General features: G+C 45.9%; 1 protein-coding gene and 1 pseudogene across 1 annotated transcript; both read left to right on the top strand.

The window, feature by feature from the left end:
* The first annotated feature begins 33,103 nt into the window (after positions 1 to 33,103).
* On the top strand, positions 33,104 to 36,183 carry LOC146856327 (uncharacterized; annotated as a pseudogene).
* An 871-nt stretch (positions 36,184 to 37,054) lies between these two features.
* Positions 37,055 to 38,167, top strand: LOC146856326 (uncharacterized). The gene has a single exon (XM_085651239.1). It carries the CDS (start codon positions 37,055 to 37,057, stop codon positions 38,165 to 38,167), a length of 1,113 nt encoding a protein of 370 aa, XP_085507365.1.
* The last annotated feature ends 33,922 nt before the right edge of the window (positions 38,168 to 72,089 follow it).

The raw sequence follows: 72,089 nt of genomic DNA, 5'->3' as shown, positions 1-72,089 counted from the left end.
CAATCATCTGGCCTTGCTGGAGCTGTGGCCTAGTGGTACTCTAGAGGAGGACTACTTTTCACCTGATTCTAGTGTCTAAACTAATATAGAACTACCTCATATTCAAATAATGTTCTTTCTTTCCACAGTTTTTCGCCCTTAGAGTTCATACTATCTCAAAAACATATTTCCACTCTTTTCCTAAAACCTGCATGAAAAATTGACCTTGACATAACTCAAACTCTTTACACACACATACAAAGCATTGCACAACATTGGACCAGCATATCTAAACAGCCTAATACACTTTCACCAGCCTGCCGCTTCTATGGTCAGCAACACTCTCACTCACTCACCTCCCAACATTCACAAAATAATTACAGGCGGTCGCTCATTTTCTTACATCACATCCAAAACCTAGAATGACCTACCGCAACACATCAGTGCCTCCTCCGCGCTTCTTGAATTCCGCAAGAAGCTGAAGACGTGGCTCTTCGACTAACTCTGCAGGCCTTACGCCTACACACCTGCTCATGCACCTGGATGCCCACACAGGTGATTAGTGCGCTATACAAATCAACATAACATAACATCCCACCTCTATTTGCATGAACACACCCTAATAGCCCCTATTAATAATCTCACATAACTCCTAATAATTAGTTCTACCACAAAGAAACTAGAGTAAATGCATGGAATGATTTCCTTGAGAGCACAATACTAATTCCAATAAGTAACAATAACCAATAACTACTAGAGAAACCACTAAACTTTGGTTCGGCGAAGCGTGCCTCATGGGTTTAGTAAGCACAATATACATGTAATTGCAAAATAACACAATACAACGGAAGGGATATGGAAGGTAAATGTGGGACATCTTCCTGTGACAAAAGAGGCGGGGCCCATGTGTTTAGCAAGACATCAGCATTATCCTCCCATACATCCTGCCACAAGGGAGAAGTGGCTTCCTCTATTTAAAAAAGTACCTACTAAACTTCCACCTGCCACCATGCCATTCCTCTCCTTTTGCCGTTGGAATTCGAGCTTTCAACACAAAAAACAGAAATATACCGCAACATCTGAAATCTATATACCAAAAGTCTAAAAAATATGAATTTAGGCTATATACCTTTAAAGAACCCTTTACCTATATACAGCCTGCTGCTGTAAAGGGCTGCTGACCACATTGCATGATTTGTCTCCCACACTGCTACAAATACCTCTATCCTTAAGGGCATTATCATGATTCGTAAATACTCAGAATATACATTCACATGTATAGCTTTCAGAAGTAATAAATCAGAGTTAGTAAACCCTCTTTGCTTAATCAAACATGATGCAAAATGCTTTTAGTATTCCAATTCAGAAATATTCGTTGCAGATGCATCCTTAGCCTTCCATCTTGACTTATGAAAACAGCATCATCTTCTTTTCTTGCGCCATACATACTTCAACTTCTGCATTATGTTGCTAAATTTTTTATAATGTATCTTGTTACCATAGCCCATTGGATGCTTCTTGAATCCCAGGAAAGCACCGATATGGATGAACTCCCCAACTTGAGCGAAAAGAACAGGCAGGCTGTAACCCAGGCACCTCCTCCCACATCTTACCTAAACATACTAGATATTGGGCATCCATCAGAACTTACCAGAGATGGACAGGGGTACATTTACATTTCTAGTGGGAGGCTTGTACTCTTTTCAAGAACTCCAGGCTGGTAAAAAATAGCCTTACCATTAAAGTTCCCCCTTCATGTCCCCTCTATGGGAATAGAAAAACGCTGCCTTATTTGCTGACACCTTTATTCACCTCACACCGTATCCTCGTATTAAAAATGTATGCTGTCCTGCCACCCTCTTCACCCCTCCCCACATAAAAACTGTGAATGCCACTGTAACTCATATTGTTTGTGGTAAAATAAACTGAAGTAGCAAAAGCATCTCCGTGACAATAAAGTAACCCTCTGAGCTATGCTCATATAACACAGTTCCATGATCTGCATGGTACAGGGTGTTTGCAGCAGGCCTATCTCTGTGCTACTTTAGTTAGATGAGTCAAAACTGCCAATAGACAAAACTGGGTCTCTCTCCAGCAGGGAGAATAATCACCAGAGATAGCAATCTTCTATTGTTGCCTGAAAACTGCTAGATATACAAGGAACTCTGCAGCGAGAGTGAGAAGTGAGTGATTATGCTGGCCATGGCTGCTTTGTCGGTGAGGGCCGATACTGCAGCACTACTGCCAAGGCAGTCCTCAGTAACAAAACGCCCCCCCACCCCTCCAGCCTCATGAGGAAACGTCTGATGTCCGTCCTAGCTCGTGTGCCCGGTTTGGGCCTCTAAAATTCAGTATTCCTCCCAGGATCATTAGGGGGCATATCAACAACAACCGGCGATAATTATCGCTGAGCGCACTTAGCGCTCGGATAATTATCGCCGGCTAGCGCCGATTTTTATCGCTGAGATAGCGTGCTATTAGCAATGCTTATCTCATCAGCGATAAAAATCCTAGCGCTAACTGGCTAACGTGAGATTATCGCTGGAAACCCAGCGATAATCTCACGTTTGCTTGTTGATAGGGACTCACAAATTTAGCCATGATATCCTCTTTCCATAGGATATCATGGCTAAATCAGTCCTGAAGCAGGTGCTAGGAAAGTAGCGATAACAGGTGCTATCGCTACTTTTCCTGACGCTATGCTTCATAGCGTTAGGTTTGCTGATAGGAGAAATGTCGCTTAGCGACATTTCTCCTGTCATGCCAGGTCAGGAACGCCCACTTTGCATCTCATTAGAGATGCAAAGCTGGGCATTAGGAATCCTGACGCTAAAGCAAGGTTTCATGCGTTAGCGTGGCCTTGCTGATTAGGCGATAACCTAATTTTTTATCGCCTGCTTGTTGATATGCCCCCAAGTTTGTGGGCCAGCCGGCGCAGGAGCTCAGCCCGTGGCCCGTCAGTCGCCGTCCTCAGCTTGGCTCTGCACCATCTGAAACATAAACTTAACCCCTCACCTTTGCCTACAGCATTCTTTACATATTCCTTCACTCTTTGCCCAACTATAATCCAGCACTAAACCTTACCTTCCCCAGCTTTGTCCTCAAGCCCGTCCATTGCTTTAACCCTTGCCTAACCCATATTTAGTGTATTGACAGCTTTGTTGCCGTTGTGCCTCTTTCATCTTTTTCTGTTTTTTTCCAAAAACATTTTGGTGACGTTTTCTTCGAATTAAAGTTTACGAAAAACAATTAAATCCGATGTCTGTCATTACATAAAGAATCTATATATCTGCTGTTGCTCTTCATTATTAAGAATTTTCTATGTTTCATCATATTATAACTTATCAAGTTTCAGGCTATTACATTAGATATATAGAGTAAATAATATAAATGATGTTAACCTTGTTAAGGTTCGTAGGACTGCCCCCATTTCATCCTAATTGTTTGCATATGGAAGCCAAGTAATACAACTTGCAGGCAGAGTTGTGTGAAGCACACTGCTTTTTTTAATATTTGATCCATGGAAATTTGTTAACTTCAGTTCCTTGGTGCCTGCAGGTGAACATGCCTGCCAAACACGTTTATGCAAAATACTTTTTCGGCACACATTTTTTTGTACAAGACTTCTGCTGCTAACAATAGTTTTTTTGGAGAGGACTTTTCCTGCAAAAAGCATTTTTGTACCAGCTTTTTCAGCCAAATTAAAAATAATGCTTGAAGTTAACCAAGGAACAAAGGTTGCCAAGTTTTAAAAAGTCACAACGTTTTTGAAAGTTAAAACCCGTAACTTTACGCACTTCTTGTTGTTAGTAAACCACTTACTAAATTACCACTTTTGCGTCATTTTTAACATGGGAAAAGTGACGTACGGGTGGCGCAAGGGGCTTGTAAATAAGCCCCAAACAGCAGACAAAAACAGAGATGTTTCGTCAATGGAGGAGGACTGGTGGCAGAGAAGAAGGAGGAATTTCCATAGTGGGGGTTCAACGATTGCCACATGAAGTCCCTCTCTTGACAGTTGATGCTGAGCATAGTGACAATTCAGTTACGTTCCACAAATTTTAAAGAAAGGTATAATTTAAACTAAAACACTAACAAGCAAGGACTAACATCTTTCTGTTCGGTGGTTACTACTGGCTAACTTATACATTACAATTTATATTTATTCATGACATGAAAAAGCAGTTTAATGGTGGTGCAAAATCCCTTTTATAACGACCCGCAAATTGAATGAGGTGACCTAAAACTTACATTTATAATTTCAATCTTGTCATAAACATATATGTATTCCGTTGGGTTATTACATAGTACTGAATCTATGGAAGGGTATACGAGCCTGAAGTCAATGTAGTTGCAGGACTGATGGTGTCCTCTAACACTTTTCGCACAACAGGGGGATAGTTCATGCCTTAGTAAAATACGGTTGGCTAAAGAAGGTTTCAGTTTCCCGGAAAGTCCTGTAAGTGAAGTTAGCCAAAAAATAGTCATTTTTGTATTCCAAAGTTTTTTCCCCACACATTTTCCTATAACGTTAGTACTACTAAATATGTCAACCTTTCATGAAAATTAGGTGGATCTCCACACATCAGAGAGGGGTTTTACACCAGAGATCCATATTTTTTTGCGAAGAAAACTTGGTGATAAAATACATTTTGATAAAACGCATCTCCTCCGTCCCTTGGAGCTATCGTTGTGTATTCTTCATCGCCGTAACCTGTTCTGAGTGCAGAGAATCGCCGTCGACTCACTATGGGTTTGGTGGAAGTGTTAGTTTCTGAGTACAGACATTGGACATCTTCATAACAATCGTCAGAGAATGCAGAAACTGGGAAACCTTTAATCATTGAGGAAAGTAGCTTTCGCTTGGCTCCAGCAGGACTCCCAACCACAGTATAGAGCGTGTTTAGCAATAGGTCCTCTGGAGGAAGGGTAGATAAACTGATCCTTGCATCCATCTGTACATCTTCTTTTCCTGAGTATTGTTTCCTGTTCATGAATATTATCAAGGCACTTACAGCTGCAAGGAAAAGTATCCCTAGCAGGGCGGCTGGTACCCAGGACCAAAACTGGACCGTAGGATCCAGAGAGGGAGTGAAACCTCCAGGGTCGCCAGCTGTAGGTCCAGAGAGGCCAGGTGTGGTGCTCATCTCATCATGGTCAGTCCATCGGGGACTCAATGCTGTGGTACCTAAGGAGGATGATGTAGCAGCTACACCCGTTTCAGTGGAAGATGATTTCAATGGTTGATTGAAATTTCGATCAGCTGGTGAAACTTTCACAGTAACTTTGTACATTTCATCAATGGCAAACTCTTTCGTCGTCCCACACCAGTACAGTCCTGAGTCCTCCAGTGACAGATCTGTCATGGTCACTGTGAATGTGAGAGTTGCGTGAAGGTCTTTCAGTGAATATCTTCCCTTCCTCACCTCCTCTTCTGATCCCAAACTCCGTACAACAACATGGCAGAAAAACCTATATCTTCCTTTGCACCAGTATTGAGGGTACCCAATAAAACGACTTGAATACTTGCAATGTACAGTCAATGATCCTCCCACAATACCAGTTACTTCTGGGACAAGGTCTCCTGAAGCCCAATAACCTCCTGGGAAGAGAATCAGGACAAAAACAGTGAAAGTGCTCATGGTTTTGTCTCAAGCCTGCTCCATGCACTCCTTCCTCTGATCTCTCCTGGAGGTCTCTCCTTCAAATGTTTCTGCAGGGGATAAATCCTGGAAGATTCTGCTCCAGGTTGCCTCCTGCTTAAAATCCCCTAGTTCTGCTGCAGGTCTACTTCATGCTCTGCTGTATCACGGTGGCAGTGTTGGTTGAGTGAAATCCTTTGAGTCTGGTAATTCTTCCACCCCAAGGCTTCATGCAGCCGCCATTTGTTTCCTTCCTTCTCTGTGAGCTGTTTCATGCCTTTTTCCGACCACATCTGCTGTTGCTATCTGCATCTATTGCGCTGTACGTAAAACCAAGCTACATTCAAACCACTTCACAGCCCGCAGGGCAATCTTTTATTTCCTGTTCTCATGCTTTACCCATTCTCAGTGTAAAATCAGGTATTTTATGACTATATAAGTTATGAACATGTAATATAGTAGATTAAGTACGCTCTGCCGTACATGATAAGGATATTGCAAGTCATCGAGGAGTTCCATGACCAGACAAGACGACCAGGACAAAGGCCAAGTGACTTTCTTTATAAGGTCATGAAATACTGATGTAATTTGCAATGCATCCATTTAATGTGGAGCAGAGAGTATTTTATTTCTTAAACTGCATAAATACTTGGTGTCTTGTTCCATCATGTTTATAACTGCCATGAAGAACAAAAGTAAAAATTGTGCTGCAAAATATAGCAATTAGTTGTTTTAATAAAATAAATATTAGGATACATTTCCTGTGAATCAGAATAAAAAATGCTGCATTGTAATATGGAGCAATTCTGTCTTTCCTGTATGAGCTATAGTCTGGAAAAAAGAAACACATTTGTATAAATATCTCTATTCTGCAGAACACTTTTCATTAAAAAAAAAACATATCAGAAGAAGGAAAAGCCATTTCCAATTTTCATTCTTTAAACTGTGGCTGTAATTGTGACTTGCCTTTCCCCTTGGCTGCTGGCTTTGGTAGCAGGCATGGTGATGTTGGAAATCAACTGTAATCACTTACTACAGTTGACTGGCTATGTAATCTCTTTATTAGGAGACTAGAACCGTCACAAATTTCCTGTAATAAGCAAATCAGAAATGGGCTCTTCTATGGGGATTGCAAGCACCCATATATTACAAGAATCCTTGTCACCTTGGTACTCTTGACCCAATATAACAAGCATTGGCATAGCCAATAGGTCTCGCCTTTGGGGCCTTATAAGTGTTTAGCCAGAGCTATTGACTTTGCCAATGTCTTTAAACTGTGCTGTAGAGAAGTGTGGCTGCTGTGCAGCTTGCTGAAAAGTTTTAATAAAAAAGTGTCAGAAGCATTTTTGTTACCTTATATATGACCAAGAAGGCATTATGTACAACTGAACTACCATATTTAAAAAAGTATCTACAATAAAAAATGTCCTCCGTTTTCTTTTGTTCTTGCAAGGCTGGCAACTTGTTTCTGCCTATTCCAATGGTTGTTTGTTAAAGTTTTTTTTGAGGGGGCATAAACAATCGGAGGGTGAAGGTTGGGAACTAGTACCTGTATTATAACACTAGCAGCGGCCAGACGCTAGGGGAGAATCAACAGATGCCAGATTCCGAGAGCAGGCTGAGGTGGTGCTGAGGGATGCTGAGGTGGTAGTGGTGGTGGTGGTGACTGGTGCGGAGACGATGTTGAGGTGATGCTGAATGATACTCAGGTCTTGCTGAGTGATGATGATGTGGTGGTGTACTAGTGCAAAGGCGATGCTGAATGATACTGATGTGGTGCTGAGTGATGCTGCGGTGGTGCTGAGTGATGCTGTGGTGGTGCTGAGTGATATTGTTGTGGCGCTGAGTGATGCTGTGGTGGCCCTGAGTGATGCTGTGGTAGCCCTGAGTGATGCTGTGGTGGTGCTGAGTGATGATGTGGTGGCGCTGAGTGATGCTGTGGTAGTGCTGAGTGATGCTGTGGTGGTGCTGAGTGATGCTGTGGTGGCCCTGAGTTATGCTGTGGTGGTGCTGAGTGATGCTGGGGTGGTGCTGAGTGATGCTGTGGTGGCGCTGAGTTCGTTACACTGTGCTTAAAAACTGTTGTGTAAGGGGAGCTGATTTCTGTATGAAGCGCTATAATGCCCTTGGTTCAAGTTTGCTCTATAATTACGCAGGACAGGCAAGCGGGTGTGGCATAATGTAATGTAATCGGACAATATCAGGTGAAAGCACTACATATTCACAGCTCAGGGAGTGCTTCTTCTTATGACAAATCTCCTAATATCACACCCGTTGCAACTAGGGCTGCGGATGTTAGAACTGGGTAACTAGGTTAGAATCTCGGCTCAGGCGCAGCATCTTGTGATTCCGTGCAAATCGCTTTGTTACACTGTGCTTAAAAACTGTTGTTTAAGGGGAGCTGATTTCCGTGTAAAGCGCTATAATGCCCTTGGTTCAAGTTTGTGCTATAATTATGCAGGACAGGCAAGCGCGTGTTGCCTAATGTAATGTAATCGGACAATATCAGGTGAAAGCACTACATATTCACAGCTCAGGGAGTGCTTCTTCTTATGACAAATCTCCTAATATCACACCCGTTGAGGCTAGGGCTGCGGATGTTAGAACTGGGTAACTAGGTTAGAATCTCGGCTCAGGCACAGCATCTTGTGATTCCGTGCAAATCGCTTTGTTGCACTGTGCTTAAAAACTGTTGTGTAAGGGGATCTGAATTGCTATGTGAAGCGCTATAATACCCTTGGTTTAAGTTTTCGCTATAATTATGCGGGACAGGCAAGCGGGTGTGGCCTAATGTAATGCAATCGGACAATATCAGGTGAAAGAACTACGGACAAATCTCCTAATATCACACCCGTTGCGGCTAGGGCTGCGATTTTAGAACTGGGTAACTAGGTTAAAAACTCGGTTCAGGCGCAGCATCTTGTGATTCCGTGCAAATCGCTGCGTTACCCTGTGCTTAAAAACTGTTGTGTAAGGGGAGCTGATTTCCGTGTGAAGCGCTATAATGCCCTTGGTTCAAGTTTGCGCTATAATTATGCGGGACAAGCAAGCAGATGTGGCCTAATGTAATGTAATCGGACAATATCAGGTGAAAGCACTACGTATTCACAGCTCAGGGAGTGCTTCTTCTTATGACAAATCTCCTAATATCACACCCGTTGCGGCTAGGGCTGCGGATGTTAGAATTGGGTAACTAGGTTAGAATCTCGGCTCAGGCGCAGCATCTTGTGATTCCGTGCAAATCGCTTTGTTACACTGTGCTTAAAAATTGTTGTGTAAGGGGAGCAGATTTCCGTCTGAAGCGCTATAATGCCCTTGGTTCAAGTTTGAGCTATAATTATGTGGGACAGGCAAGCGGGTGTGGCCTAATGTAATGTAATCGGACAATATCAGGTGAAAGCACTACGTATTTACAGCTCAGGGAGTCCTTCTTCTTATGACAAATCTCCTAATATCACACCCGTTGCAGCTAGGGCTGCGGATGTTAGAACTGGATAACTAGGTTAGAATCTCGGCTCAGGAGCAGTATCTTGTGATTCCGTGCAAATCGCTTAGTTACACTGTGCTTAAAAACTGTTGTGTAAGGGGAGCTGATTTCCGTGTGAAGCGCTATAATGCCCTTGGTTCAAGTTTGCGCTATAATTATGCGGGACAAGCAAGCAGATGTGGCCTAATGTAATGTAATCGGACAATATCAGGTGAAAGCACTACGTATTCACAGCTCAGGGAGTGCTTCTTCTTATGACAAATCTCCTAATATCACACCCGTTGCGGCTAGGGCTGCGGATGTTAGAATTGGGTAACTAGGTTAGAATCTCGGCTCAGGCGTAGCATCTTGTGATTCCGTGCAAATCGCTTTGTTACACTGTGCTTAAAAATTGTTGTGTAAGGGGAGCAGATTTCCGTCTGAAGCGCTATAATGCCCTTGGTTCAAGTTTGCGCTATAATTATGTGGGACAGGTAAGCGGGTGTGGCCTAATGTAACGTAATCGGACAATATCAGGTGAAAGCACTACGTATTTACAGCTCAGGGAGTCCTTCTTCTTATGACAAATCTCCTAATATCACACCCGTTGCAGCTAGGGCTGCGGATGTTAGAACTGGATAACTAGGTTAGAATCTCGGCTCAGGAGCAGTATCTTGTGATTCCGTGCAAATCGCTTAGTTACACTGTGCTTAAAAACTGTTGTGTAATGGGAGCTGATTTCCGTGTGAAGCACTATAATGCCCTTGGTTTAAGTTTGCGCTATAATTATGCGGGACAGGCAAGCGGGTGTGGCCTAATATAATGTAATCGGACAATATCAGGTGAAAGCACTAAGCCCGGGAGTTGTGTGCGCGCGTGCGCTAAAAGGAAATAAGCGCGCACGCCTCAGGTGGGGGGAGTGCGGCTGAGAGCAGGGACGCACAGCATTTCCCTTGCGAGAGCGAGCACGATGATTGCTACCAGATGGCGTCGCTCGCTCCCACAAGGGAATCGCCAAACGTGCACGCGTTGCCAGTCAAAGCAATGCAACACATGTACGTTTTTGCCTGAAAAAGGGAATCGATGGCTAAAGGTCTTTTTCCTAAGCAGCACATGCGCGCTGCGTAGGCGAGAAATAAAAAGAGGGAAATAGCATCGTCAAAGATAACATGAAAGCAATATTACAAAATGCGACGTTACCTCCATTAAATTGTCATTCAGTTTATTTTACACAAAATTGGCCGTGGTGATTTTGTGCTAAACAAAGAATCAGATTTTTAGGATTGCTTTGAAGTGGGAGCATTTCACACTTAAGTTTGGATGTTGGGAGCAAAATTAGTGAAAATGGGGTAAAAATTGCAAATCACTTCGATAATGTGAGTGGTTTTAAAGATTTAAATATCCGTCTTTTAATTGTGTTTAAGTAGAACTCACGCTGTCTTTATTTTGGTGGCTTAAGTAAATAAAAAGATTTAATTTCAACTTAAAGACCCTCTTCAGGTAGAGTAGCAAAAAATAGAAGAGCGCCATCTAGCGACAGGGTCGCTGTTAACAGTGTGACTGGGGTACTGAAAGCGCATTAAGAATGGGAACTAGATTAGACTTCTGTGTGTTACTTTTATGTTTTTTTCAGTTGGGTGAATTTTTCTAATATGGAATAAAAAAGCCTCGTACGCTGCTAACATGGTGGGCCACATGTACTAAAATACTATGGTAAGGTTATCAGTTAACCCCTCACTATCAGAGGCACAATAACCAAGTACAGATTTCTGTTTCAACAACATCTACTAACCAGTAACAAGGCAATTGGAATTATGTGGTGGGGAGGACCAAATTATGTGGCAGGGTTGGCTAAATGATACATCAAGAAAAGGCAAACTATGTGGCCTAATGCCCGTCAGATTAGGAGTTTCCTCCTGTCTGGTAGGCTGGTTTTTGGCATTCCTACGGCGGTGCCTCAGAAAATGGGAACACCAAAAACAGTTCGTGCACGGCATGGACTGAAAAGTCCATGCTGTGCAGGGACTGGGGCATATGCACATGGGGGCTCATGTTGCGCCCCCGTGTGCATCCCCATGCAGAAAAGGCACAGGGGCCAGGGCCCCCTTTGTTTCCTCCCTGCCACGGTGTTCATGAAGGCGGAACCTCTATTACACTGCCGACAGAGAGGAAACTTGTAATCTGCTTGGCAGGACCGACTCGCAATAGGGTATTCAGGAGACCGCCACCGTCGTGCCCCCACACTGTGCCCCCATGAGTCTGGCTGTTGATTGGGCGTTTAGTGTATTACTGGCATTTTTGCACATGATAGCACTTTTTGAGCATAGATGTTACTTCATAAATACCACTTTGACAGCCAGATGCAGAAACACGCAACAGAAAGGTGACCAGTCAACGTTTGAGAAGGGCCTTCCACTGAGGGCCAACATTGTTGCTGTATTTTTTGTCATGTTGATCTGTTTGAGCTAGAAACATTTCTTTTGCTGAAATCTGCAGATTTTTCAGAAAATGATAGATTATGTGGCAAATGCGGAAAATCCATATTTGGAGCAGCAGCCACAAAATCACATATTTCCAAAGGCCCTGCCTATAAATCAGTTCTTCTCCGAACATTCATTGTGATGTTAAATGAATGCTCAAAATTGACGCTTGGCGGCCCTGCGCCGAGACAGTGAGTTATATAATATTTATATATGTGAGTTATACTTATATATTATACATATATGTGAATAATACTGGCTGCAGCAGGCGCGTATACCCGGCCCTGATAAATAAGTGCCGGTGCTAAGCACCGGAAAGCACCGGCACAAATTAAGCACTGCCTCGTGACATGGACGTAGCTTTATTAAAGTACTAAGTGTAAGGGAAGATTGGCAGTTCATCCCTGTCTCTTTCAAACTTTTATTCTGCCTAACCAAAAGTCAGAGGGCTTTCGTAAATCAGCGCTGGTAAACCCTTTTCACAAATTGAAAATGTGTCTAATGGCGTACAGAGAAAAGCATTTGTCTGAACCTAGGACACAATACTCCTCTCTTTCTAGGGAAGGACACTTACCGTTTGAATTTCCGCCTCGGGAGTTGGATTTGAAACCTCCTCGGCCTCTGAAACGCTGTCCGCGCGTTGGATAAAAGTTGGTGTAGTTCGCGGTCGAATTATATTAGCCACGGCTAGAGCCTTGCCCTCTTGAAGGGTTTTGCTGGAACCCTCGGCCGGACGAGCAGCCCCTGCCTCGACCGGCCCCGCGAAAAACCCGCTGGGTAAACACTCTTTTAATACTTGATTGGGCCTTGTCCAACGAGGTAAAAGTAGACACAAATTTCCCCAGTTCTTTAACGAAGGGTTCACCGAAAAGGCCCCCTTGGGCCATGGCTCCAGCTTCCGAAGAAGCCAGATCTCCAAGTTTGGGATCCAATTTGATCAACAATGAGCGGCGATGCTCAGTTGAAAGAGAGCAATTCACGTTACCCATAAAAATGATGGCGCATTGGGCCCAATTGGATAAGACTTCAGGGAAAATTGTCGAGCCTGTCACCTTAGCCTCCTCCGCCATGTCCAAGATTTTAGCCAATGGTCCAACGGCATCAAGGAGCTTATCTTGACTGGACCTCCAGGATCTATCAATGCCCTTCCGGCGGTCTTTGACATATTTCGCCAAAAAGGTGGCCATTTTGGAGTCTAATTCTGGCGTAAACGCGATCTTATCCGGCAAAGAGGGTCTCGGACACTCCGCTCTCAAGCAACACCGCGCCTCCTTCTCCAGAGGTTTGCGGAGACGGTTTGCCAGGAAACAAACAACCTTATCCCCCGGGACCCAAGCTGAGGACCGGGGATGCATAATATCGTCGGGGTCCAGCATGTCTGCATCCTCCTCCAGTGCCGCCGAAGAGGAAGTCGGAGTTGGACACCAAGGACGGGATGACCCCCCTTCCTCATCGGTATCCCCCTGGGTGTCATTGTCCGTTGCCGGGGATGGGGGGTCCGGGAGATCCTGGGGCGGAGCCTCCAATGGAGCGACGGGAACAGACGGGGCCGTCTTTGCTAAAAACGCCGTCTTAAGGCGCGCAAAGGCATCTACATCCACCCCATCTGGACACTGCTTTTTGGGGGGCGGGGGTGTACCCTCCTGACCTTCTCCAGGGGTCGGCGCAATGCTCCCACGCGCCGCTGCCAACCTATTACATTCCTGCACTATCCTGTCAGAGAGGCATTGTTCCATAGGCCCCACTACCTCATTAACCACCCGGTAAATGGAATCATCAACTGCGTCAAAGAAATCATCACTATACGGTAGGTACTCCTGCACCTCTTCCTCATAATAATCAGACTGACCAGCCATTGCGATGAAGGTAAGTACTCACAGGGAACGCAACCACAACTCAAGGTATCTGTAACAAACACAAGAATACACCCCCAAACTCGCAGGTCAAATTTTTTTGGAGCAGGCAGGAGGCTGCAAGAATTAGGGTAGCCCAAAGCGATACAAATAGGGCTGCACCACAACCCACAACGCGCACCATCCCTCAGGGACAACCTGACTGGGTATCTGCCCCCACCAGCGCGTTGAAAATAGAATGTGTGCCCAGCAACGTTTGTAACGCCTGCGCAATGCATGGGACTTGGCAAGGTGCTTACAGCGCTCCTGTAAAGCGCGTCAAACGCGGTTACACTACCGCTCTACGGTCCCCCACTGGGGCGTTTTAAATGAAGTGAGGAATACAGTCCGCGATGCGGACATCAGGGTGAGGCAGAGCAGGGGCAAGGCTCTGTGGCCTTTACTGTCGTGGCGTGCTCCTCATCTGAAGAGCCGCAACGCGAGAGCAACAAGACGTACGAGTCCCCCTAGCGGCTGCAAAGGACGCCACACCAGCAGGGAAGCCGGCCGCGTAAGGAGCGAGAAGCGTTTCCGCGACCGGCAAGGGATTCTGAAAAGGAAAAACAGCAATATAGAAAGCCACAACGCTACCCAGCAAAACGAAGCGCATTAATCATCATTACAACATTTAAAAGATACCATAACGTTAGGAAAGTCATAAGAGAAAACAAAGAGCACTTAACTGGCTGCAAAGCAGCGAAGAAAGAGGAAGGCAGGAAGCTGACAGAGGACTTTGTTGATGGTTATGGAAACAGATGATGGACTGTGTTACAGTATACCTCCCTGGTTGTAGGGAGTTGTAGTTTTTTGTGTATGGTTATTGTATTATGATTATTGTGAAATCTCTCTGGCTGCTGTGTTTTGATGAGAATAAAGCGAAGAGAGAAGGAAGCATAATCCGAAGCTTCCGGTCCTGACAAAGAATTCAATGCGCTTTTCTCTAAATGTCACGCTTCATGAATATATCTCATGAGCTAGAAGAACACTGTCAAGGAATAATGAAACATTGTTTTACAGTAAATGCAAAAGAATGCAACAGAACATAACGGTTCTAAATTGTGAAATATATGTGAAGCTTTATACAACGATGAGCGTAACAAGCAAATATATGCTATGAGGTGGGTTCAGAGGCAGAAATAAGGCAGAATGTATAAGAATGTGGCTTCTTCACCATCCCAAAGAGATCAAGGATCCCATACATAAATAAAATCTCAGTCACAAGTAACTAGGAGCATACCAGGACTATGAAATGAGCACTAGCTTGCATGACAATGACAAAGTCCTGCTGTAATCTAGATTCTGATGTTCAGATAAAAGAACGAAAATAAAATATCATCTGACAGAAATATCGAGTCTAAAATATTGTCACCCAAAAATATAATGTGAAATAATATCGTTGTCAAGAAAATCAATTTTAAGGTAATTATTATTGATTTTAACAATATCAAAATCATTAATATAGTTTAGAAAAATATAGAAATCATTCAAATAGTTTTCTAAAATATCGTTGTTAAGAAGATCATTTTAAAATAATTTTGATCTATTTTAGTATGTATTTTAATTGTAAATGCTATAAAATGTTTGTCTAATTGTTGTTAAAGTTTTTATATCGTTTTTTGATTGTTGGCAGTTTTGAAATTACATTTTATATATTTTTTCATTTTAGTACTGTTGCGTGTTGCAAGGTTGATAGGGGTACAGGGTGGTAGGTAAATTAATTATAACTATAACTAATTAGCAATTAATTAGCAATTAATATTTTTTATTTAATGGATTATTATTTATGTTAATGCATGATTATGATTTTTATAATTAAGGTTGAGGAGCGTGTTGTGTGTTTTGTAGGGGTATAGGGTGGGAAGTAAATTAATTAATAAATAATTGTTAATTAATCGTTAATTATTTAACTGATAATTATTAGTGTAATTTAATATATATATATATATATATATTTGGGTGCATGTTGTTTTTGTATGGGTTAAAGGTGTGTAGGAAATTAATTATAATAATCAATTAATAATGTTAATTTAAAATAATTATTGAAATGATAAACAATTATTTAAAATATGTAATTAAGATATTCTTTTTGTTATATATTAAGTGTGAGTTGTGGCATTTGTGGGAGTAAAGGGTAAGAAGTTAGTGAAATATAATTATTTTTTTATGGTTAATTATTAATAATTGCCAGTTAATTATGAAAATGATGCAAATAATATTTTTTACATTTATACCGTCATGAAAAGGGTGGTGGTGAGGAAACAAAGGGTGCCCTACAGGGCCCCTTTGTGCCTCTGCGGCATGGGGTGCATGGAGGGGGGAACATGTTTTGCCACCTGTGTGCATGCATCCCATTACCTGCACAGCATGGACTGAAGCAGTCCATGGCGTGCAGGTACTGATTTTGACGTTCCCATTGTAGTACCTATTTCATAGGCAACGCCATGGGAACGCCAAAGAACTGCCCGCCAGACGGGAGAAAACTCCTAATCTGGCGGGCAGTTCAACCACGAACCAAGCAGAGTTATGGTCAAGGGCATTCGGTTCCGTTTACTTTTCAAGACATGGTGCAATTGTTGTTCTTTTTCTTAGTAAAAACAGACATCCTTACTTACAGTTAAGTTCACTTTGACAGGAAGAAGTACGGACACCAAGATTTACATAGCTTAATTTAAATAAATTGAGGCAAAGAAAATCTTCTTTAGAAAATAATACAGGATGCTTATTCAGATAGTGCAATTTCTTTATTCACATAATTTTGGTAACATTCCTTTCAAACTACATTTACTTATTCTTTTCAAATAATGATTATACTTTTCTTTTTGCAGTCCAAATAATATACAGGTTTTATTAACCATATTATTAGTTCATATGTTCTTAAAATAAGTTATGCATGGAGAGATGCACAGTATTACAGGAAGTGTCTTAGTTAGACTTACAGGAGGGTGGTAGCAGAAGATTCACAAAAAAAGTGCAGTGTTAGACTTGGCCCTTTTTGCAGGGTCATCCCTAAACTTTTTTCCTTTCTCCTACTTTTTTTTCTGACATGGTGTTGGTGGTTTTAGGACTCTGGGCACTTTAGCACTGCTGTCCAGTTTAAAGTGCATGTGCTCTCTGTGGTAAACAATGGTAAGATCGGTCTACACCTGTTTGGCATATTTAATTTACCTGTCAGTCCCTTGTAAAGTGGTATCTCATATTCCCAGGGCTGGTGAATTAAATGCTACTGGTGGGCTTGCAGCGCTGATTGCGCCACCCACCTAAGTAGCCTTTCAAACCTATCCCATGCTTCTGCCATTGCAGGGCATGTGCGCGCAGTGTTACTGCCGCTGTGACGTGGCACCTAAAGTGTGTGCCATGTCTGTGACCCCCCTTTTACTGCATGTCAGTCACCCCTAAGGTAGGCCCCAGCTAGCCCTATGGGCAGGGTGCATTTTAGGTAAAAGGTAGGACATGTACCTTAAGTGTGTGACATGTCCTGGTACTGACAAACAGCCATTTTGGTTTCTCACTACTGTGAGGCTGCCCTCCCATAGGAATGCATTTGGGATTCCCTGGTAATTCCTGATATGAGAGGAGCAGTGTGGTCAAGTTTGGTATGTTTGGAATAGTAATAATAAATGCTTTTGCAATGGTGTGCGCAGATTTATTATAACTATTTCAGAAATGCCACTTTTAGAAGTTGGCATTTCTGTGTGCTATGTGTCTGCCTGCCTGATGTGAATTGCATGTCTGGCTTTTGAGTGACAGGGGCTGGTGAGGTGTGTGTGGCTCCAGGAGGGACAGGCTGAGTCAGCACTAGGCTGAATGGGATATCTGCATTTGGAGAAGTGGGAGGAGAAGTCCCTGGTCCCTGAATAGGTCTGTGCCAAGCCTGTACAATGCTGGCTCCGCCCCCTGCGGTGTGTCGGATCACCAAGCCACCACATGACAAAGGGGAAGAGGAGCCCTGTAAACAGAGTGCTAAAAAAAAAAAAACAGAACCAGTTGGAACTGGTTCCCCCAAGCCCTGTGCTTTGCAGACAAGGAATATGTAATATAAATATAGGGGTTGTGACCCCATGTAAGGTGCTGTTCCTGTGCTTGGGGGGTCTTGCTGCTGCTGGGCCTCAGGAGGAACTGCCACGAATGACTGCCTCCCTGCCTCTCTGCTGGAGGGCCCTGTGTGCTGTGCCCCCTGACCTTTGAGGAACTTAGCGCCCAGTGGGAGCTTTATTCTTATTGCCAGGAGAAGAGGAAGAGTGGAGCTGGCGTCTGCAGCACGAGGCTGCGAGGAAATCTCGGCATGTGGGATTCCTCCGGCGCTGCTGAATGAGCGGGAGCCCACCCCACATTTGTGTGCCATTTACCGGCGGGTGCCCACCCCGCGTTTCTGCATTTTTAAAGAGCAGATGCCCACCCCGCGTATTTGTGCTCTTGTGCAGTGGGTGCCCACCCCGCATTTGTGCTCTCTAACGGGAACCTATCCGCATTGCTGGACTGAAGAGAGGAGCGCCAATAAAGGCAGTCAGGCGCCCGCGCCTGACTGTGGCCGGGGCCTACAATGGGTGCTGGAGCCTCGCGGGTGCCATTTCCGCCTTCCTCCGTCCAGGAGAAGGCAACCCGGAAGCCAGAAAACTCGTGCTGCAAGGAAGGCGAGGACCTGTGTGTCGGTGGGAGCCCCGCGCGTCTGGCCGGAGAAGTCAGGAGAGGCCCCTGGAGCGGGAAATTGTGAAGACGAAAATGTAGTTGTTGCTGGAAAAACCATAACATATCTGTAAGAGTAATGTGGATATGGATCACCCATGACACGTGGAAACCATAAGGGAAATAATGTGAAAAAGACAATTGTACTAGTGACTTGGTGTATGCACGGATGTCCTTGTGGCAAAATTGTGACTGTAAAATAGAGAGAAAATAGCAGAACAACAGGTGACATAATCCATATATATATATGGTGGTGCTCGGGTGGCCTCCAACTTGTGACTTAGCAAAAATCACAGAACCTGTTCATCAATAGTACAAACACGTAAAAACTCCAAAACTTAATTACAAGCATGACCAACATCTGGTTGGTGTGTAGAGGCTTGTTCATGGCTGCTCAACAGCCGTGTTTGGAGATGTCTAGTATTGGCATATAAGTGAGACATGGGAAAATGAGTGCAAGGGCTGGACTAGAAATAAAAAACCATTAAAAAAACGCATATGGGGGAGAAAGCCATGGTGGCCTAATATAGAAAAAAGCATCGTAAACAATGTTCACTGCACAGCCAATGCGGAAAGGATAATGGTATCAGGGGGTGGGAGAAAAAACCTGTGTGGCGGTGTGGATTGATTGGCAGAGTCTAGGGAAAGGGTGAGAGAGACAAAAAGAAGGAATGAAAGGACTATGAGGGTGCGTGGGGTGAAGGGGCCCACCTTGCCTGGAGGCAGACTCAAAAAAGAACAAGGACGAATGCTCACCACGAGGCCGGTGGAGGATCAAGGTCAAGGGACCACTTGGTCCACGTCAGAATACTTGTAATGGGGGCAGCCTGAAAGTGCAATGCCAAAGAAAGCAAGGTGTGCCTGGGGAGAATCACAGTGAAGGAGACACCAAAATCAGAAAGGCCCAGCAATAAATGGAAAAAGAGGACTGAAGGAGCTCCAAACACTTACCTATTTGGAGCTTGTGAGAAAGCGCCATCTTTCTTGCATGGTATGCCCCCACATGTTGCTGAATTGCTGAATGTACTTTGACTGAGAGTGCCCTGGACTCCTGCCAATCAGGTGCCCAGGGCCTATGTTACTTCCCTAAAATCTAAAACCCAAATAGGCAAACCCTGGGCACATGTCAGCCCCTGGTAAATGGTACCCTAGGAACCCAGGGCCTTGTGACCAGGGAAGGCCTCCAAGGGCTGCAGCACTTATGGTGCCACCCTTAGAGGCCCTGTACCCTAACACAAACACACTGCCCTTGCAGGCTGAGTGTCTGGGTACAAGACAAAACAAAGAGTCGACATGGCACGCATCCCTGTGTGCCATGCCCACAACCTACACTGCCCTGGCATACATCAGCCACCCCTCTAGCTGGGTGCCCTATGCCAGTGGTGTGGGCACAGGAGCATAAGCCCTGTGCCCCTACAGTACCCAGGTCCATTCCTGGGCACTGTAAGTACAGTGCTGCCATTTAAGAGTATATGGTGCTGAGAGCTCGTCAAACACGAACTCCACAGCACCATAATGGCAACACTGAAGACTGAGAATTTGGTATCAAACTTCTCAGCACATTAAACCCGCACTGATGCCAGTGTGGGATTTAATGTACAAAGCACTACATCTTAAAAATGCCCCCTGAAACCTAACCTACAATCCACGTCTGGTCTGAGAGGCTGCCTAGGCTGCCACACAGCAGACATGTTGCTGGACTCCTGGGTGGAGAGCCCCCGCTCTCCTGGGCCTGCAACAATGCACATCCTGGGCGAGGTGCTAGGTCTCCCCCCCATGATGGGCAGGGGAAGCTTCAAAGGCATGCCACCTTTGTGAGCTTCTCCAGGCCACTTGCTGTACTCAGCAACTGGCCCCCACCGGTTCTGACCCCCCACTCTGGCTGGAAGACTGTCCGGAAACTCCAAGTAAGGACAGTGGATGTGCCAGCCTCTGCCAACACCACCCCTCAGGTGGGGGAGGCGAGGTGAAGCACATCTCCGGGCTCTCGCCATCTTGAAGATGGGAAGCCCTGCCCAATCAGCACTAGGCTATAATTATTATTATTATTGAAGCTTGTAGAGCGCACAGCTACTGCCCCCCTCCCACAGGAGAGTGGCAGGATAGGGGGTGTACCCACCCCAGGGCAGGGACCCATTGGTCCCTGCCCTTTACCTACCTGTAACGCCCCTAAATCTAGTATTTAGGGGCACCCTGAACCTTCCTTCTTTAGAATCCAGATTCCGAAAAAGCAAAGAAGAGCAAGAAGAAAGAAGACCTGCCGTGCAGCTGCTAAGAAGAGGAAGACACCAACTGCTTTGGCCCCAGCCCTACCATCCTGTCGACCCTCGAACCTGCTCCTGCTAAATCACGGCACCTCTTGTGGCCAGCAACCTCACCAACCCCAGAGGACCTGGCTACCTTGTGACTCTGAGCATCTGGGACTCCCATGAGCAGTGGCTCTCCTCAACGCAAGTTCTAACCCCTGGCATCAGCCCGGAACCGCAAACTCTGCACACTCTGCACCTGCCAAGTCTGGCCTGTGCCGGAGTGAACAAAGACCCCGAGGACATCCCCCCGAATCCGGCACCCAAGGACTCACCTCGACGCTCCTGACGACACCTGCAGCCTCAGAACCAGGTACCCCCCCCAACCGCGATCAACAGAGGGTAAGATTTTCTGACATCAAAAGGCACCCCTGCACCCGGCGCCCTGCGGCCCCCTGTGCCCAACTCCTGGGTACCTACCTATGCTCCAACTACCCAACTTACCTCTCAAAGTGGTGGTCGCACACGAAGAATCTTCGTCCCCGAGCCTGCAGCCTTTGTTCATCCTGGAGCTTTCCCATTGAAATCCATTGAGCGCCCGAAGGCTCAAAAGCACCCAGCTGCCCGAGTGGCCCTGGCAGTGTAACTTCTACTCCTACCTACTTCCCCATTTGCCCTGAGCAAGTGACCAGTAGCACAGCTCCCACAACCGCATGGCCCCCCTGCCTTCCATAGGATAACATTGTGCCTAACTCACTCTGCGCCCGGCTGCCCATGTGCCGCTGAGGGTGTAACAAGTATACTTACCTGGCCCTGGGAGACCCCTGAGTCTGTGCAGAGAACCTTAACTCTGCCAGTCGAGTACTTACCCAAAAGCCGATAACCCAATTTTCTTCCATAGGGTTACATTGACTGGTTTCTTCTGAAATTTCTTCTAAGTGTGGCGTTTCTAAAATTAAAATATTCACCTAAAATCAACCGAGTAACGAAAACGAAAATACTCACCTGCTATTTGGAGAGATCCCAGTGCTGGATTTTGGTGCCCAGCACTGACCCTGAAAAGTACTCACAACCGTACTTACCATTAACCCAATTGCCTTCCGTAGGAAATCATTGACTGTTTTTCTGTTAAATTTCTTCTAAGTGTCGATTTTTGCAAACTACAAATATTCTTTAAAAATCGTACCAACTGTGAAAACGTAATTACTTACCTGTTTTAGATAGAGGTCCCAGTTCTGTGCCTAGGAGCCCAGTACTGGATTACAAAAGTAACAAGAACATACTATACCTGTAACTTGAATTTTCTCCCATAGGGAATCAGTGAATGTTTTTCTATGAAATTTCTTCTGTCAACTTTTAAAATAGCAAAATATTGCCTAAAAATCACAACAGTAATTAAGTTGACTTTATTCACTTGTTTCCAAGAACTGTCCCAGGACTGAATCTAGGATCCAGTTCTGGAGTTAGAAAAGTAATCCTGAAAGTAATCTATTACAAATAACTTAAAACTCCCATTGAGCTCAATGTATTATTGTGTTTTAAATTGTGTTGCCTATTGCAACAACCTGTAAATACTACCTACAAAAGTCAATTGCATATTGCAAAAGTATTTAACTAAAGCATCTCATTCTGAGAAAGTATATTTTAATACCTATTGTTGGTTCTAAAATAAAATAAAACAACCATATATTTTTTATATAAACCATTGGCCTAGAGTTCAGTTCTTGAGTGTGTGAGACCATTTGCTGACTGAGTGTGTACAACAAATGCTTTACACTGTCCTCTGATACTCCCTTACTGCTCGACCAAGCTACCACTTTAGAGAGTAAGGTTATATCTAACTTTAACCTCTGCCAAACCTCTGGGGACTCTGGACTCTGTACACACTGTAGCTATTTAGGAACAGTTTATACAGAGCCACTTCCTCACATTGGTGGATCAGCGGTGGGATACAAACTTGCATTTGTTGCACTACTTGGTTACCATCTGATCACATGACAGAACTCTTAAAATTGCCTTTAGAATTCTCATTGGTCTTTTCCAAAATACTAAAAGTCTTGTCAGGGCCTTGCTTAAGTCCCATTATAATTTTAGAAAAATAAAAGTCACTATAGTCAGGGTAGAGGATTAGAACTGTCAGGTTATAATGACTCAAAAAAAACCAGCTATTAGTGAAAATAATACCATGGACCTGGTGGAGGAGCTCAAACTCACACCTTACTTACACTCGTCTTTCAAGGAATTGAGGTCCATATGCAAAATTAAAAATTTACCAATGGGCCTGCATCCAACCAAACTAGGGCTCCAGGAGTTCTTGGCTGAATATGCTAAGGACCACCCATCTGAACATGGCGATGACCAGTCAGATGAGGAAAGGGAAGAAGAGGAGGAGGATAATAACCCCCCCCCCCACACACTATTCCCTAGGGAGGAAAGGGCCCCCATACCCTTGAATCCAAGAATTAGCATCTGGGAACCTAGAGTTCACACAGGTGAACCAGGTACCAGAGAGATCACTGGGGGACCCACCAGTGAAGAGGACAGCCTTTTAGCAAGGCTGGCCAAAAGATTGGATCTGGAGTCCAGGCTCCTGGCTCTAGAAAAAGAAAGGAGAGAGATGGGTTTAGCACCCATCAATGGTGGCAGCAATAATAAAAACAAGGATAGGGAGGAAACTTCTGATCCTGAAATTCCCAAAGGGATTGTGCCTAAATTTGAGGAAGGTGATGACATCACCAAATGGTTCACAGCCTTTGCGAGGGCTTGTGCAATCAGAAGAGTAAAGAAACCTCTCTGGGGGGGCTCTCCTGTGGGAACTGTTCTCTGGTAACTGCAGAGACAGGCTTCTGACCCTCTCCGGGCCAGAGGCAGGATCCTATGACCTCATGAGGAAGACTCTGATGGAGGGATTTGGATTCAATACTGAGGAGTATAGAATTAAAGACACTGGATGGTTGGTTAGCTGGACATGGTGTGCATGATTTTACTGGATTGTACAATTTGTTCATGAAGGAACATATATTAAGTAATTGCACAAATGAAAAGTTGCATCAGCATTTGGTAGACCTAGGTCTAATTTCTCCCCAAGAATTGGGAAAGAAGGCAGACCACTGGGTCAAGACTTGGGTGACAAGGACAGCCACTGGGGGTGACCATAAGAAGGTGGTCACAAAACCTCCCCAGGGGAAAGGTGGTGAGAATCCCCAAGATAAAAAGTCTGAGTCTTCCAAAGGGCCCCAAAAACCTGTTCAGGGGAGTGGGACCCAAACTACTCCCTATGTTCCTCAACCCTATAGAGGGAAGAACTTTGATCCCTTAAAGGCCTGGTGTAATAACTGTAAGAGGTCAGGACACCTAACTGTGGATAAATCGTGCCCCCACAACAAAGCCGCTAAGGCACCCAGTACAGCTACTCCTGGGGCAGCAAGTATACAGATGGGTTTAAAAGTGTACCCTGAGCAAATCTGGGAACACACTGAGGCAAGTCTAGTCTCACTGGGGGAAGTGGAGTTTGCCACTGTAGCTGTGTGTCCACCCAACTTAAAGAAATATTTGCAATACCCCTAAGTGAATGGGACTAGGGTAGAAGCTCAGAGGGATACAGGTGCCAGTGTCACTATGGTGAGAGACACACTGGTTTCCCTTGAGCAATATTTGGTTGGGAAAACTTGCCCAGTCACCAATGCTGACAGTGTCACCACTAGTCATCCCATGGCCATGGTGACATTAGGCTGGGGGGGGGAGGGGTTACTGGTCTAAAACAGGTAGTGGTCTCTCCAAAGTTGCCAGCTGCATGTCTGCTAGGAAATGATCTGGAAACCTCAGCCTGGGCTGAAGTTGAGCTGAAGGCCCATGCAGCCATGCTGGGCATCCCTGAATTGGTGTGTATGCAAACCAGAGCACAGAGCAAGAGGAAGGGTGAAAAAGTAGGTCTGGAGCCTGACATAATGGCCCAACCAACCAAGAGAAAAGGTAAGAAGACTGGGGAACCAGCTTCTGTACAGCAACACATTCAGGACCCCTCTCCACAGGGAGAGGATTTGGATACCTCTAAGGAACTGAGCCCATGGAGCTTGACCCTTACCAGGTCGAACTCTTGGGCCAGGAGGACCCTCTAGGGAAGAGCTGTGCCAGGGTCAGCGAGACTGTCCCTCTCTTGAAAGCCTGAGGCAGCAAGCTGTTTCAGAAGCAAAGGGAGATGTCAGTGGTACCCACAGAGCTTATTGGGAAGAGGGATTACTGTATGCTGAGGCAAGAAACCCAACTCCTGGAACCACCAGGAGGGTGGTAGTGCCACAGAAGTACAGGGAGTTCCTCCTAACTTTGGCTCATGACATCCCCCTAGCTGGACATCTGGGGCAATCCAAAACTTGGGAAAGGCTAGTTAGTCACTTTTACTGGCCCCAGATGCACCAAAAGGTGAAGGAGTTTGTCAGCTCCTGTGTTACCTGTCAAGCCAGTGGCAAGACAGGTGGCCACCCAAAGGCCCCCCTAATCCCACTACCAGTGGTGGGGGTGCCCTTTGAAAGGATAGGAGTGGACATTGTGGGTCCACTTGAACCTCCCACAGCCCCAGGGAACAAATGTATTCTAGTAGAAGTGGATCATGCTACTAGGTACCCTGAAGCAATTCCACTTAGGACTACTACAGCTCCTGCAGAAGCCAACACCCTCTTGGGTGTCTTCACCAGGGTAGGGTTTCCTAAGGAGGTGGTTTCAGACAGAGGTTCCTACTTCATGTCTGCTTACCTGACACACATGTGGAAGAAGTGTGGAGTGCAGTACAAGTTAACTACACCCTACCATCCACAAACCAATGGCCTTGTTGAGAGATTCAACAAGACATTGAAAGGCATGATCATGGGTCTCCCTGAGAGACTCAAAAGGAGATGGGATGTCCTGTTGCCATGCCTGCTTTTCGCTTACAGAGAAGTACCACAGAAGGGAGTAGGTTTCTCACCATTTGAACTTCTGTTTGGTCATCCTGTGAGGGGACCACTTTGTCTTGTAAAAGAGGGCTGGAAGAGGCCTCTTCTAGAGCCCAAACAAGACATCATGGACTATGTGCTTGGCCTAAGGTCCAGAATGGCTGAGTACATGGAAAAAGCATCCAAAAACCTTGAGGCCAGCCAGGAACTTCAGAAGCACTGGTATGACCAAAAAGCTGCACTGGTCGAATTTCAATCTGGGCAACAGATGTGGGTTTTGGAGCCAGTGGCACCAAGGGCACTCCAAGATAGACGGAGTGGCCCTTACCCTATCCTAGAGAGAAAGAATGAGGTCACCTATTTAGTTGACCTGGGCACTAGCAGGACACCCAAAAGGGTTATCCATGTGAACGGCCTTAAGCTCTTGTAATGCCAAATTTAGATCTCCCCCTGGACCAAGGTATGTACCGTCACTTTCCCAGGGAGAAAATATCAGTTCCAAACTTATGGAATATAATATATACACAGCACTTCCTAAAGTGAGCAAACTTTCAACAGTTCCCCAAAGGCAAGGCAAGAAAACAATATATCAAGGTAATTTGCGCATCACTTGCCAGGAGTAGAACAACTTCCTATAACACAATTACCTGCTAGAAGGGAATTCACCCATCCTTCTACAACAGAATACTTGGTCAAGAAGAGTCCACACCTCCTGCTACAAGGAAAAGACGAATTGGTACATCTGGGATGTATTTATTAGTAAATAGCACCACACAGTAAGCCAAATGCCCCTATCATAGCAGACTCTAACATATCAGTAGTATGATTGAAACACAATCAAGGCAAACATATATGTAGAAATATATATGTATGGATATAAGAATCAGAAAATAAGAAGGAAAGGAGAGAATCAGTAAAAGAATCAAGAGACAGTTAGTAGCAGAGACACCTCACCTACTGCTCCATCATTTCACCCAACTTCGCTCAAAGGGAGTCCATTGCTTGAACCGGGCGAAAGCTCAGAGGTGAGACCAGCCTCCACTCTTGCGTGACAGCACGTCTGCTCCACGGCGTGAACTTCCACCAGGCCAGTGTAGGCTCCCCTTTTTAATACAAATTCAAATACAGCGAAGCTTCTAGCAAGCCTTGCCCCCTAGTTCTCATGAGAGCCCGTACCAGCCTGCTCGAAGGTCACAGCAACGGTTGATCAGGCCCTTGCTATGGCTCCAAGACAGACCATGTACATTCCTCCGATAAGAACCAGTTCCCTCTAGTCAGAAAAATGCGAAAAACAGGAGGCAGAGCAGAACATGCCCTCTTCTTCGTGCAGGCACAGAAAGTTAGTTAAGCCATGCACAAAGGCCCAAAGCAAGATGGAATCAGAAAAGCAAGGATGACATGAAACCATGTCAAAGGCAGTAGTTAGCACCTATAATTCTCATCCACACAACTTACAAGCACCACTGCGCACACAGAAAAGTTTGAAGCAAGGTAAAGTCAGAAGGCAGAATGACATTAGACCACGTCAAAGCCAATAGGTCAAAGTCATAATTCACCTAACCAAAATAACATTATACACTTAATCCCTCAGTATCCAACATTGAGCACATGTGTGCACTACCACCCACAACACTGCACCTCAACATCCCATACCTTCTATTCTTTGCAAGACTATTCCACTAAAAGACAGCAAGATTACAGGACAAAAGAGAAGCAGGCATATGCAAACCCATCCTACATTAAGGCTAGGGTAACATAACACACTTAAGTCAGTACAAAATGGTGGTGGTTGAGGGTCATCATAGGGTGTCAGACCACAAAAGTGGCTCATTCACTACAGCTCTACAATGACAGGGCTGACATCACCATGCTGATGGTGACTGATGAGGAACAGGAAGCAGAGAGTGAACCTCTCCCTGACCTCCTCTCCTACAGCCCACAAAATGGGTCAGTGGATGGTGTAGTCTTTTCAGACACTCTCTCTGCCCAACAGCAGACTGACTGCAAGCAAGTCTTGCAACAGTATGCTAGCCTCTTTTCCCTGACCCCTGGTCTGACAAACTGGTGTACCCATGATGTGGTGACAGTGCACCTGTCAAGAACAAGATCTATCGCCAGTCAGACCAAGTCAAGGAAAGCATCAAAGCTGAAGTCAGCAAGATGCTGGAGTTAGGGGTCATTGAATCCTCTGAGAGCCCCTGGGCTAGCCTAGTGGTTCTGATCCCCAAACCTCATAAACAGGGTGGAAAGAGAGAGATGAGTTTCTGTGTGGACTATAGAGGGCTCAACTCTGTCACCAAGACAGATGCTCACCCTATTCCAAGAGCAGATGAGCTGATAGATAAATTGGGGGCAGCCAAATTTCTCAGTACCTTTGACTTAAATGGAGGGTACTGACAGATTGGCATGGCCCCAGGAGCAAAAGAGACAACAGAATTCTACAAACCTGATGGGTATTGCCAGTTTACTGTGATGCCTTTTGGGTTAAAGAATGCCCCTGCCACCTTCCAGAGGTTGGTGAACCATGTCCTGGCTGGGCTGGAGTCCTTTAGTGCAGCTTATCTTGATGATATTGCTGTCTTTAGCTCCACCTGGAAGGATCGCCTGACCCACCTTGGGAAGGCTTTAGGGGCTCTGCAAAGTGCAGGCCTCACTATCAAGGCATCCAAATGCCAGATAGGGCAGGGCACTGTGGTGTCCTTGTGCCACCTTGTAGGTGGAGGCCAGGTACAACCCTTACAACCCAAGATCCAGGCCATCCTGGACTGGGTAGCTCCAACAACCCAGACCCAAGTCAGGGCATTCCTTGGCTTGACTGGGTACTACAGGAGGTTTGTGAAGGGATATGGGTCCATTGTGACTCCCCTCACAGAACTCACCTCCAAGAAGATGCCCAAGAAGGTTAACTGGACAGTTAGTTGCCAAAAGGCTTTTGACACCCTGAAAGAAGCAATGTGCTCAGCACCAATTCTAAAAGCTCTAGATTATGCCAAGCAGTTCATAGTGCAGACTGATGCCTCTGAGCTAGGGATAGGAGCGGTCCTATCCCAGACCAATGATGAAGGCCAAGACCAACCTGTTGCTTTTATAAGTAGGAGGCTACTCTCCAGAAAACAGCGTTGGAGTGCCATTGAGAGGGAGGCCTTTGCTGTGGTTTGGTTCCTGAAGAAGTTGAGGCCATACTTATTTGGTACTCACTTCCTGGTTCAAACTGACCACAGACCTCTCAGATTGTAGTGATGATACCTATCTCCCTATGTACAATGCTAAGTTAGCACAACTGCGTTAGATGTTAGAAAGCCATCTTGCCGCTTTTGCTGCTTTTGCACGCGAGACTGTTGTTACATGTTATTAATTGAGAAATGCTTACTCGACTTTGCTTCACATGAGAACTGTCTGTTGTTTAACATCCTTAACAGTGAGCAGCGACCTTGGTCTGTACATTGTGTAAAGAACCAGTCTGGGTCGCTAGACGGTGCATGTTTTTGTGTTCAGGTTGATCGTACCACTATTTAGCCATAACATGCACGCAGTTGCAGATACCTGAAAGACGAGTGCTTTTTAATATTGCAGTGCAGCATGTTTTAGAGTTAGTCGGCAGAAGAGTGTTCCCAGGAGAGAGCCTAGCTGATCCTGTGATGTGATTCCACTAAGCTGATCTATACGGTATGGGGTTCCCCATTCAAGCCTAGAGACCTTCTATTAGTCTAATAATAATACTATTAGTTTACTAGCGAAAGGAGGGTGGCTGACTTCCACTGTCATTTTATTATGATTGCTCCTTTCATTTTCTATGGTATTGTAACAATGCTGATGGTTCTGATCTTAACCATTTGTCTGCTTATGTTAGCCAAAATACTGCATCTTAGGACACAAGGTTTATAAATTAAACTCTTTAAACTCTAACCGTGTTTCTGTTTATTCTGTTGTGGACTGATATGAGAATAATAACGAGCTAGATCTCGGATAACGAATGGGACACTAAGCTAGTCGGATAAGGGGTTCTGGGTTCTGAGGGGAATGTTTGGTACACCACAATTCTCTGAGGTCCTGGGTTTGCGCATAGTTCTGTGCGTAAGCAGAATCCCTGCAACATGGCGCACCTAACGTTTGGTCTATTAATTTGAGACGCCTTAGTAGTGCTTATATTAGTCCACAACACCCTCCCTCTGGTTTCCGGTTGACGGGAGGGACGGTTTAACCTACCTAGGTTTCGACTAATAGGTTCCTTCAAGCTTGATCATTAAAAAGGTTATTTTTTCTGAACCCCAGTGCTACACTTGATATCGTTGTTACGCTTTAGTGTGTCCTGATGGATGTCGACATAGCCGTGCATAGTCGTGCACCTCTGCGACATCATTTGACGACGTATGGGGTGCCAGATGAAGGGATGGTTGTTATTTTTGTGGTCAGTGCTGATGCGTCATACCCGTATGAGTTGTTTTACTCATGGGTGACTTTTCCAGCGGTGGATGACGATGATACGTTTCACACCTATACTGCCACTCAGCTTCCTGCGGTCTATACTCCATATAGGACACAAGAAATTCCAATCTCTGCCTGGCAGCATACTATTTGGTTTAATGGCGCCCTTCCCCATGCGGTTACACAGGCGAGAATGGGCCCGTTGTCTATTGCAGGGGCCACATGGCCGGTGCTAGCCGGTTTTACGCCTCATCCCCGCTATCTAACGGTGGCGGTGGCTGAGTTGCGTGTACTCCACACTGCCCTGATTACAGTACATAGGGCTTTAGTGCAGTACGTGTCACGCACCATGCAGGCGGGGGCACCTGCGGTTGCGGGACATACTACGGACACCACGCAGTGGTCATTAGTCCTGTTATGGTTAATTCGGTGGTCGGCAAGCGCCCCACCAGTAAGGATGAATTTCCTTATTGGCTTGCTGAGAAATTTGATCAACTAGAAGCAGTTTTTCCAAATACTACTCCTGTGGAGAAACACAGGATCCTCTACCATTACTTTTCCTAAAGACCTGGTCCCGGACATTGCCGATTGCGACAACTGGGGGAAGGTTTTTGCGGCGACCTATTCGAAGTGCTATGGCACTCCGTCTATGTCAGTACTACCCTCCGTCATCAAGAAGGTTCAAGAGAACCACGGTGCGGAGGCGGCTATTGAATTGGGAATGAGGCTTGTTGACAGCTTCGATGTGGTTTGTTCCATGGTGATGGGCAACCTCAAAGGAGATGCCATGCAGTTCCAAGTTTGAAATATGCTGGAACTTGTGGATATGAACGACAGGCCCAGGGAATTCGCAAAAATTATTGCGAAAGCCTACAGAATGGTAGGGCGTAGCGCCTTGGGTGTGAAACCCACCGTGATCATTCCTGATGTAGTACAACAAACTAAGGTGAGTTCGTCTACTAAAGACGAAAACCCCAACTTTCCAAAGCAAAGTTGGAGAGCTAAGAAACAGGGGAAACAGCAACAGAAACAGGATTCTCGTTCTGCCTCACCGGTCCGGTCGTCCAGTGACCGCACGTATGATCTGTGCAATCGTTCTCGTATTAAGTCACCTGATAGATTTCAGGTTTCTGAACAACGCTCTCCTCGTTCTTCACAGGAAACATCGGCTTCACAATCCGGTGGCGGAGACCGTGGGAAGGGACGAGGTGGTGCTCAGGGTCGTGAGCAGCCTCGCCAGACCGACGGAAAAGGCAAACAGGACGAGTCTGCACGTCAACGGCCCCCGTTTCAGAAAAAGAAAGTTGCTGCGCTAACAGCGAGGTATGCCTCAGATGGTATGGACACAGCTTCTGAACCTGACATGGGCGCTGACGCTGCTAGACAGCGCGGCGGAAGTTACAGTAGTGCGGCAAGCACTGCGTCCATATCTGGAGGTGACAGCAACTGATACATTTGTGAGTGTTGAAATTGCTGATACCCGCGTGGCTCCCCCTGAAAGACTATTCGAAATTGTCCCTTTAATTGAGGGTGACATACAACGCAAAATTAGAGTGGTTTTTTGGGATAATCTGACCTCCACCTATGATATTCTTTTGGTGGAGGCTGCCCCCGGCTTTCGTTTTAGATGCTCCTCGAGGGGAGGACGTGATCCTCCCGCCCTTTGGGCACACAGTGCCAACGGAACATTCTACTAGGTTGGCCGGGGAGTGGGCACAGGTGCTTGCGCCTGCGTTGTATCGTAATCAGGTCAGCTGGGATAAATTTTCTCCCAACCATGGGATTCCGTTGCGGTCCACGCCCCAGCCCCAATATCCCATGCGTCATGAGGCTCGACCTCACGTCGCTTCTATCCTTGAACAATTGGAATATCAGGGAGTAATTGAAACTTGTGTGTCACCTATGAATAATCCTTTATTCACTGTGACGAAGCCTGACGGATCGTACAGCCTAGTTTTGGATTACCGCAAAAACAACAGTTGATGGACAGAATGCAGAACAATGTCATACATTCACCCCAGTACAGAGATCTGGGCCTAAATCCATCGTTTTTTTGCTCACCATGCCATTCCAGTTTGAACCCAGCCATATGCAAATCAGTCTTGACCCTGTGCCTCATGGGAACAGTCCAGCCGAACTGCTAAGCCAGGTCCTCCCTGGACTGGAAACAAGCATCCTAGGACCGGTTTCGGGGTTTCACCCCTCTTCAGCCAGGATAGCTTGATTCCAGTGGCATGGAGAGCACGGGACTCACGTCTGAGCATACCCGTCCCACTCGGGGTGACAAATGCAAAAACAACAGTTGATGGACAGAATGCAGAACAATGTCATACATTCACCCCAGTACAGAGATCTGGGCCTAAATCCATCGTTTTTTTGCTCACCATGCCATTCCTGTTTGAACCCAGCCATATGCAAATCAGTCTTGACCCTGTGCCTCATGGGAACAGTCCAGCCCGAACTGCTAAGCCAGGTCCTCCCTGTACTGGAAACAAGCATCCTAGGACCGGTGTAGGGGTTTCACCCCTCTTCAGCCAGGATAGCTTGATTCCAGTGGCATGGAGAGCACGGGACTCACGTCTGAGCATTCCCGATTTAGGCCCAGATCTCTGTACTGGGGTGGATGTATGACATTGTTCTGCATTCTGTCCATCAATTGTTGTTTTTCCATAGTTGTGGATTACCGGCACTTAAACACACACTGCCGGACTTGCGCGGTGCAAAATACCCGCGGTTCGGCTCTCGTCGATAGTCTTGTGAGAAAACGGTTTAAAACCACACTTGACATTTACAATGGCTTTTATAGCCATTACCTGGTCCCTCTCAGTTATGAGTGGACAGCGTTCACCTCGGGTGGCATACAAAAACAATTCAAAAGGCTCCCGATGGGCTATAAAAACAGCCCTGGGGTCTTTGCTGCTCGAGTGGTCTCTCTCTTAGAGATGGTAGACCCGGAAGCGTACTCGTATGTCGATGACATATATCTAACAGATGACGAGTTGCTTCCACACCTTGCTCGCGTGGATAACATAATTACTATGTTTGCTGACTTCGGTTACAAGTTCAACTTTGCGAAGTCCCACATTGCCGAGTATACAGTGTTGTTCTTGGGGTACGAACTCAACAATGAAGGTCGAGGATTGGCTCCGCACTTCCTTGAGAAATGAGCACGCCTCCGTGCTCCTACAACGCTGAAAAAATTACAATCTCTGCTGGGCTTTCTGAATTTCGGTCGCACGTATATTCCTGACTATGCCCAGCGTATCAAGCCACTTTATGCCTTGGTACAACCTACTTTTTCCAAATCTTGCTGGCTGCCGGAGCACTCAGCTGCATTACAGTTATTGCAGGCTGACCTTCTTGCTTCAAAATACTTACAAACGCGTGATAACCACACTAACCTAGTCATTAGAATTGTACCGGTCGCAGTGGGTTTCACATACTTAACGTTCAATGAGGGCGACACCGTCCCCATTGCATACAAATCACACCTGTACACTTCAGCTGAGCTGCGATTTTCCGCTGTCGAAAAAGTATTGACAGCAGTTCAGATGGCGATCCTGAAAGAACGTGCGCTATCACAAGGGAAACGTATGCTGGTGGTGACACCATATCCGGCCCTTGAGGCTGTGACGAAAGCTAGTGTACCTAATTCTAAGGCTTTGCATCCAAGGTGGATACAATGGGCAACTTCCTTGACTTCGCAGGACGTCACATATATCTTTGACGCGCCATTGCAGACTCAGGAGTTCTTGCAGTATGAATTCGTTCATCCACCTCCTCTGTCTTTGCGCCCGCTCGAGGATTACCATTGTGTCATTTACACTGACGGGTCTGCGCAGCCCGCAACTGGATCAAAGCACGCCTATTCAGCGACTTGCGCAATTGTGGTTGGTGCATTCGTAAATGGTGAATTCCAATCCGATGTTGTGCATACACAGTCATTGGGTGATTGTACCGCGCAGTTGGCGGAGCTTCGTGCTCTGGTGCTTGCACTGGAGTTTGCTGATCCTTGAGTCACTACTCTTATAGTGAGTGACTCGTTTTATTGTGTCCAAGCCTACAACGACGATCTCCATTTTTGGTCTCAAAATGATTATCATGATTCCAAAGGTAGCACGATTAAGCATAAACTGCTTTGGGTTCGAGTGGCAGATCTTAAAGAACATCTGCCTCTCGTGAATATAATTCACACTCTTGGTCACCAACGTGTTGGCGTCCATGCTGTCGGTAACAGTTTGGCTGACGAGGCAGCAAAAACCGCAGTGGCGACATACTTAGTAGCAGCAGTTACAAGATCCAAAAGTAAGATCGATGATGACATCTTAGCAGCAGTTGCTGCTACAGAGACGGGAAAAGGTTATCCGAAAGGTTTCCCTTCTCGTTACAATTATCATTTAAGTCCTGATAACGTCCCGTTAGTGAGGATTAACGACGTTGGTGACAGATTGATTCCCAACGCGGACTGCAGACCATCTTTGATATCAGCAGCCCACGGGGGCATGGGGTCCGCGCATGCCGGCGTTTCGGCTTCGGTATCTTTATTACAGCAACGTTACTGGTGGTTCGGCTTGTACAAACAAGCGTGCGCCTATGTTCTTAATTGTGACATTTGTCAGCAGATAAAACCTTCATCTGCGGCATGTCCACCACAAACGCAGTTGTATATATCTAATAAACCACTTGTTTGTGTTTATTTAGATCATTGCGGTCCTTTTACCTCTGATACTGCGTACAAGTACATCTTGGTTGCAGTGGATTCGTGCACACGTTTTCTGGGGGTGTGGCCACAAAGGAGTACTGATGCCCGTACTGTCATCAAGGATTTGCGTGTCTTTGTTGGAAGTTTTGCGTGTGGTACCTTTCATTCTGATCACGGCCCTGCGTTCGCCTCTAAGGCGTACAAAGAAGCCATGAGAAATTTGGGGGTCCAAGTCAAATTTTCGTCTCCATACCGGCCTGAGGGCAATAGTGTGGTGGAGCGGATGAACCGTGACTTAAAGCAATCTTTGACAGCCAGGGTTTTAGGTACTGGCCGGAACTGGCTAGCCCACTTATATGACGTCCAACGTGCACTTAATAATCTCCCTAGAAGGTCTCTGGGTGGGCAGACCCCATACATGATGCTCTTTGGCATACAAATGTTTGTCCCGGACCTTGATGGTCTAGACAGGGCGGCGTCGGCCGCACCCTTTGACCTAGATGATCACTGTGCTGTATTGCAGAATCTTCAAGAAGCCAGAGACACTCTAGCGAAGGAACACGTACCCTCCACATCTGATGCTGCACTTCAGATTCCGGTAGTCGGCTGGCTACCTCGAGTTGGTGACCTGGTCCGTGAGAAGGTGGAGAACAAGAAGGAGTTTGGCCCCTCTTATCGTGCACCAGTTCCGGTGCTTGGAGTACAGGGTACACGTACAGTCATTTTACCTCCACTTCCTGCTCCCAAGGATAACAGGTACATCTCTATTGACAATGTCAAGCTACAGCGAGTGGCCGATACTTCTTAGTATGACACCAGCGGTTTCTTGCCCTTCAATGCTGAGAAATTCTGTTGTGGCCCCTGCTTCTCACACCTTGCCTGATGTTGCCATCGAGATGCATTCAGTAACTGGTCCTTTACTGCCACCAACGCCTGGTGGTCTGCCTGAAGATCCTGAGTATGCTTATCCTACAGAAGTCCCGATGCCTCTTTTACAATCAACCGCGATTAACCAGTCACATTCTTCCTTTCACAATAATTCAATGACTTCCATTGCCCCGTCGAAAGTTTCCATTTTTGTTGCCTGGTTCAAAGAAATTTTTTAATTCCCCCTTGGACCTACATTTGGCTGGTGCTCATATGTATTTTTTTGTTTATGTCCATTGGCTTTGTGGTAGTGTTTTTTAGACTTATCAATGGACACTACCTGAAAGAAAGATCTACAATTCGTTTAATTGATGGAACTTTGGCCCCCCACTCCTCATCAATTATCATGAAAAGGGACCAGACATTTGTGAACATTACCGCCTGGCCTGTCCATGATGGGATTGCTTGGGATGCTGTTAAATTTCAAATTCATGGCCCCACTGAAGTAATTAGTGTGCCGAATGTATTTCGTGTTTCTATGGGTGATGTGGTTAAACAGAACATCCACTCGGATGATTGGGATGTTAAAGCCATTGAAGCACTGTTTTCTGATTTGAAATATTATGCTGCATTTGACGCTGAAGATTTGTATTTAGATACTGCAAATTATGATGAGCAATTTTGCTATCAACATTATGGCACACACTTCCTGCACAAAGCAAATACGTTTAGAAATGTTGTGAATTACACACAATGGGAACACTGTCCCGCCCCTAGGCTGGGCAGCTCAGCCACGTTGGTGAACAAATACACTTATTTTTCTGATTTCAATGTGTCAAAACCGGCCTCCTTTTATTTTAAGGTAGCGCCTGAGCCTGCTTCTAAAATTAGACTGACACACACCAAATTGTTGTATCCCAAGTCCTTTATGGACGAGTTGGCAATTGGAGGATACGATCTGTGGAAAGCTACTATCGATCTTAAATCGGTTTGGGGTTCTAAACCGTGGCAGGTACAGGGAACGGAAGCTTTGCATCGTGCCTGTCTTATCCCGAATCATATGTTATTTTTAAATTCCTCAACTTTTCAGACCACCTGTTTTGGATTGGGTACTACAAATTTTTTTTATTCTCCCTCAATTCCGGATCTGGGTGCTTACCCTGGTTGGGGTAATCATACAGATCTTCCCATTGCTAAGTTGCAGACATACGTGTCCAACACATCCTTCAACATTACTGATTTGAATCCAGAAGGGTGGTTGGTGTGGCAGACAAGTTCAGATGTCTGTCAACATCGGTTTCTTGGTTTCAAACAGGGGTATACACAAGTTTGTGTGGACACAGGTTTTGAATCCTCTCATAGTGTAACTACCTACTCTGTGGGGATGTTATGCCAATCTTGGCTGCAACATTCTACTTTAGCATCTGTTAAACTTCATTTATCAAAATTAAACGACAAAATAGATTTGAATGATTTTGTTAAGGGACCTGCGCAAGGCAGGTCCAAACGATGGGTATATGCTATTTACAACGAAGTTTGGAAGCTGTCACAGATTGAGGCTGCGTCCAGGTTACGAGCTATTGACCAAGCCAATATGGAGAAAGTATTGGCTGTAATAGATAATAGCATTAACACCCTGTCTTCTAGAATTTATACCTTAGAGAATATTGTATCATCTGTGTTAGACATTGTGCAGGATGATTTGTCTGTATTGTATCATGGTCAAAATCAATTGCGTTCTATAATGCAGTTTGCGTGGACGTTGCAAACGTTAAAGGCAGGGAAAGTCCCTTGGGATTACATGAATGTTTCATCTTTGTTCCTCCCTTTTAATTTAACTGCAAAGCAACAGTTTATGTCCATGAAAGATGCTACTTACTCACTACTGCACATTGAAAAGTTAGAACCTTTACCTTTCTCGGTTGCTGAATTAAATTCTGCCGTGTGGCTTATCCACGGGTTGATCACATTACCATTTCCCCTGTTTAAGTTCAGTTTGTGCATGAAACATTATGCTCTTGGCAGATATGAACAACTTGGTACTGCCTTCCTGCACGAAGTTTGGTCACTCCCATTCACGTATAGATGTGTGAGAGACAGTACAGAGATTTACTTGAAAGGGGAGGAGTGTACTTCTACTCCGGTTCACTCTGTAGTTTGTAGACACATTCAGTTACATGGTGCTTGTAATATACAGGCCCCTAATTTAGCGTGTATCCTGAAAGGGATTCCGGTGCCAGTTATAACACCGTCTTTTACGCTGCTTGCTAACGGTAGTTATTTGATATTAAATAATGAAGCTTGCTGTGGGATGTTAGTGGGAATTCCTTACATAGTAACTGTATCACAGCGAGTAGTTTGCTGCAATAACGTCCTTTTCCCACCCCCGCATAGCCGGCTCGATATCTCCATCTGGCCTTCTATTCCAACCTTGAAAGCAGAGTTCAACAAGATGAGCAGAATAAGGGCTCTATTGTCTCAAAAAGAAGTCCTGCTGACTTCCTCCCGTGAAACATTTGTCCTTCACGTAGCTAACACACGCACTGAAGTACAAGCTCTTTTAAATACTGATCTCCCACTACATTTTGGGACCCTGATTCAGACTATCTTTAATGCCTCGTCAACAAGTGGTCTGGTTCATTTTTTTAAAGTTGTGGGCTCCGGCCTCGTGACCTCCTTTCAAACTATTTTTGGTGTGATCCCCGCATTTTTTCATTCTATTTTTTCCAGCGTCTTCGGAGGTCTCCCTTTGCTTCTCGCCCTCGTAGCTGGGGTACTTCTATTGATTTGCGTACTACGCAATGGCTGCGCAACTTGCGTACCAAGACAACATGCCCCGGCTGCTCCATCTGCGTAACCGGATGCTTGAATACTATGGCATTTTACCGTTGGCGACCTTAAGCAGCGCCTATGGATTGTCATTCCGGTTTCCCTTCTTTACTTGTGTGCAACCTGTCTTTCATTGCCTAGATTGTCCGTTCCAATGGGATCTGGATTTGTGCTTGTCATCCTCTGTGTCTCCTGCCCCGGATTATGATCAGCTAATGAGCCCCTTAGTGGTTCATGAGTTGGACTGTTCTGGAATCGGGATTTTGGCCTGTGCGGCTGCGCATGGAGTCCTTGGAAATTGGGACATCGGAAAGGCTGCTGTTGACTTCTTGGAACGAAGTAATCTTGAGGAACCCGCCTGTTGTCCGAGTGTGGTGCTTGAGGCTCCATTGGTCGAGGAACATGTGTGTTCCTTCTCCTTACTTAACTGGATGGCGGATAATTTTGCGGAACGCCCCAATGATCTCCTCTTGGAAGCTGTTGCAACTTACTGTGCCTACACCTTGATGGATTAACTTTGGCCGCATGCAGTTCGTGGTGCATCCATCGATGTTATATTTTTTTCCCTTTTTGCGAGGTTTTTTTACAAGCACACATAAATTTTCTTTTTCTTTTTTTTCTTCGAACTTTTTCACTTACCTTATATGGACTTACAGTTTATGCCCTTGGTTCCGTTCTATCCAACTTGAACTCTGCGTTCTTGGAAGTGTGCCCCTAGTGGTTAGTGGTCCGATCATGGGGGGGGTAGTGATGATACCTATCTCCCTATGTACAATACTAAGTTAGCACAACTGCGTTAGATGTTAGGAAGCTATCTTGCCGCTTTTGCTGCTTTTGCACGCGAGACTGTTGTTACATGTTATTAATTGAGAAATGCTTACTCGACTTTGCTTCACATGAGAACTGTCTGTTGTTTAACATCCTTAACAGTGAGCAGCGACCTTGGTCTGTACATTGTGTAAAGAACCAGTCTGGGTCACTAGACGCTGCATGTTTTTGTGTTCAGGTTGATCGTACCACTATTTAGCCATAACATGCACGCAGCTGCAGATACCTGAAAGATGAGTTATTTTTAATATTGCAGTGCAGCATGTTTTAGAGTTAGTCGGCAGAAGAGTGTTCCCAGGAGAGAGCCTAGCTGATCCTGTGATGTGATTCTACTAAGCTGATCTATACGGTATGGGGTTCCCCATTCAAGCCTAGAGACCTTCTATTAGTCTAATAATAATACTATTAGTTTACTAGCGAAAGGAGGGTGGCTGACTTCCACTGTCATTTTATTATGATTGCTCCTTTCATTTTCTATGGTATTGTAACAATGCTGATGGTTCTGATCTTAACCATTTGTCTGCTTATGTTAGCCAAAATACTGCATCTTAGGACACGAGGTTTATAAATTAAACTCTTTAAACTCTAACCGTGTTTCTGTTTATTCTGTTGTGGACTGATATGAGAATAATAACGAAAAGGTATTTCTGATTCCCACCATTCCTGAGAATATTCTAAGTCACTTGTTCTGGGTTGTCTATACATTGGGACCGCGGAGCTAGATCTCGGATAACGAATGGGACACTAAGCTAGTCGGCTAAGGGGTTCTGGGTTCTGAGGGGAGTTTTTGGTACACCACAATTCTCTGAGGTCCTGGGTTCCTGCGCATAGTTCTGTGCATAAGCAGAGTCCCTGCAACAAGATGGCTAATGCAGATGAAAGGGAAAAATCCAAAACTACTAAGGTGGTCCATCTCCCTACAGGGAATAGACTTTGAATTGGAACACAGACCAGGGACTGCCCACGCCAACGCAGATGGACTTTCCAGGTCCTTCCACTTAGACAATGAAGACTCCTTAGGGCAAGGTTAGTCTTATCACCTTTCGTTTGGGGGGGGGGGGCTGTGTGAGAAAGTGCCATCTTTCTTGCATGGTATGCCCCCACTTTTTTGCTGAATTGCTGAATATACTTTGACTGAGTGTGCCCTGGACCCCTGCCCAGGGCCTATGTTACTTCCCTAAAACCTAAAACCCAAATTGGCAAACCCTGGCCACATGTCAGCCCCTGGTAAATGGTATCCTAGGTACCCAGGGCCTTGTGACCAGGGAAGGCCTCCAAGGGCTGCAGCACTTATTGTGCCACCCTTAGAGGCCCTGTACCCTAACACAAACACACTGCCCTTGCAGGCTGATTGTCTGGGTACAAGATAAAACAAAGATTCGACATGGCACGCATCCCTGTGTGCCATTCACACAACCTACACTGCCCTGGCATACATCAGCCACCCCTCTAGCAGGGTGCCCTATGCCAGTGGTGTGGGCACAGGAGCATGAGCCCTATGCCCCTACAGTACCCAGGTCCATTCCTGGGAACTGTAAGTGCAGTGCTGCCATTTAAGAGTATATGGTGCTGAGGGCTCGTCAAACACGAACTCCACAGCACCATAATGACAACACTGAAGACTGAGAAGTTTGGTATCAACCTTCTCAGCACATTAAACCCACACTGATGCCAGTGTGGGATTTAATGTACAAAGCACTACAGAGGGCATCTTAGAGATGCCCCCTGAAACCTAACCTACAATCCACGTCTGGTCTGAGAGGCTGCCTAGGCAGCCACACAGCAGACATGTTTCTGGACCCCTGGGTGGAGTGCCCCCGCTCTCTTGGGCCTGCAACAATGCACATCCTGGGCGAGGTGCTAGGTCTCCTCCCCCAGGATGGGCAGGGGGAAGCTTCAAAGGCATGGTTTGCCCTGTTCCCATCATGCACTGGGACAGGTATAGACTAATTTGCATGTAGCCTGGTTCTGAGCTGGGATGGTGCAGTGAGCTAAAAAACGGTGATGGATTAAAACCATGATCTCTTGACTTGGTAAGAGTATTCTGCATCATTCAGAAACTCTGTCCATCACCACCCCCTTTTTCCCAAATCGATTTTATCCACACTCAGTGTGGGAGGGTATGCTCAGACGTGAGTCCCTTGCTCATTGCACCATCAGGATTCAGGCAAGCCGGGCCGACGAAGGCTGTGATGCCAGAAACCGGTCCCCGGAAGCTTGTTTCCTTCCCAGTATAAGAATTGGCTTGGTAGTTTGGTCTTCCCTGTTCCCATCATGCACTGGGACAGGTATAGACTAATTTGCATGTAGCCTGGTTCTGAGCTGGGATGGTGCAGTGAGCTAAAAAACGGTGATGGATTAAAACCATGATCTCTTGACTTGGTAAGAGTATTCTGCATCATTCAGAAACTCTGTCCATCACCACCCCCTTTTTCCCAAATCGATTTTATCCACACTCAGTGTGGGAGGGTATGCTCAGACGTGAGTCCCTTGCTCATTGCACCATCAGGATTCAGGCAAGCCGGGCCGACGAAGGCTGTGATGCCAGAAACCGGTCCCTGGAAGCTTGTTTCGTTCCCAGTATAAGAATTGGCTTGGTAGTTTGGTTTGCCCTGTTCCCATCATGCACTGGGACAGGTATAGACTAATTTGCATGTAGCCTGGTTCTGAGCTGGGATGGTGCAGTGAGCTAAAAAACGGTGATGGATTAAAACCATGATCTCTTGACTTGGTAAGAGTATTCTGCATCATTCAGAAACTCTGTCCATCACCACCCCCTTTTTCCCAAATCGCCTTTGTGAGTTTCTCCAGGCCACTTGCTGTACTCAGCAACTGACCCCCACCGGTTCTGACCCCTACTCTGGCCAGAAGACTGGTCGGAAACCCCAAGTAAGGACAGGGGATGTGCCAGCCTCTGCCAACCCCACCCTTCAGGTGGGGGAGGCGGGGTGAAGCACATCTCCGGGCTCTCGCCATCTTGAAGATGGGAAGCCCTGCCCAATCAGCACTAGCCTATAATTATTATTATTATTGAAGCTTGTAGAGCACACGGCTACTGCCCCCCTCCCACAGGAGAGTAGCAGGATAGGGGGTGTACCCACCCCAGGGCAGGGACCCATTGGTCCCTGCCCTTTACCTACCTGTGACGCCCCTAAATCTAGTATTTAGTGGCACCCTGAACCTTCCTTTTTTAGAATCCAGATTCCGAAAAAGCAAAGAAGAGCAACAAGAAAGAAGACCTGCCGTGCAGCTGCTAAGAAGAGGAAGACACCAACTGCTTTGGCCCCAGCCCTACCGGCCTGTCGACCCTCGAACCTGCTCCTGCTAAATCCCGGCACCTCTTGTGGCCAGCAACCTCATCAACCCCAGAGGACCTGGCTACCTTGTGACTCTGAGCATCTGGGACTCCCATCAGCAGTGGCTCTGCTCAACGCAAGTTCTAACCCCTGGCATCAGCCCGGAACCGCGAACTCTGCACACTCTGCACCTGCCAAGTCTGGCCTGTGCCGGAGTGAACAAAGACTCTGAGGACATCCCCCCGAATCCGGCACCCAAGGACTCACCTCGACGCTCCTGACGACACCTGCAGCCTCAGAACCAGGTACCCCCCCAACCGCGATCAACAGAGGGTAAGATTTTCTGACATCAAAAGGCACCCCTGCACCCGGCGCCCTGCGGCCCCCTGTGCCCAACTCCTGGGTACCTACCTATCCTCCAACTACCCAACTTACCTCTCAAAGTGGTGGTCGCACACGAAGAATCTTCGTCCCCGAGCTTGCAGCCTTTGTTCATCCTGGAGCTTTCCCATTGAAATCCATTGAGCGCCCTAAGGCTCAAAAGCACCCTGCACCCAACCGCCCGAGTGGCCCTGGCAGTGTAACTTCTACTCCTACCTACTTCCCCATTTGCCCTGAGCAAGTGACCAGTAGCACAGCTCCCACAGCCGCATGGCCTGCTAGTCAGCAGCCACCAACCAAGGCCCCCCTGCCTTCCATAGGATAACATTGGGCCTAACTCACTCTGCACCCGGCTGCCCCTGTGCCGCTGAGGGTGTAACAAGTAGACTTACCTGGCCCTGGGAGACCCCTGAGTCTGTGCCGAGAACCTTAACTCTGCCAGTCGAGTACTTACCCAAAAGCCGATAACCCAATTTTCTTCCATAGGGTAACATTGACTGGTTTCCTCTGAAATTTCTTCGAAGTGTGGAGTTTCTAAAACTGAAAATATTCACCTAAAATCAACCGAGTAACATAAACGAAAATACTCACCTGCTATTAGGAGAGATCCCAGTGCTGGATCTTGGTGCCCAGCACTGACCCTGAAAAGTACTCACAACCGTACTTACCATTAACCCAATCAATCAATCAATCAAAAGTACCCTATTCGGTTAATTACAAAAACCATAAAAGTATACAAACATCGAGAATAGGTCCCATAATAATACATTGTTTTTTCTTTAAAAAAGTATAAATACAGACATTATAAATATCATTCTAAAATTCATCTGACCTTTGACTCTTGTGAGATTTTGAGAGCAATGGTTTGGGAGAGAAGAAATACAAAACTAACCTAACCCAAATACTCCCTAAAAAGGATCAAACAAACAACCCAAAAACCCACTACACTACTCTCTTCCAATTTATTATTTTGCTCAATCTCATAACTATGGTCAGAAAGCTCGAGTTATTAAAAATTTCCCAAATGTTTGACAACAATTGCAGGTACAGAAGGGCCGGTTTTACTTGTCTAAAGCCTTTATCTTTATAGGGGTAATATGAACTTTTTCCTTATTGGGATAAAATATGTGCAAAAAAACAAGAAGTGCCTGGTGTCCATAATGGAGAATCCGTCACAAGGACAAATCTCTAAATCTTTCACCTTGGTCCAACCTGGACGACCTGTAATAAGGAGATGCATTTTGTTTAACCTGAATCTGGTCAACAAAAATCTATGATTGGAATTGTTAACCACTCTCAGATACAATTCCATCTCCCCAGAGTTTGTTAACAACTGGTGCGCTCTTACAGTAGGTTTAGACAATTCTTTATCTTCCCTTTCTAGTCCCATGATGAGCCTATATGTGTGTTTTACCCATTTCACATCCCCCTTGACTAATTTAGATGGCTGACTATACAATTCAGGACGACCTAAAGTATCCGCTATCTTTTTAATATAGTTCAGCCACGGGTGGAATTGCTTCGCTCAAGGGCTAGGCAGTCCCTTAATACCTCATGATTTAATTCTAGGTCTGCATTTAACCACACTGTGATCCATTTTAAGAGTGGTGCAACTGCGATTCGGTCCACCAGGTATTCCAACCCACATTCTTGGAGGACAATATACCCCGGGGTAGATTGGGGGACCGATAAAATACTCTTTAAGAACTTGTCCTCCACACACTGCAACGATTTTACAGCTTTAAAACCCCATAAGTCTGCTCCATACTAGGCCAAAGAGACACATTTAGCATCATACACCTTTAGAACAGCCTGCAGTGGTTTCACGCCTAATTTCCACGCAAATCCTAATACTGACAGGGTTGGCCTAGACAGAACATTGCGCTTGGCAGCCAGTTGGGGCAGCCATGAGGAACTATCATCAAAAATAACCCCTAAGTATGGAAATCTTGAAACTTTAGACAGGACATTTCCATTACAATACAAATTCTTCGTTTGTTTGCCCTTCGGTCCCACAGTCATTACATGGGATTTAGAATAATTAACACTTAAATCTAAAACTTTCATAAAATCATAAAATGAGTTTAGAAGCAGCTGTAATCCTACCAAGGTGAGTGCCAAGAGAGCGGCATCATCTGCATAAAGTAATGCCGGTATGGTAAACTTACCCGCCCTCGGTATGTCCTTACATAATTTCCCTAGGACCACACCAAGGTCATTAACATAAAGGGTAAAGAGAAGGAGGGCTAAAATACAGCCTTGCCTAACCCCATTCGTAATCCCGATCTTGCCCGTGCAGTTACCCTGACGATCATACCTAACTGTAGCAGTAAGGTCCCTGTGATGATCTGCCAGGAAGTACACAATATTTTCATCAATGCCTAACTTTAGGAGTATGCCCCACAATGTTGATCTATTCACTCGGTCAAAGGCCGATGAAAGGTCCATAAATGCTATGTGTAGTGAACCCCTTTTGGCAATTGTGTACTTCCCAATTAAAAGTTGAAGGTTAAGGCTTTGACCTATAGTACAACGACCCTTCCTAAATCCGAATTGGAGAACCGAGAGGGTATTTGTCTCTTCCAATTTATCACAAAGTTTACTCAGGACCACCCGTCCTAAGACCTTCACTGCAGAATCAATGAGCGAGATCGGGCGATAGTTGCTGGGATCCCCTCTATTACCTTTTTTAAATATCGGCACAATAACTGATTCCGACCAGGTAGTTGGAATACCGGATTTACAAACTCTATTAAAAACATTAGCTAAAACTTTGGACCATAACTTGACATCTGATTTGAAGAGGTCAGCAGGGACGCCATCCGGGCCCGGAGCCTTATTGCTAGTTATTTTCCCTATGGCGTCTGCCACCTCTTCCTCTGTGACCGAAAGAATATTCGGGTGCAAAGTGACGGCGGGTGAGCCATCCTCGCCCGAATTTGCCCCCTCATAAACTGATTTAAAATGCAAGAGCCATGACTGTTCCTGTATGTTGCAATCTAGCACATGATTACAAACATCATTAAAAAAGGGTTTGTTAACAACAGGACCAGAATTTAGCACTGTTCTTCAGCACATCAATGGAGGTCAGATCATCCCAGGCTGTTTCCCTAATCTCGCGCTTTCTGGTCTCTACAGCCCTTTTATATGATTTTCTTAAGGAGGCCACAAGTGACCTATCTACTGGATTACCCCTCAGGGCCGTTCGTAGTTTTTGATTGGCATATGTACATTTGTGGTCGAACCAGCCGACCCCCTCCAGGTCTTTAGCTTTCCCTGGACATTTAAGATCAGCCCCTATTTGAGTGCAAACTATTTGGTACGCATCTAAAACCTCCTGATCCCCTGCTTCCAAATCCCTACATATGTCCAACTCCCTACCTACATTAACCCTAAGATTAATTAAAAATTCTTCAGGGACAACCTTTCCCCATTTTATCCTTCTGCCCTGATCCGTTGGGACAATATCTTTCTTACCAGCCCTGTTGTGACCTTTCTCAGGGACTCTGATTAAATCTACAACTCTAAGGGTTACTGTGTTGTGATCGCTAAAGTGAGACCACTCCGCACTATAGCTATTAATATTGTTCCTTAGTGTGAGGCGGATGAAAATATAATCAATATTTGAGCCTTTTCCTCTGCCTTTAAAGGTAGGTATGTTCTCATCTTCCCATTGTGGGAGCATGAGACCATGGTCAGCCAACATTTTTTCGAGAAATACCCCTTGTGCTGAATGCTCAAAGTGAATTTCCCCTTGCTCTATAGGACCCAACTGGTCCAAAGATGAGCAATTTTCTGGGCACCCATGAATTTTAAAATCGCCCAGGAGAATGATTGAACAATGATACTGATTTGCCTCCCTGTATTTGTCCAGGAAATAGTCAAGAGTGGCCAGATGGTCAGTCAGGCCTGATCTATCGTAAGAATTATAAAAATTCACAATTAAAATATTATATGCCCCGTCACAGGCAATTTGTACTGCTAAACAATATGGGAGACCTGTTTCTATCTGTGTATGTGTCCCTGGGATAGTAGCCACAATTAACGTCACTAACCCCCCCTTTGCCCTCCCCGTAACCGAAGCTATTGCCGGGAGGAAATACGTAGAGTAACCATCTAAACTTAAATTATTTTCTAGGTCCCAAGTTTCTTGTAGCCCAATGATGTCCGCTGTCCCCATAAACTCTCTCCATATGGGATCGTCCAATTTATTCCGTAAACCAGCGATGTTCCAGGTTACGAATTTTATATTAGTAGTAGTCAAGGAATGGACTAACCTATCTGATACTACCATCGTCCCCACTGGGGTGTTTACATCATCATTTGACATCATAGCATTTGGGGCCTGGATCTCACCTGCCTCCCGGGGGCCGGATATCACTCGATTCCTTAAACCATGCCGGAGTCAATCTATCCAGCCTAAATTGGACAGAGCATCATACTGATTGAAGACCGGGACAGAGATTGTCTGTTCCCAAGATGTGACGAGGGTTGTGTTGGGGATAACCTCTGTACAATAGGGGGGTGGACAGTGTCTTGGCGAAGTGCCTCCTTTGGGCACAATTTCTCCCAAGGGAATGCATAAGAAGATTCTCCGTGCCAGCCATTTGGGGGGGCCATGAGTAAAAATAGCTCAGATCAAAGGTCATAATTCCACCCCCATTATTGTAGTTCGGGAAACCGCTAATGAACTGGACTACATGTGGATTTCTAAAGTTCACTATAATGCAGTCTCCCTCAATATCCTTTGCCTTCTGGCCTACCCAGCAAACCCGTCTCACATTAATTATTTCCCCATGTAAATCTCGTCTCAATGGCCGGTTTTTCCCTAACCAGAACATCACCTTATTTTTTAGTTCATGGTAAGACTCTGCCCTATTGTTCACCCACTCTGAAACCCCCACCAGAACAATCACAAATGGATAAGACTCCTCAGGGAGATCAACTCCCTTATGATTGCTCACACCATTGGATACCATAGGCGCCACTTTAACTTGAGTATTGTCGGTTTTCTGTGAACTTTTCGGGGTCATCTGACAGTGGTTATCAGCTGTTTTACCTATCTGTATATCACTTACTAACTGAGGTGGCTTTCCTTTAGTTCCCCCCCCCAGATTTAAAGTGTACACTATTCCCTTTAACCGGTTTTTCCTTAAGAGGGGGCTTCTGACTAGTTTTTGGAGGATTAACTAAAGTAGGTGCGCTAGTTTGTGGCTGTTGTGCTTCCCCCAAATTCTTAAGCATATTTGAGTTAGCAAGGGTAACGTTTTGAAGAGCATCTAACTGCATGCCTATCCTTCTAAGTCGTTCGACTATTGGGAAAATTAGTGATTTTACCAGGTGTTCAATCTTTTCTAATGAACAAACAGTGTCTCCAGCTCCACCTGGGGCAACATCCGTTTTGTCAAGAATGGAATTGACTTGGGAAGACACATGGTTCACCCCCTGCAAAGAGGTGATTTTATTACCTTTCTGGGTGCCCCCTTATACCCAGGTAATGTGACTTTGGTCCTCTTGCGGCACCCCCCCTTCTGTGCTATGCCAAGGCGTTTACGCTTCGAAGCCGGCGCTGGCGTACTTTCTAGGGACTTATGTGCCGCTCGATGTTCTAATACTGGCTCTATACTTTTCCTAACCCCAATGTCAGTACTCGGATAAGCCATAAAAGAAACTAGGCTAGCATCCACCCCACTTATGTCAGAAATAACAGAATGCTCCATATTAGTGTAAATTGGGGGAGCACTCTGAATCTGAACATACGTTGGTGACATTGCAAGAGCAATATTCCCAAGTGACGATCTTTTTTGGAGAGCGGGATCAAGAGATAGACGTCGCACCGTTTGGTCGATCTCCTTTTCCAGAGCCGAGGCGGCCATGGTAATAAAAGCATCTATGGGACCTATAATCCCCCCTGCCCCTCCCTTGCTTCCCGGTTTCTGGCCTTTCAATATTTTTGATGCCATGATTCCTGACTCACAGGCTGATCTCTATACTTGTCAAATACAATGATACCACTCTACAATTGGGGATAACAATACAGTACTTTACGTGGGTTTCTTCCCTCCACCAATGCGATGTTCGTGTCTGACAACCGAGGGAATGGCCCAGTCCAGTGTCCGGGCTTCATCCGGCGCGTCCCGCGCGCGTCCCGCTGTACGCGGGTCCGGTGATGATTATATTCACCTGGTCCGGGTGTGCTGGGCGTGGCAGAAGTCCCCACTGCCTTGTGGGCGCTGTAGTCCTTGTTTGGGTTTTGCCCCGGTGCAGAAATAAACTAGCGTTTCCCGCGAAGCGGGAAACACGAGAGGTTGCTGAAAATCTTTTCAGATCAGCCCCGGTCCGTGTCAGCCGCCAAACGAAATGCCAGTGTTCTCCCGCAGTCCACCGGTCCGGTGATGATTATATTCACCTGGTCCGGGTGTGCTGGGCGTGGCAGAAGTCCCAACTGCCTTGTGGGTGCTGTAGTCCTTGTTTGGGTTTTGCCCCTGTGCAGAAATAAATGAGCGTTTCCCGCAAAGCGGGAAACACGAGAGGTTGCTTAAAATCTTTTCAGAGGGCTTTTCAGATCAGCCCCGGTCCGTGTCAGCCGCCAAACGAAATGCCAGTGTTCTCCCGCAGTCCACCGGTCCGGTGATGATTATATTCACCTGGTCCGGGTGTGCTGGGCGTGGCAGAAGTCCCCACTGCCTTGTGGGCGCTGTAGTCCTTGTTTGGGTTTTGCCCTGGTGCAGAAATAAACGAGCGTTTCCCACGAAGCGGGAAACATGAGAGGTTGCTGAAAATCTTTTCAGAGGGCTTTTCAGATCAGCCCCGGTCCGTGTCAGCCGCCAAACGAAATGCCAGTGTTCTCCCCATTAACCCAATTTTCTTCCATAGGAAATCATTGACTGTTTTTCTGTGAAATTTCTTCTAAGTGTCGATTTTTGCAAACTACAAATATTCTTTAAAAATCGTATCAACTGTGAAAACGTAATTACTTACCTGTTTTAGATAGAGGTCCCAGTACTGAGCCTAGGAGCCCAGTACTGGAGTACAAAAGTAACGAGAACATACTATAACTGTAACTTGAATTTCTCCCATAGGGAATCATTGACTGTTTTTCCATGAAATTTCTTCTGTCAACTTTTAAAATAGCAAAATATTGCCTAAAAATCACAACAGTAACTAAGTCGACTTTACTCACTTGTTTCAAAGAACTGTCCCAGGACTGAATCTAGGATCCAGTCCTGGAGTTAGAAAAGTAATCCTGAAAGTAATCTATTACAAATAACTTAAAACTCCCATTGAGCTCAATGTATTATTGTGTTTGAAATTGTGTTGCCTATTGCAACAACCTGTAACTACTACCTACAAAAGTCAATTGCATATTGCAAAAGTATTTAACTAAAGCATCTCATTCTGAGAAAGTATATTTTAATACCTATTGTTGGTTCTAAAATAAAACACTCATATATTTTTTATATAAACCATTCGCCTAGAGTTCAGTTCTTGAGTGTGTGATACCATTTGCTGACTGAGTGTGTACAACAAATGCTTTACACTGTCCGCTGATACTGCCTTACTGCTCGACCAAGCTACCACTTTAGAGAGTAAGGTTATATCTAACTTTAACCTCTGCCAAACCTCTGGGGACTGTGGACTCTGTACACACTGTACTTATTTAGGAACAGTATATACAGAGCCACTTTCTCACAGAGCTCGAGACACGTCTCGGTGTGACGTGAAGGGAAGGAGGTAGAGTCCCCGGGGGGGTGTGAGACACTGGAAGGAGGTAGACGGTATAAACTATATGATGGAAGGCACGACAGACGGAGAATTGACCCGGCTCCGTGTGCAAGGGACTTCCCCTTGGGAAAAGTGTTTGCTTCTTAAGTCCAGGTGAAGGAGGAGGCAATTGGGCGGGTGTGCCCTATTGCAAGGAAGAGCAAGATGCTGGAAAGAAAGCAGGGGAAAAGTGCTGTTAATCCGGGAAGGTGAAACTAACAGCGGGAGACTGACCGGGCACAAGTAATATGTGATCTTACCCAGAGTGGACAGTGTTCAGACAGTCCAGTGTCTCGAGTGGGCAAAGGGAGGGTACGCCGGCCAACTGAAAAATATAACAAATATGGAGAAACTAGTCAGGGATGAATCAGACTCCTGGTCTAGAGAACAAGGTTCGTCTGCGAAGCATGTACGGCTTACCTCGAGAAGGTCGGAAAGGACAGTCAGACACTGGGTCCGTGACGATATCCGGATGCGGAAGTCGGCGGAGATCTAAGCAAGCTATTTAAACAATTGTGGAGCAAGGAGACTAGACCGTCACTTAGACGGTGCATTCAAACTGAAGAGAGCGTGATGGGGCAGCCGAGGGTGGCGTGGAGCTGAAAAATGCGCCTGCGTGGAAAAACTTGACCGTGATTGTGATGAACCACGGTGGTTCATAGACGTGAAGGGCCCCAGGCAGTGACTGCGCATGTGCATGGTCCGGATAAGTGAGGGACAAGGATATGGAAGAGAAAGGTAGAAATTGGAAGCATGAATGAAGAAGGAAAGAACCGATAAGCCGCACAAGATATGGAACGGGGGAGAGAGGGGAGGAGGAGTGAGAAGAGGCGGTAAGCAGGCGCCAATGGTAGGGAAAATGGTGTGAATGCCGCAGTGAGTCCTGACCAAGAAGGTAGTGACTGGACGTTACAAGACAAAATTGACGTGGATGTAGATAATTCGAAGAACACAAAAGAACATATTCGGGGAGGAAGCAACAAATGAGTACAGTATGTGGCTGTGCTGGAAGAATGAAAGGAGCACATAATAAACAATAAGAATACAAATTCAAAAAAATTCCCCAGTGGGGAGCAAATTGTTTCCACAGATTATGTTGTCACGTATGCTGAAAAGACAGTATACGGTGCCACAGCAGTGGAAGATCAGTTGATGTAACGGGTGTGCTGGACACTGAAGGAAAAGTTCATGACCAACCATCTTGTGGTGACAAGCCACATGTGTGGCATGGGAGGGAAGAAATGTTGACTGTTAAATCACAGAGCCTATATAAACATACTGACTTGGGGCACACAGTGGAGATCGAAAGTGGGAAAACCGTAGCTACACAAAAACTCAACTGATGTACAGAAGGACGAAAGTATGCCGGTGTGGCATCCTGTTAAACGCAGGGACATGTGTGCCTACAGGTGCACCAGTATGCTGAACTGACCAACCTATATTCATACAATGGAGAACGATTATGTTGACAGTGTACGATGATTCATGTGGCAGATTGGTGCTGGAGCATATTAGACATCCCCCTTAATGACTTCTCTGTACAAAATATAAAGGGGAGAAAAGTGCATAATTAAGACGGAGACAAAAGCAGGTCTCAGAAGGTTAAGCATTGAGGGTTCAATCACCCAGAAAGTAATGCAGCTCATGATCCGTGTTTAAGCCGTGTTGTACTGTCTGTAGGTGCATGATCCAAGTTGCCTCCAGATGCCTGAGCCTCAGTTCTCTGTTTCCGCCTCTGGTGCTGATAGGTGCGACATCAGTTCCGAAGAAGGAAAAGCGTTTTTTAGCATCTTGGTTGGGGCAGGTGGCCGCATGCACTGCCATTGGGTATCTAGTGTCCTGATTTTAAGGGGGCCCTGATGTGTTCACCAATACATTCTTTTAGCGGTCTGAAGGTGCTTCCAATGTACCAGCGTATGCAGGCACATTCCAGAGTATATACGACAAATTTGGTGTTGCAGTTGATGTTGAACTTGATCTGGTATTGTTTCTTGACTGCGGTGAAGTTTTTGAGCCAACCTGCACACTTCACAACAACCACATTTGAAAAATCCTAAGGTGTGCGCTGTGAGCCATGTGCGATTGTGCAGGGTGCTTGGTACACTAGGACTTAGTCTTGATCTGAGTGTTCTGCCCCGTCTATAGGTGATTAGAGGTTTGTTAGTGATGACCTCTTTGAAAGTTGTGTCTGCAAGCAGAATGCCCTAATGTTTGTTGAGGTTTTTCCTCATGACTAGGCCCATGTCACTGTAATCAGTAATAAGTCATACAGGCTGATCACGTTCAATGACTGTTTTTTATTATTATCATGTAGTGTGCCTTGCCTTTCTGTATTGTTGATTCTTTTGTCTGCCTGGCAAATACTGCGGGCATTGTAGCCTCTGGCCTTAAATCTGTGCTTCATGTCAGACATGCATTTCTGGAACTCCAGTTCCTCACTGCAGTTCCTCCTGGCTCTGACGAATTCCCCATAGGGGATTGCTTGATTTTTATGGAACGGGTAAGAGCTCTCAGCATGTAGAATGGCATTGCATGATGTTGACTTCCTATACAAGCGACTGTGTAATGTGTCTGACTTGTTGTAGAGTTCCACATCAAGAAATGTGATGCTTGAGGTGCTGCACTCACTTGTGAATCTCATGTTCATGTCATTGAAATTGAGATATTCACAAAACTCTGCCAGTTTGTGTTCGGACTCTGACCATAGTAAAAGACAATTGTCTATGTAGCGTCCCCAGTAGACTATGGAATCAACCTATGGGGCCCCTTTGATGCCCCAAATCCAATTAGATTCTAAGACACCCATGTAAAGGTTCGCAAACAAGGACGAAAACCTAGAGCCCATGGCCACACCTTTGTTTTGTTTGTACCAAACGTTGTCATATATGAAGAAATTGTTATTCAAAATTATGTCCATCACTGTGATAAGCATATTGGTATGTTGCCATAAAGAGGCTGGCCTGTTCAGAAGTAGGCTGGTGACATCTTTGAGTCCTAACGCAGGTTCAATTGTGGTGTAGAGAGAAACCACATCAAGGGTGGCTAGAGTCATTCCTGGTTGTCATTGGGCATCAGCCAAGATACTTAGGATGTGTTTCGTATCTTGGATGTGAGATGGTACATTTTTGACCATGGGACTTAGGAAAAGATCCACATATTGCGCGAGTCTCTCAGTGGGACCGCCAATACCCGATACGATGGGTCTATCAGGTGGGAATGGTGCAGGCTTATGTATCTTGGGTAAGGTGTAAAGCCAGGGGAATGCAGGCCTTTGTACCTTCAAATAAAGAAGCTCCTGCTCGTCAATGAGACCCAATGAGTGCCAGTCACAGAGGCATTTGTTGATTTTGGTGGTGAGTCTACCCCTGGGATTGTGAGAGATCTGCTCATAGCAGGAGGTGTCTTGTAATTGCGACAAGATTTCATTGTGGTAGACGATCTGATTCATTAACACGACATTTCCACCCTTATTCGCCTCTTTAATCACGATGTCTGCGTCAGCCACCAAGGTTTTTGAAGCTACCAGTTCTTCTCTATGTAGATTATCCTTTGTTCTGTGTTTGGTGCTCTGTCCTTTTTGTTTATGTCTGTCTATGTCAGCCGTTACTAGGTTGTAAAAGGTGTCAACAGAGTTACCCCCTGGGAGCACTGGAGTCCATTTGGACTTGATCTTGAGACCACTGTTCAGGGACAGGTCTGTCTCTATATTGAGTTCTTGGAGAAGACTCTCCATGTTCATGGGCGGGTCGTCCGAATCCGCGAGGGACAGGAGTAAATGTGTGTTTTGGATGTCTTTGATACTCTGCAAACCTGACGAATTGTCAGTACAAATATTTCTAATGGTCTTGGAGGTAGATGGAGTACCACTGAAGTGTTTTTTGATTTTTAAGCCCCTCACAAATTTGAAGAGGTCTATCTTGTGTCTGCATGTGCCGTCTTGTTCATGGGGGTTAACATTTAAGCCTCTGCATAACAATGAAATCATCCCACTGTTGAGAGATTGGGAAGATAGGTTGACTACCTGAATACCCAGATCTCGCTGGTCTATTTGCTCCTCCTGTCCCCGGATCTCAGTTTCTTGATGTAGTCTTCTGAGTCCTGCCCTCTGCGGGTTTTCTGTCTTGGACCCCTTCTCACAGTTGCATTCTGTTTTCCCTTCCTATTGCCTGTACCGCTCTTAATAAAGAAGATTAAGTTGAACCTGATCTGATTAAACTAATTGATTGATTATCAGTATCACTGTCACTGGTAGGGATGGTATTGATAGAGGTGGAACTGGAAGACACCGAGGCAGTGTCAGTTCTAGTAGATCTATCTCCCTGTGGGGCGGTTTGGACCAACTTATCGTATTTCCTGGCGAAGGTGAAAACACGTCCCTCCCTGTAATCAGCTTCGTCCCTCTTGAGTGGTCGTGTCTTTCTATCTTTGATTTCGTTCTGGTGTTTGGTCAAGATATCGTTAAGGATAACGTCATTTTTTTCTGTGGCTTCCTTCAGGTCTCAGTCAGCGATCTCTTTTTCTAGGTTAGCTATATCAATTTGGAGTTTTGCTACCTTGCACTCAGCGTTCTCTATCAGTATGTTAATTAGTGTGTTTGAGTTGAAAGTTAGAGTTTCTTCCCATTTACCTAATAAGTCAATATCTAGATCGTCAAAACTGGGGAATACATGGGAACGGAGTCCTCTCGGGACCCTGTTGAGTCTCAAGTATTGCTTCAAGGTGGCACTGTCCCACCACCTAGAATTGTCCGTTTTTTTCAATGTCTCCATCCTTAAGAATTTTTCTTTAAGACCCTCTTGACGTGGGGGGTTTGCACTTGTGGATGCTGTACTAGTCCTAATCCCCTTTGATAAGTTACCAAAGAGTTCTGATGCAGCCCTATCTCTATCCATACCCTGATCTGGCAATGTGGTGATAAGAGTGTTAGAGACGCTGCGGCTGCCCTTCCTGAAACCTTGAAGTACTATCTCGAACATTTGTGGCCAGCGGGACCCATTTGACTGGAAGTTGGGCAGAGAGTAGATCTAGTGGAAACCCTATCACCTAGCAAAAGTAAGTCTACAAGGGGGATAGGTGATCTTATACCCACCATGCATGACCCTTGCTGTCCTCATGTTTTCCCGAGGAGCTCTACAGGCGGGAACATTCCGGCGCCCTGCGTCACTCCAGCTGTGACGGACCTTGCTTTCAAGGTTTTCAGCTGGAATGTCGCAGGGATTGCAGGAAAGCTGTCCCTGCCTGACTTTATTACTCAGGCTGATGAGCACTCTCTGTGCCTCTTTCAAGAGACATGGAGTTGTGTGCCGGCCTACAGGGTGGGTTTTTCCTCTTATTACTCCCCTGCGCATGTCTCGCCCTCAGGAAGGGGGCGCCCAGCCGGTGGCCTCCTTATCTGGGTTGCGGCATCTCTTGATTGCAGAATTATGGAGTTCCCCACAGGTTCGCCTGATATACAAAACATCATCTTAATAGATCAAAGGGGGAGAGTTGTTTTAAACGTTTTTAATGTTTATGCCCGGGGAACCGTGGGCGGGAGAAAGTCTCCTGTAATATCTTTACTCGAGACTTTGTTAAACAACACCCCATATAAGACTCGTATACTGGTTGCAGGCGATATGAATTGTTCGTTTGAGCCCTTGGGCTCGGACGTTTCCCTCGACCAAGAGGAGGAGGACATTAGGTGGGGGATTCCGGCTCTGGAAATCCCACCGATCAAAAGGTGGTCAGAAGTGGCGCTTCAGTTATACTCCCTGTGCCTCGAATTCAATCTAAGGGCTGCTAATGGGAGGACACCCTCGGATAGGCTGGGCGCCCACACGTATAATAGGCCCGGACATACCTCTAGGTTAGACTATCTTTTAGTAGACGTGTGCCTGTGGCCCTATGTAAAGGACATGCAGGTGGTCCCCTCGGTTGAAAGCGACCACAACCTGCTTTCTTTAAGTATGGCCCAGTGGTGGCGCCACTCAAGTAAGGATTTTATAAACCAGGTAGCAGCACCACCTGAGATCTCGGAAGTCTCCCCCTGTGGTAGGCGAATTAAATGGGCCAAACTGGTTTTATCAGAGGGGAAGGTAGAAGAAATACAATCTCACCTAAACCACATGGTATTAAACCTTGGAACATCCTCGGAAGGCGTGGGTAGAGTGAGTGGGCTCTTTGTCTCCCTGATAGAAGCCTTAACTAATGTCTTCACTCTTCACCACAATAAATTGGGTAACAAACTCTCTAAAAAATCCCACGATGGTTGGTATTCTCAACCATGTAGGGTTTTTAAGGCTAAGTTAGTTGAGGCGATCAAAGCAAAGTCCCGTCTTGAGATACAGGAAGCAAGGAAGGCCTACAATAACTCTCTCAAACTAGCCAGGAGGGAGTGGGAAGACAAATATTGGGATGACCTGCTCCAGGCCAGCAAAAGTAGGGACCCAAGGGCATTTTGGCAACTTATAAGTGCACGGAAAAATCCCGATGCACTTATGAGACCCTGTAACATCTCGCCACAAAGCTGGGTAAAGCACTTTGGGTCCTTATACCTCCCTCCAGATGGGGATTGTAATGTGGGGATGGCTCTTTCGCAAATAATTGTACCCCATGCCTACGATCTCTTTACTCCACTAGAACTTGAGGGGGTTATAGGGTGGGTAGCTCCACGCAAGGCTGCGGGTCCCGATGGCCTCCCGGGGGACCTCATGAGGGCATACCCAGCGGAATGGGCTCGGGTCATATCAGCGCTACTCAATGACATCATGATGGGAGGGCCAGTACCTGAATCCTGGAAAGGGGCGGTGGTGGTCCCAATTTATAAAAAAGGGTGTAGGGAGGCACCGGGTAATTACCGACCCATAAGTCTGATCGACTCTACCCAAAAGATAGCAGGTAAAGCTATCCTTGGAAGGATTCTCCACTGGGTGGAGGAGAATAAAATTCTTTCAGACTTCCAGGCAGGTTTTCGGGTTGGTATGGGGACAATTGAGCAGGTGTTCAGGCTGGTATTATTGGGGTGGAAGGTGGTGGAACTGGGCAAGGGCAGTCTTTATTTGGCCTTTATAGACCTGAAGACTGCCTTTGACCTAGTCCCCCGAGAAGATCCTTGGAGGGTACTTTACGAGCTGGGCTTACCCCCTTACATCTTGTCACTCCTTATCAGCCTTCACGCCCACACCTTTGCCCAGGTCCGTTGGGGTAAAAACGGTGAACTTACCGAGAAGATTCCAGTCTCTAGGGGCGTAAGGCAGGGCTGTGTCTTGGCGCCAACCCTATTTTCACTATATGTGAATGGGGTGGTAAAACATCTCCAGCAAGAACCGGCCGACGCCCCCTGTCTCGGAGGAGTCCGGATCCCCACCTTGCTATTTGCGGACGACACGCTCCTGATTTCGAAGACCCCTCAAGGTCTCCAGAAATTATTAACACGATTTCAGGAGTTCTGTGCTGCAAGAGGATTAATAATAAATGTGGATAAAACAAAATATCTAGTCCTAAATCCTCCTAAGAAACTGGGCCGCCCACCGACTCTAAACTTGACCCCCCTTGAGAAAGTAGCCGAATTTGACTACCTTGGTATCCGGATCACGGATAGGATGTCCTGGGCTAGTCATATTGACAAAATGGTCCTCAGCCACAGGAGAGTGGGAGGTGCCCTTATGAGGGAGTTCAGGGCCTCTCCAAGGAGATCACTCACCCCAGTAGTCGAAATTTACAAGGCTAAAGTAGTGTCATCAGCCTTGTATGGGGCAGAATTGTGGGGCCACTGTTGTTTGAACGACCTAGAGACAGCGGAGAGCAAGTTATTGAAATCCCTCATCTCCGTCCCCCTGAGTACTCCATCCGTACCTGTCCGGCTGGATATGGGCTGCAAAAATATTAAAGACCAGGCCCAGCTTCGCCCGCTTTTGTTATGGACAAGAATTTGGAGGGGTGAAGAATTAAAATCTTATGCTGATGCCCTGCGGGAAATTATGAGCTTGGGGGGTTGGGCCAAAATAAAGTGGCTAAGAGATACCAAAAAGCTTTTGGAGAATGTCGGTCTAGGAGATTGCTGGTCATTACGTTCAGCCCCTACAAAAGAAGTTGTCAAGGCGCATTATTGGAACTGGTGTGCGGAGCGGTTAAATACAAACTCTAATCACTGTAAGTCGACTGTCGCCTTTTTGCAAATTAAAGACACTGTGGCTTTTGAACCCTACCTGGACTTGATAACTCTCCCTTATGACCGAGCCCTTTATTTCAAATTTAGAGTTGGATGCCTCCCCCTAGGTGCATTGGTATCGAGTTGGTCATCTGTGTCCCGCATTTCTCCCAACTGTGCGTGTTGCCCCAGCAAGGCCGAGACTATTGTACATGTCTTATTTGTTTGCCCGGACTATGCAAGGCCTAGGAGTGTCTGGTTAAAACCCCTTTGCCGCAATATGGGCACACGTAGTTCCCTCGAAGCCCTGCGTATTTTAACTACGGACACTTCCCCCCTTTTAGTGTGTGGAATTGCAAAATTTTTAAAGTGGTCCTGGCTTATTCGTTGTAAGAGATTGTCAGTAGCTGTTTAATTCTTTTTTTAGATAATTTATTATGGGAAATTTATGCCCTTTTTATCTTCTTATGAATTTCATACTGGCTTCTTGTATCTGTGATTTTTAATGTGCTTATTGTATTTCTTATGTGCTTACAAGATATCTTGCATATCGAATAAAAGCTTATGACTGACTGACTATCTCGATGTAGGGCTTTTAGTGAAAACAGGAAGCTTGGCCCTCAGGCTAATATGTGTAATGTATGTTATGCTGAGAGTAAGCATGGTGCTATCAGGTCGGGGAAATACCCTGTAACCCCCGTAAATGTGTGAGTCGTAAAACCCACACCAGTAAATGAGAACACAGTCCTGGGCACACGTTACGAGTATATAACACTGGTAGAAATGTCTCGTTTTATACCAATTTTAGTGGTCGACACCAGTATATTTGTTCGAAAGTATTTAATGATGCAACAACACAGAAACAACCAGCCGACACGTGTTTCATCACATGTGGGAAGTATCCCGTGACTCTTCAGGGCTGGGAAGGATACAGGACATTGAGTGAGAAATTGTGAAGACGAAAATTTAGTTGTTGCCGGAAACACCATAACATATCTGTGAGGGTAATGTGGATATGGATCATCCATGACACGTGGAAACCCTAAGTGAAATAATGTGAAAAAGACTATTGTACTAGTGACGTGGTGTATGCACCAATGTCCTTGTGGCAAAATTGTGACTGTAAAATGGAGAGAAAATAGTGGAACAGCAGGTGACATTATCCATATATAAAGTGAATGGTGGTGCTCGGGTGGTCTCCAACTTATGACTTAGCAAAAATCCCAGAACCTGTTCATCAATGGTACAAACACATACAAACTCCAAATCTTAAGTACAAGCATGACCATTGTCTGGTTGGTGTGTGGAGACTTGTTCATGGCTGCTCAACAGCCATGTTTGGGAGAAGTCTAGTATTGGCATACGAGTGAGACATGGGAAAATGTGTGCAAGGGCTGGATTAGAAATCAAAAACCATTAAAAAAGCGCATACGGGGGAGAAAGCCAGGTGGCCTAATATAGAAAAAAGCATCGTGCGGGGGGTGAAGGGGCCCACCTTGCCTGGAGGCGGACTCAAAAAAGAACAAGGACGAATGCTCACCACGAGGCCGGTGGAGGATCAAAGCCGGCCAGAGGGTCAAGGGACCACCCAGTCCATGTTGGAATACTTGTAATGGGGGCGGCCTGAAACAGTGCGATTCCAAAGAAAGCATGGTGTGCCTGGGGAGAATCACAGTGAAGGAGACAACAAAATCAGAAAGGCCCAGCAATAAACGGAAAAAGAGGAATAAAGGAGCTCCAAACGCTTACCAATTTGGAGCTCGAGACACGTCTCGGTGTTAAGTGAAGGGAAGGAGGTAGAGTCCCTAGGGGGGGGGTGAGACGCTGGAAGGAGGGAGAGGTTATAAATTATATGATGGAAAGAATGACAGACGGAGAATTGACCCGGCTCTGTGTGCAAGGGACTTACCCTTGGGAGAAGTGTTTGCTTCTTAAGTCCAGGTGAAGGAGGAGGCAATTGGACAGGTGTGCCCTATTGCAAGGGAGAGCAAGACCCTGGAAAGAAAGCGGGGGGAAAGTGCTCTTAATCCGGGAAGGTAAAACTAACAGTGGGAGACTGACCGGGCACAAGTAATATGTGATCTTACCCAGAGTGGACAGTGTTCAGACAGTCCAGTGTCTGGAGTGGGCAAAGGGCGGGTACGCCGGCCAACTGAAAAATATAACAAATATGGAGAAACCAGTCAGGGATGAATGAGACTCCTGGTCCAGAGGACAAGGTTCATCTGCGAAGCAGGTACGGCTTACCTCGAGTAGGTCAGAAAGGACAGTCAGACACTGGATCCGTGATCATATCCGGATGCGGAAGTCGGCGGACATCTAAGCAAGCTATTTAAACAATTATGGAGCAAGGAGACTATACCGTCACTTAGACGGTGCATTCAAACTGAAGTGAGCGTGATGGGGCAGGCGAGGGTGGCATGGAGCTGAAAAATGCGCTTGCGTGGAAAGACTAGACCGTGATTGTGATGAACCACGGTGGTTCTTAGACATGAAGGGCCCCAGGCAGTGACTGCGCATGTGCATGGTCCGGATAAGTTAGGGACAAGGATATGGAAGAGAAAGGTCGAAATTGGAAGCATGAATGAAGAATGGAAGAACCGATAAGCCGCACAAGATATGGAACGGGGGGAGGGGGGGAGGAGGAGTGAGAAGATGCGGGAAGCTGGCGCCAATGGTAGGGAAAATAGTGTGAATGCCGCAGTGAGTCCCACCCCCTGATACCATTATCATTCCAACGTTGGCTGTGCAGTGAACGTTGTTTACAATGATTTTTTCTATATTATGCCACCTGGCTTTCTCCCCCGTATCCGTTTTTTATGGTTTGTAATTTCTAATCCAGCCCTTGCACACATTTTCCCATGTCTCACTCGTATGCCAATACTATTCATCTCCCAAACACGGCTGTTGAGCAGCAATGAACAAGTCCCACACACCAACCAGACGTTGGTCATGCTTGTACTTAAGATTTGGAATTTTTATGTGTTTGTACTATTGATGAACAGGTTCTGTGATTTTTGCTAAGTCACAAGTTGGAGGCCACCCGAGCACCACCATTCACTTTATATATGGATTATGTTACTTGTTCCGCTATTTTCTCTCCATTTTACAGTCACAATTTTTCCACAAGGACATCGATGCATACACCAAGCCACAAGTACAATTATCTTTTTCACATTATTTCACTTAGGGTTTCCACGTGTCATGGGTGATCCATATCCACATTATCCTTACAGATATGTTATGTTTTTTCCGGCAACAACTAAATTTTCGTTTTCACAATTTCTCACTCAATGTCCTGTATCCTTCCCAGCCCTGAAGAGTCACAGGATTCTTTCCACAAGTGACAAAACACGTGTCGGCTGGTTGTTTCTGTGTTGTTGCATCATTAAATACTTTCGAACAAATATACTGGTGGCGATCACTAAAATTGGTATACAAGGAGACATTTCTACCAGTGTTATATCCTCGTAACGTGTGCCCAGGACTGTGTTCTCTAATGCGTAATGTGTTTCTAATGAGGTTTGGGCCTAATGTCTTTATGCCTAATGTCATGCTATGATATTTTAGGATGGTGCCTAATGCTAATGTGATAATGCTGAGGTCATTATGGTACCAGTAGTTACTGGTTGTATTTACTACCTGCATTCTGATGGTTCTGACCGTGGCCCGATTGGCCTGGTCCTGTATATAATCCCCTGTGAATATTGCCTAGTGACAGTTGGCAAAGTGTAAATGTGTGAATATGTTTCTAATGTGTTTATGATAATACAAAGGCTATTTTTTATATAAGTCTGTGTGGAGGTTCTTTTGTGGTGTGCCTGGTGTGTTGCTGCTGTGTGAGTGTGTTGCGCAAATGCTTTACACCTTGACTCTGGGACAAGCCTGACTGCTCGTGCCAAGCTACCAAGGGTGGGTGCAGGGGTTATCTTCAGCGTGTAACTCCCTTGCCCTGACTAGAGTGGTGATTTCTGCCTGGCTTAGGCGGAAGCCCTAGCCAACCAGAAATCCCATTTCTAACATGCAGGAAGTACTATCACTGTCAAAAGTGGTATGACTTCTGATTAAGAGTTGTACCGATCAGTGATCATTTCTGTGGGAACTCAGGGCCTGATTTAGAGTTCGGTTGGCGGCGGACAGGTGACTCTGTCACAAACGACCCATAAAGTACAGATCCCACTCATCAGGAAAGTGTCCTGGGGAGGGAGAAGTCTGGTCCACAATGCAGCTAATCTATGGAACCAAATTCCCTGTAACCTGAGAACTCATGTCAATCATCTTGCGTTTAGGAAACTATTGAAGACCTGGCTCTTCACTCTCCCATCATAGTCTTCTGCCACTGTCTCCTTGAGAAAGTCAGCGCAACCCACCTAAGGGCATATGCCGTGCTCTATAAAATTTAAATCAAATCAAACGTGACAGATATTCTGTCCGTCATATTACAAATGCATTGCATTCAATGGCACTTGTAATAGGGCAGCCAGAATATTTGTCACATTTGTGATGGAGTATCCCATTCACCGAACTCTAAATTAGGCCATTAGACAAGTCATATTCAATTCTCAGAGAAGCTACAGTAAATATGCTAAAAATATGATGTGTCTAAGAAAACTTAGGGGAGTTTGACCAACTCTGTCACACCTTGTATTATTTGTTCATGTTCAAAACAAAATTGGTCCAAATCATTCAGCATAAAATTTTAAATAGAATGAGGCAGATTGCCAATTTGCCCCAAACAAATATTTACAGTCATTATTTAACAATTTAAAAAGCAGTTTTGTTGAAATGGAAACATAAGTAAATTTACAATGTTTAATAAATAGAGTGCATTTCAATATTTCAGAAATAGAAAACAAGTTTAAACGCAGTTGATCAAATATGATATATTCATTAGCCCAAGGTAACTACACAACCTAAAAAAACTGATATCAAAGAGTTGAATTTGAGTTTGACACTTTTTGATTTTACAGACATTCATATTCATTTTTGGTAGTTCTAGTTTAAAGTTGATATTTTGGCCATGAATACAATAGAAATCATGGGCATTCTTCAGTACATCATGATTAATGGCAATCATGTTACAAAATAACTAAACTAAAATTATTTGGTGACTTGTAAGCAGAATTACTTGCAATTTCCATCAGGAGTGATTCACAAAAGTGACACAGAGATGTGCAAACAGTGTTGCTTTGCATTTCTTTGCACCAGTGGCATCACGTTGGTGGTACATGGGAATTATTATGTGACCACCCATTGGTTTTGATACAAAGCCGTATGAATACAAATTGTAGACAGGCCTTTGTGCCACAAAATAATGCCTTTTTTGAGGGATGCGTTAAAATGGGGAAAGATATTCACTTCAATTTCCAACAATGCATGTGTGATTTACTGCACAGCACACAAGCAATGTGTAAGTTTTAAAGCATGTCTAAGCATAGGATGCTCTTCCAGTACAATACCCAGGCTAGATGTAACATGCAACCTCACTATAGTGCAAGGGTGTGTGCATGGCCAAAGGCAGTATAGAAGAGCATTGTTGTGTGTGGAGAGAGAAATAGCACCATATTTTAGCAGATATTACATTCTTCTCTCTTCCTTTCGCACAACACTGCACAGCAAAGGTTGCTGTGCTGCGTTCCATGAAATTTTAGCAAATCTGCCCCTAACAATTTTGAAATAAATCCATTACTATTCAGATGTTAGTCAATATTAAAATTCAGTAAAAAGAAATCTGAAAATAAAAAAACATCTGTGTGGCAGATGGGTAGTAGGAGCTGGCACCGTGGTCTGCCTATAAATATTCTTTAGGAACACAAGAGGTGCTAATCCAGTCAAATGCAAAGTTGCTTCAGAAGACAAAAATATAGTGGGTAGAAACCACACCAATTATATTCAAATTTGATAAATGTTTGTAGTGCGTTCGATGACAAGAATTATAAGTTCCTGTTTCACTAGTATTTCATACTCCATACACTGAAATCAAGTCACACAAATATTCCTAGCCTTTGCCGGAGGTGAGAAAGTAGGTAGGGGTATTGATACACATCTGGTGTAAATCCTGAGTTATGCAAATTTTGGGGCTATAGGAACACTATGGGGCATATTCTTAAGGACTCATCACCGATTTAGCTGCACTTTATCGCCCTATTTACAAGCCTGCGCTAACAGCCGACATCGTCAGTTTACCTGCGATAGCTGCCACTAAAAACATCGCCAAGGCTGACATCGACAACTAATGCTAATTATATGCAGAGTAGGCGTTCCCGTCCAAAAACTCACGAAAACACCACTTCGCGATATTTTCAACAACCAGCCAGATCGGCGATGCAGTCCAAAAACAGGCGATAAGGCACGTTACCACAGGGACTTAAGACCTGCTTTTTTCTGGTCTTAAGTAGGATGAAAACCTGCAGTAGAAAGGGAGCCTAGCCCAGAGCCACATCTGAAGACCAACAGATGCCATGGAGCTACTAATCATGCAGCTTGGAGACCAGAGAGGGCCACAACACCCATCATCACCACCCCCAGGACAACCCCCCCCCCCAGGACCACCCCCACCCCCAGGACCCCCCCGCCGGACTACCACTGAGGCAGCGCAGAACAAGACAGTGGACCTTCCGAAAACACATCAGCCTCAGAGACCTAACGCCAGAGGATGTCATTGCCCACTACAGGCTCAAAAGGACAACCATCCTCCGCATCCTGACCCACGTTGCCCACAGGCTGATGGTACCAACACAGCGGACAACCAGCATCCCTCCGAAGACAAAGCTGCTGACTGTGCAACACTTGTTGGCCTCTGGTACCTTCCAACCAACAACTGCCAGAGTCAGAGGAGTCTCACAGCCAGCCCTATCAAAGTTCCTCACACCTGTCTTGGATGATATCATCAGCTTGATACCCCAGTACCTTTACTTCCCCACACTATGCAGGAACAGCTGGAGACCAAGCAAGGCTTCTACGCCATAGCTGGCTTCCCACACGTGTTGGGGGCAATTGACTGCACACATGTCCTACTTGTGTCCCCTGCTGACACTGCACAAAATCACGGCAACAGAAAGCACACGCATTCCATCAATGGGCAGGCAATAGTGGACCACCGGGGACTGTTCACGAATGTCGTCGCCAACATCCAAAGCAGTGCGCATGATTCCTACATCTTCCGACAGTCCATCATCAATCAGCGCTTTCAGGATGGCAACTATGGAAATGGACTGCTCGTTGGTAAGTACTGACGGAACACACCACACGCCTCAACTCCACAATCATACAACTCACAACTGTGGGAATTCACACATAACAAAATCACATACAACATGCCAAACAACATGCCCACCTACCAAACACGACAACACAAGTAACTGTGGTAACAGGGGCCATACATGTAGACAAAATATCCACAAAGGCAAAGCCCCTCTGCCACACAATTGCAGAATGTGGGGAGAGGTGGGAACCAAGAATGTGCGAAGGAGCCAAGTGACCCATGAATAAGAATGTGCACAATGCCAAGTGTGGCGGTGATGTGCTGGACAGTCTTGAGTATGCAGAGCACAGACATGTCCATGTGGACATATACTGCCGGTATTTGTAGTGTTGTGGACAGTTGACGCAACCATGTTACCTCAGGCAGTGGGGAACACCTTGGACATGTAGCTATGTCGCCCCCCCCTGTAAGCGTAAGCATAGTGGGCTGGGCCGGCATACGCCAGTCCAGCGTAGGAGTGTGAATAAATAGCCTGGGGCTCTGGGTGTGGTTCACTTTCGGGATGGCCACCAAAGTAACTACTGCCTGTGTCTCTGTGCCCGCCATACACGTGGCCGACCACCTTCAAAGGACAAATCTACACAGTGACGAGGTGGCTATGTCACACGCCACCCGGTGCACATCTTGTCATCGCTTGCAGGGGCGTGTCTGCCAGGATGGTGCCCCTCCCCCTGACACGATGCCACCGCCATGGCCGGTGGTGCCTGCACAATCCTGTGAGCCTGCTGCACCCTAGCCCGCTGGTCCCCAGACCCGTCCGGCACCCAGTGGTGATTGCCTGCGCCTGCACACCCAGGTCTCACTGCTCACCTGCCGCCACCGGCGTGTTTCGAAGAGGGCCCACCACCTGCAGGTGCAATCTTCAAGCCCGAGGCCCGGAAGCTTGGCAGCCTCCTTAGCTGATCGATGGCTTCCGCGCAATAGGCCCCAAGCGCATCCAGCAGCACCGCACCATGGAGTTCTGTGTGTGCTGACTGCTCCCTTCGGCCTACACTGCGGTCCAGCAGATCTCAGTCAAATGCATTCCAGTCAGGCCCAACAGGCCTACTGCATCATCGCAGGCTGCACACCCGCTCAGCTCTTCAGGTGCCACTGTCTCAGTACACCACAAGTCATCTTCCAGCCTCCAGGCCACTGCATCATCGCAGGCTACACAGCTCTTCAGGTGGGACTAACTCAGCGCACCGCAAGCCATCCATCCATGGGGCTACCCCACAAGTCCACCTCCTGCCATCAACAGCATGTCCTCGGTAACACCACTGGAGCCCTTCACAGTCACAGGGCCACACCCGTCCCAGGCAGGCCGCTGGAAAGCCTGGGTGGAACATCTGGAGACGTACTCGGAAGCGCACGACATCCAAGCGTCGCGGCGGCGGCCCACCTGAAGGCATGTGAGGAGTGTGAAGAAATGGCCCGGGGCTCTGGGCGTGGTTCAGTTCTCGGCTCTGGGCGTGGTTCAGTCTGGGCTAAAGGCCTGGTTCAGTTCCAGGCTGGCCACAAACGTGACTATGGCATGTGTCTCTGCTGTAGTGTCTGCGCCACCCGGCACTTAATCGACAATGTTCCAATGTAGCATGCACCCGAAGGGCGGGCTCGCCTGAATGGGTGCATGCTCATACATACCAACTGTTGTGTGTGTTTCTTCATTTCTGCAGCATAAGCCAAAGGCCTAGCCTCAATCACAGCACGAGTTCAGCCAGGCCTGAACTCTACATCTGTGTCTGCCCTATCCTTACCATAGGCCTACACACACGTGGCTGTCCACCTTCAAAGGCCAACATTACAGTGTTGTTGTCAGGCTTGCAGACATGCGCAGACAGGCATGACAATGGTGTGCCGTAGGAGTGCAAGTGCTGCAACCGTGCAGCGCACACAAGTAAATAGGCTCGGGGAGGGAGGAGCAGCTGTGAAGCTACGTAATACACATTGATCCCGCACATTTGCCAGAAGCAATACATGGCAAACATGAATCCCAAAGTCACTCAAATCACACGCCACACAACTTGTGAGTCTGCCAACACAGCATGCAGAACCACCAATATACACTAATCTCACTTACCTCTCACAGGTGATCAAGGATATGCACTCTGCCCGTGGATGATGACACCCCTCCAAGCCCCAAACACCCCAGCCCACAGGCAGTACAATGTGGCCCACAAACACACCAGGGGCATTGTTGAGTGCACATCTGGTGTGTTAAAGTCACGTTTCAGGTGCCTGGACATCACAGGTGGAAGACTCCTGTACAGCCCAGAAATAGTGTGCAAGATGATCATTGCATGTTGTGTATTGCACAACATATGTATACGCACCAATGCACCATGGATCCACGTACCAGATGCACCGGACGATGATGAGGAAGATGAGGCAGGTGGACCACACCCCACTGCAGCTGCAGCTGCAGCAGGAATAGCCTGAAGGAACACAATCATTAACAATTTCTTCGCATGAGCACGTCACATTGTGTCGGTCCTTAGCAATCATGGAACAGTACAGAATGACCACATGAACAGCATGTGCAAATAAATTAATTGCAACACACATTCCCTGCGAGCATATCAATCCTCTGCGTTAGCACATCACTCTGACAAGTGTAAGTGCAACATTAAATGCTAACAATCTCACAAATAGCAAATAGATGGTGGGGAAGTCACCTCTGTGCAGAGAGGCTGTTTAGGGTGTCACGTATTCGAAATGCCATTTCAGGGTGTCAAATGTAGTACGTAATCCCACTCATCAGCGTATCACATGTGTACAAAAACATGACATGAAGGCTTTAATTGGTGTTCAAAAAAAGACAACAGGGTGTCATTTGGGGTCAGATACGAAATTTCGAGTGTCATTTGGGGTCAAATATGAACCACCCTGATGCAGAGATGCACCCTGTGACTCAAGCCCCACCACATGAGCAACATGGACGTAAGGGGGATGACATCAGGGGTTATTTGTGCACGTGGATGTGTCAGAGTGTGACCTCCTCCTTTACGGATGTGGTCCACACTCAGCCACCTCAGTGTCGTGGCGTACACCATGTCATGATAATTGGACTGCAGCCATGCTCATCGTCATGCAGTGTCACTTGCATTGTCAGTGTGGCTCATGGACCCGCAGCTTTGCTGGGTTCAGCATATGTGCATGGGTTTGTTGTGAGATTAGTGATGTGTGGGAAGGGCCCCCTCTGGGCACATTGTTGACGGGGGCCTACTTGCTGTTTCTATGTGTGCTGCAGTATTCCAAGGAGATCAGGGACATGATCCAGGGTCATTGTGGGTGTGCACTGTGCTATACTTAATTGTGCATGTGTGCCATTGTGCCCATCTCCCCCCGTCCCCCTAGTCCCTGGTCGTTACTCACCCTGTTGCTGTTGGGTCTGGTCATGTTCAGCAATGTCCGGTCCCCCAACTCCTGCCACCGTCTCCCCACTGATGACTGTGGACACAATTTCCTCCACCTCTTCCAGCTCCTGCTGTGGCGCTGGACTCCCACCTCCAGTCTGCATTGCTGCTTTCGGTTATTAGCGAGTTTCAGCTTGGTTTTGCGCTTCACATCATTCCAGCGCTTCTTGGCACTTCACTATAACTGCATTCACCTTGGCCAAGATGGACTGCCATATTGCATTTTTAGTTGCCAATGACACAGTGGAGGTGATGAACAGTTGTTGGTGGTGTTCTATCACCTCTGTAATCAGGATCTTGTTATCCAGCAGACTGAATCGCGGGTTCCTTCTTCTTCTTCTTGCCCTTCTCCTTCCCCGAGGTCGCTGGCTGGTCCTCTGGGGGGTTTGTGGGGTTCTGGTTGGCCTCTGTAGTTACTCCAGCTTCCTCCATGGTGCTTCTCAGTTGTTTGGGTTTGTTTTTATTTCTTTTTTTTGTTCAGCTTTTATGGTGATTTTTCCCGTCTGACATGGGAATAGCACGCCTGGCGCTGCTTATCGCTAATATTTTTACTGCTGTTGGGCCCATCACACCTTTTTTCACGTTCACGTTTTCTTTTTTCTCGGCGTCCCGTACTTTTAACGTGGGCATTTGACACATTATTGGGGAACTATCGCCTGTTGCCAGCGTGCTGAGAATACACCGTTAACACTGCGTTAGTTTCCCGCGATAGACGACGTTATGTAAAGTTGCATTAACCTAGGTTGGCGATAATTATCACCCATTCTTGAGAATATCCCCCATGTCTTTCAATTCAATTTGCTCCTTTGTAATGTATTTACTTTAAATTGGAGTAGTGAACAAAACATACATCTAAGACTTAGCCAGCTGATGAACTTTTCGAATAGATTTTTTTATTCAAAAAGTTATTTTTTTTATTTTAAATAAAAAAATTTTTTATATCATTTAAGGTGTCTGAATGTCCCACTGAATGTAAGCAAGACTTTAGAACCAAGACTGACCCACAAGCACAACAATCTTAACTATACCTAGAAAGGTTAGAATCGTTCCACGCTTATCCAAATGTTCAAAATAAAGGTTAGGCAAACGCACTGATAAAAGGTAAATTTGCACATCATAAATCTTAAAAGCAGAAGGGCAAGGGATCTGACAGAGAAACTTAGAAGGATATTCTCAAGGAAGTGGCGGTGAGAGGTGTTAGCCTCATTAGCTTAACGCCTCTCACCGCCACATCGGAAATGCGAGGCTGCACCCTATTCTCAAGAATTTGGTGCAGCCTGGCGTTTCCCCCTGCGATGAAGTTTCACGACTTTGCGCCAACTCAGACATCCTTGCACCAGAGTGCAAGGATGTCTGTGTGCAGGGGAGGGTTGTTTGTGTACAGGAAGGTGCACCTTCCTGCACATAAATAATCCTAAAACACCATTTTGTAACTTTCATGTGTGCTGCTTCGTGCAGCACACATCAAAGTTACAATATGGCATTTTTTAAAAGGTTTGTTCATGTACAGGAAGGAACACCTTCCTGTACATGAACAAACCATGGCATTTTGCTTTTTCCATGTGTGCTGCACAAGGCAGCACACATGGAAAAAGAAAAAACGAGGATAAATAAAGCATTTCTCCTCATTTCGCCACCTTAAGACAAGGATTTTCCTGGTCTTAAGTTCGGCGCTGCCAACTATTATCGCCGCCCTTGATTATAGGAGGGAGCATCGATCACAATGGGTGTTGCGATGGAACGCCCACCGCAGCACCCACTGCACTCCCCTTTCACGCAAAAAATTCTCAAGGCAGCGTTAAGCCACTTAACGTAGCTTAAAGCCACGTTAAGTGACTTATCGCTGCCTTGAGAATAAGGCGCTGGCCCTATCGCCACGGGAACATCAGAAAAAGGGACGTTCCCGTGGTGATAGGGGCTTGAGAATATGCCCCTTAGTGTTTCAGCATAAAAAGAACATTCTTTTATCTGTGCAATGAAAGTATTTACAAAATAAATTACATCTGTTTTTAGGGGTATGTGCTGTTCTCCTCTCACAAAAAAGCTGCAAAGTGGGATTTCAGTCTGATCCCTTCACACCATGACCTGCCCCCAAAAGAGCATGGAATCTTGGCCTTTCCTCAGCCACTCCTGTGAGGTTGCTCTTTGGGTGAGTGACTGACTGGCGGCTGTCCCAAGATCCCTTAAATAATTTGTAATGTGATATAAACTGCAGCAGGAATGTTATTGGATGATCTGCCAATTTTGATGGCTATTTCTTATACAGGATGAGGGCATCAGTCTTCAGATGCTGAGAATCAGGGAAGAGGTTCCACATTGAGTCACTTCACATGACCGTTCTCATGTCTCTTTCAAAAGTCAAGATGTAGCTCTTGCGCTGGTGCGACTGTGATATTTAGTTGTTGAACAGCAGGTAGAGTTTTAATAGAAATACTTTCTTTAGTGGCCAAGAGAAGATCGTATAGTGAGAGCAGCACAAACTAGAAAACCTATAACTAGAACTGTGAGGAGAAACATATCTCCTATAAACAATATTCTCGACCTGAAACATGGACAGCGCATATTATCTTCATACCTGCGTCTTTGCATGGTGTACTGACAGACGGCAGTAGGTATCTGCAGTTTGCTGAAGTAATTTTTTCTTCACTGTTCAAATTGTGAGCAACACACTGGTGCAATTCAACCTCTTCATGCCCATACAAGTCAGGAGTCATTGGTGCATGTTAATATTAGAGGATTCAGTGTAATTATTAGTTGGTTAGTTGAAAATAGTATATGTACATAGTCATTCTTCCTTTGAAGAGACTTGATTGGGCATAAGGTATCTTAGGTTGAGCTGCATGGTGCATAACCTAGGTGTGTTGAGCAGAGGCGATAGGTGACGTGGCGTCTGA

Source organism: Triturus cristatus, chromosome 4_1, assembly GCF_964204655.1.
Source record: "Triturus cristatus chromosome 4_1, aTriCri1.1, whole genome shotgun sequence".
Taxonomy (NCBI): Eukaryota; Metazoa; Chordata; class Amphibia; order Caudata; family Salamandridae; genus Triturus; species Triturus cristatus.
The sequence above is the reverse complement of the archived record's forward strand: the minus strand, read 5'-3'. Positions and strand labels throughout refer to the sequence as shown.

Coding starts and splice junctions, on each gene's coding strand:
- LOC146856326 (XM_085651239.1), top strand. CDS start 37,055: ATGCAGTTTGCGTGGACGTTGCAAACGTTAAAGGCAGGGAAAGTCCCT.